The 64710-nt window shown below is 42.0% G+C and overlaps 2 protein-coding genes and 2 long non-coding RNA genes across 6 annotated transcripts in view; 2 read left to right on the plus strand and 2 right to left on the minus strand.

The window, feature by feature from the left end:
* Nucleotides 1-7127, minus strand: part of LOC135333878 (CUB and sushi domain-containing protein 1-like) — a 31177-nt gene extending 24050 nt beyond the window's left edge. For 2 of the 3 annotated variants that reach the window (XM_064528895.1, XM_064528893.1), the window contains exons 1-15: nucleotides 7006-7127; nucleotides 5318-5479; nucleotides 5083-5250; nucleotides 4705-4872; nucleotides 4011-4175; nucleotides 3772-3936; nucleotides 3535-3702; nucleotides 3148-3312; nucleotides 2932-3096; nucleotides 2551-2874; nucleotides 2257-2412; nucleotides 2039-2203; nucleotides 587-730; nucleotides 299-463; nucleotides 70-243 (exon numbers count right to left, since the gene is read on the minus strand). In XM_064528895.1, the coding sequence (XP_064384965.1) occupies nucleotides 70-243; nucleotides 299-463; nucleotides 587-730; nucleotides 2039-2203; nucleotides 2257-2412; nucleotides 2551-2874; nucleotides 2932-3096; nucleotides 3148-3312; nucleotides 3535-3702; nucleotides 3772-3936; nucleotides 4011-4175; nucleotides 4705-4872; nucleotides 5083-5250; nucleotides 5318-5479; nucleotides 7006-7075 (2524 nt within the window). In that variant the 5' untranslated portion in view covers nucleotides 7076-7127. The remainder of the gene's footprint in view (nucleotides 1-69; nucleotides 244-298; nucleotides 464-586; nucleotides 731-2038; nucleotides 2204-2256; nucleotides 2413-2550; nucleotides 2875-2931; nucleotides 3097-3147; nucleotides 3313-3534; nucleotides 3703-3771; nucleotides 3937-4010; nucleotides 4176-4704; nucleotides 4873-5082; nucleotides 5251-5317; nucleotides 5480-7005) is intronic. The other variant, XM_064528894.1, reaches the window with a different exon arrangement.
* Nucleotides 7128-7325: 198 nt separating this feature from the next.
* Nucleotides 7326-10657, plus strand: LOC135333931 (uncharacterized). Its single transcript, XR_010394134.1, has 3 exons — nucleotides 7326-7661; nucleotides 7798-10222; nucleotides 10277-10657. It is a non-coding gene; the product is annotated as an uncharacterized LOC135333931 (long non-coding RNA).
* An 8939-nt stretch (nucleotides 10658-19596) lies between these two features.
* LOC135333930 (uncharacterized) lies at nucleotides 19597-20594 on the plus strand. The gene is made up of 2 exons (XR_010394133.1): nucleotides 19597-20209; nucleotides 20261-20594. It is a non-coding gene; the product is annotated as an uncharacterized LOC135333930 (long non-coding RNA).
* Nucleotides 20595-34191: 13597 nt separating this feature from the next.
* Nucleotides 34192-60025, minus strand: LOC135333881 (uncharacterized). Its single transcript, XM_064528897.1, has 69 exons — nucleotides 59905-60025; nucleotides 56079-56243; nucleotides 55822-55986; nucleotides 55595-55759; nucleotides 55314-55475; nucleotides 55025-55204; nucleotides 54804-54968; nucleotides 54591-54752; nucleotides 54356-54520; nucleotides 54125-54295; nucleotides 53910-54074; nucleotides 53687-53848; nucleotides 53462-53626; nucleotides 53231-53401; nucleotides 53012-53170; nucleotides 52796-52957; nucleotides 52539-52703; nucleotides 52321-52488; nucleotides 52105-52269; nucleotides 51721-52053; nucleotides 51340-51660; nucleotides 50889-51209; nucleotides 50565-50720; nucleotides 50344-50508; nucleotides 50011-50154; nucleotides 49758-49922; nucleotides 48477-48644; nucleotides 48108-48269; nucleotides 47894-48049; nucleotides 47659-47823; nucleotides 47391-47546; nucleotides 46847-47029; nucleotides 46573-46734; nucleotides 46355-46519; nucleotides 46131-46295; nucleotides 45912-46073; nucleotides 45571-45732; nucleotides 45302-45469; nucleotides 45015-45206; nucleotides 44709-44912; nucleotides 43968-44174; nucleotides 43621-43827; nucleotides 43315-43518; nucleotides 42989-43174; nucleotides 42607-42810; nucleotides 42316-42516; nucleotides 41849-42037; nucleotides 41322-41501; nucleotides 41009-41212; nucleotides 40642-40845; nucleotides 40273-40476; nucleotides 39859-40065; nucleotides 39339-39542; nucleotides 39002-39205; nucleotides 38688-38867; nucleotides 38438-38629; nucleotides 38122-38313; nucleotides 37872-38072; nucleotides 37331-37534; nucleotides 37170-37268; nucleotides 36888-37109; nucleotides 36512-36715; nucleotides 36299-36388; nucleotides 36051-36187; nucleotides 35462-35823; nucleotides 35277-35385; nucleotides 34671-34825; nucleotides 34484-34610; nucleotides 34192-34414 (listed from the first exon to the last, which is right to left on the minus strand). Exons 1-69 carry the CDS (start codon nucleotides 60017-60019, stop codon nucleotides 34352-34354), a joined length of 12414 nt encoding a protein of 4137 aa, XP_064384967.1. The 5' UTR covers nucleotides 60020-60025; the 3' UTR covers nucleotides 34192-34351.
* Between the last annotated feature and the right edge of the window lie 4685 nt (nucleotides 60026-64710).

Consider the following 64710-nt stretch of genomic DNA (forward strand, 5'->3'; position numbering starts at 1 on the left):
TAAAAAATCAAATATCGGATAGTACACATACGTACATACATACATCTTGTACAGCTATAATTTACATACTTGCACTAGCATATCCGAGCTGTCTGCACACTATATTTCCATCTTCTACGCCCCAGAGGTCATCACAGACAGTACCCCACTCTCCACTGTTGCACACCTCCACACGACCCTCTAGGTCACTAGTCCCTCCCACCAGTCTCACGTCTCCTTGAGTGCAGAGGTTAGTCGTTGAGCCTGTGAAAAACACAAGTAGTGAAAAGATACATCACTTTCTAATTAGATCTGATACCTTCACAGACTGCTCCAGCATCCTCAGAATGTGCACAGTTGTGGATATTTACGCCATTGTGCTGGCAGTCAAAAAGTGTGTTCTCAGTGCCAACACAGGCAAGATTATCAAGAATTATACTTCCAGTGCCTTGTCCAAATGTAGCTTGACCTGGAGCACTTGTGGCTGAAGTGAAGAAAAAATGCATTTATAACTATAGCAATCCCCATAATGAGTGGTTAATCTTTAGGAGACTCGGCTACTTGCTGCTCAGTTTCTTAGTGACAACAATGCATGGAAGTCACTTACACATTCCATATCCCAGTTGACTACAAACGACATTTGCGTCTTCAATACCCCAGAGGTCATCACAGACAGTGCCCCAGGCTCCATCATAGTACACTTCCACTCTACCCTCATAGATGTTGTTGCCTCCAACCAGCCGGACATTGGCTGCACATGACAAAAAAATGTTTAAGCTAGAGCATTAAAGTGCTAAACTTTCAGCTTGAAGTGTGGTTCTATACCATGTATCACAATTAGAGGAGTGTTGTAAAAGCAGTAGATATAATAAGGATAGGAAGCCTGGCGAGAATAAACTTTTAAGAACTGGCTAGATGGATGCCGAAAAATTCAGTATTTACCACACAAATTCAAGATTTACTGCACTCGATTCCAGGCCACTGGGAAAAAGAAAGGTGGCCTAGTATACTTTGCATGCGCATGCATGCGCAAAATAATTCGTCAGTATTTACACACTGTAAATATTATCGTAAACGAACGGACAAAGCACACAGAGGAAGAATACGTAAGACCAAGGGCGTATGTATCGACTGCTGAAGGCGGGAGAGGGCATGCAACACTCAGCATCTACCCAACGTACTCATTGAAATTCATGGGAGTACCGGATATGTGATAAGAGTGACACGAACTTTTCTGCAGTTTACAGAGTATTTTTTTTCCGTATTTCGAATCTAGTGTAGCTAGGTCGGTGCTAGTGAGTTCAAGACTTCCAGCGATGAGTTATAGACAGAGGATTTCTTCCATAAGGTACCATATAAATTCATTGGCTATTTCTTATTTTGCATACACTAGCCTCAAATAGCAGCGCTTTATTTTGAAGAAGTACGGTAACAAGTCAAGTAACAGTTGAATGGTCTGTGTACTCTACTTGAGCTCTGCATCACCACCATGGAAGTATAGAAGGGTCTGAGAGCGGCCCTACATCCAAGATATAGCAGCTAACAGTTTCTGGGGAGGCACATTCGAAAGAACATACTTTGTGTACTTGTTCCAATCCCGAAGCCACTTAAAGCCCTCTGTCTCTGACAGTTACAGCAGGCCTATTGCTCTGGCCTAGAGAAGTATATTCTCCTCAGATATATCTACAGGTCTAACCTTTTAATGTCTGACCTACAGTTTGGCTTCAAAGAGGGATTTTCCCCTGAACTATGCACTGGAGTGATGAAAAATGTTGTCTCTAAGTGCTAAGTTTATCTATACAAGGCAATACTGGATGTTTTTTGGATGCCAGCAAAGTTAAAGCTTTTGATAGAGCTAACCATACTACCCTCTTTAAGATGCTCATTGAAAGGAACCTTCCTCCCACAGTGCTGCGATACAGGTTCTCCAATCGTCTTCACTGTTTATGTTGACGAGCTCCTGCAACGACTATCTAGAAACCGCTTTTTCACAATATTTTAAGGAAAATTTGGAGATTGCCTCGTCAATGCCATACACAAATCGAGGCTAATACCATACCTGCACAGGTGAGCCCGGCATCCTCAGTGTGGCCACAGTTGTGGATACCCACTCCATTGTGGGTACAGTCGATGAGCTGTGACTCAGTTCCAATACAATTTAGGTTATCCAGCAAGATGGGATCAGCTCCTTGACCGTACGTAGCACAACATGGTGCGTCAGTGGCTATCAAGAAGAAAGGGAATAATAAGTTGCTCATATTAATTATCTATAATTACCTTCAGGAAATCCAAGCTGTCTGCAAGCAACACCAGCATCCGTTATGTCCCAGCCGTCATCACAGACTGTACCCCATACTCCACCATTGCACACCTCCACACGACCACTGTTGTACTCTCCACCCTGGAGTCTCACCAGCCCCTGAACACAGCCCGCTGTGTGATTGATGTATATAACAACACATGCATACACTAAACCTTGAAAGCGTGCATTAATCTTACATGTAACTTACGAAGTACGTAAATGCTCAACCATAATTATCATGGGCTTTATATCTACGAATATATTTTTACCTTCACAGACCACTCCAGCGTCCTCAGAGTGAGCACAGTTGTGGACACCAATTCCAATGTTAGGACAGTCAAACAGAGCAGCCTCAGTGCCAATACATCTTACATCATCAAGCCAAATATCACCAGTTCCTTGTCCGAAAGAAGCCATAGTTGTAACACTTGCGGCCATTGAATAACCAAGCTGTCGACAAGCAACGTTTCCATCAGTGATATCCCAGAGGTCATCACAGACTGTGCCCCACACTCCATTATTGCACACTTCCACACGGCCCTCCATTGAGTTGGACCCTCCCACTAGTCGAATATCCCCAGTCGTACAAAGGCCTGAAACAATTTTATAGCATAGCATTATACTATAGGATAAAGTTTGTTTTCACTTACCCGAGCAAACCACTCCAGCATCCTCAGAGTGAGCACAGTTATGGATACCGATTCCAATGTTAGGACAGTCAAACAAGTTGGTCTCAGTGCCAATACAGCCAACGTCGTCAAGAACAATATCTCCAGTTCCTTGTCCGAATGCAGCCCTTTGTGGAGCACTGGTAGCTGTTGGAAAATTATAAGTGACATGCTAAAAGTTAACTTGAAGTGACAAACCTATGCCATATCCAAGCTGTGCACACACTACATTTCCATCAGTGGTGTCCCAGAAATCATCACAGACAGTGCCCCATGCTCCACCATTGCACACCTCCACACGACCTTCGAACTCAGTAGTTCCACCCATAAGACGAATATTTCTGTCAGTGCACAGACCAGGAACTGTGCGTATAAAATTTAGACATAACAGTACATGCATTAGAAACCCACAAACCCTTAAAGGAAGGCATATAAGTGCAAGGCTGCTTTTATAATGTAACACAATAGAGACGACTGCATGTGTGTAGCTATACCACTCAATGCAGTACATTATTTTGTATGTATAGATTGTAGTGGTAAACACATGTAGAGAGAGTATCAAGTCACATCAGATGAAAGGAATACCTCCTGAGCAAATAACTCCCGCATCCTCAGAATGAGCACAGTTGTGGATGTTGAGTCCGTTGTGGGGACAGTCAAACAGGTTGGTCTCAGTGCCAGTACAGGCAACGTTGTCAAGAACGATACTCCCAGTTCCTTGTCCGAATGCAGCCCTTTGTGGAGCACTGGTAGCTGTGGGTGTGAAGCCAAGCAGTCACGGCATGTCATTTCATGCAACACAAAGTAAATCACTCTATATACCTGTGCCATATCCAAGTTGTGCACACACTACATTTCCATCATTTAAGTCCCAGGCGTCGTCACAGACAGTGCCCCAGGCATCACTATTGCACACCTCCACACGGCCTTCGTATATTGTACTGCCACTCACAAGACGAATATCTCTTTGAGTGCAGACGGTTGAAGCTGCATGTGTAATAATGACACACAATAGTAGATTCTCACAAATACAATAATTATAAATGAGCTAACACACCTACCTTGACATGTAACACCAACATCTTCGCTATGGCCACAGTTGTGAGTACCGATTCCACTGTGAGGACAGTCAAACAGGGAGGTCTCAGTTCCAGTACAAGCTAGGTCGTCTAGCACAATGCTACCAGTTCCTTGTCCATAGGCAGCACAGCACTGTGCAGTGGCACCTGTATAATGTTCATACATATGAATACATAATTATGACAGACCCCTACCCCGTACCAAATTCTGTGTTAATTTTCATGTACATATCTCCTAGCAACATCTGTCGTTTAAACGAGATGGGCGCTTATTCGAAACAGGCGTTTATTGTTATGTCTATACTCCAAACTCTTGCACAGCAGCAGTTATTATGGTGTTTCTCCCTCTGTGTCAGTATCTCTCTCTTCAGCTCCACCCACAATGCCACTCCCCATACATGGCGATTATTTAAGATGGGCGTTTATTGATACAGAGCTTTTACCATGCATGGGCGTTTAAACGAGATGGGATCGAGTTCAATCAAGTAAATACGGTACTCATGCATACCATACGCAACAGATCAAAGGAATAAAGGTTACACTATACACATTATAGCCATGGATTTACAGCAGAATCAACATTATATAATATGCTATACATAGACAGAATATATTTAGTATTATAGCTCTATAGTCGGTCTTACCAAATTAAAGTTTATGTTACAAGTGTATATACCTTCGCTGGAATATCCTAGTTGCCTGCACACCACTTGAGCATCATTTGTTCCAAAGCTGTCATCACAGACTGTACCCCAGGCCCCAACATTGCACACCTCCACACGTCCCTGCAGATTATTAGCTCCTCCAACCAGTTGTATACTTCCATCAGTGCATAAACCAGTGCCTGCATAGTTATAGTTACAGAAACCCCACATTCACATTCAAATTCGAAAGTCTACATGATTTACATATAATTATGGCAGCCACTGCATACCTATATTACATATACATTTGTTCGGACAAACTATTTAGCATATTGAATTGTAGCAGCAACCAGGTATATCATTATAATGACAGTATAATACAGTCATGTAGTATCAGATGGAATATATACCTCCTGAGCAAATCACTCCGGCATCCTCAGAGTGAGCACAGTTGTGCACGTTGAGTCCGTTGTGGGGACAGTCAAACAGGTTGGTTTCAGTGCCAGTACATAAAATGTTGTCAAGAACGATACTCCCAGTTCCTTGTCCGAATGCAGCCATTCGTGGAACACTGGTAGCTGGGTGTGAAGCCAAGCAGTCACGGCTTGTCATTTCATGCAACACAAAGTAAATCACTCTATATACCTGTGCCATATCCAAGTTGTGCACACACTACATCTCCATCATTTAAGCTCCAGAAGTCGTCACAGACAGTGCCCCAGGCATTGTTGTTGCACACCTCTACACGTCCTTCGAATATTGTACTGCCACCCACAAGGCGAATGCTTCTATCAGTACAGCTCTGAGCTAATCAATTGAAACAATTATACAGTCACGTAATTGTTACATAAAATACGAGTCTCAATGTCTGTGCATAGGGGTACGAACTATATTCACTACTAAAACACTATGTGTTGAGAAACAACAATAACAAGAAACATTGGAACACCTGGTGCATGCATGCAAGGGTATCCCAGATTCCCATATTCATGGCATACCATGCATGGGACAGCATGATCATGCAGCAGTGGTGTAGGAAGGGGGGGGGAGCTCCAGGGGCTGGAGGCTCCCCATCTTTCTAGGCTATTAAGTAGAGATGCTTATTAAGCTGCACTATATAGATAACGTACAGCACTTTTTTCATTCAAAAACTACAGCCCCCCCCCCCCCTCATTTGAGAAATTGTTTCCTACACCACTGTGACATGCATATAAGTGTTACTAATACGCACTGACTCTGATTCAGAATTTGGTATAGTTAACTGCAAGACGTAATAATATTCCACCACAAATAGAACTATTGGTCTACCGGCTGGCCAGCCACTCCCCTTTGCTATACAGCATCCACAATAACACCACTGTGAATACTCTAACAGTATATCTACACACATAATTTATATACTATAATAATCCATATTCAGTACACCATGCACACCATGCACACATGCAGTACTAATCACTAGTCTAAAACTCATAACTAACTAAGCCATCAAAACACGACACTACACAGGGGCGGATCCAGGAAAAACAAAAGGGGGGGGCTAGCTAGAAAGGGGCGAAACCCGTACGAGGGCGGCGGAGCCTCCCAGGGAATTTTTTTGCAAGATTTGACCTTTGAACTTTCATATTAATGAGTAGAATACGTTGACCTCTGCACTTTCTTTTAATACTATGGTGATACTGTACTGATCAGATGTACGTACGTACGTACAGCTAGCTAGCTAGCTAGGTACGTCCAGCTAGCTACCCTAGATCCTTTATACTCCTAGTAGCTGTTGTCTAGCATCTCTCAAGTGATTTCAAGTGAGTCTACAGATGCATAATTGGTGGCAAAATTGTTGTAGAGTCAGACTACAACACATGGTAGTTTTTTCAAAAGGGGGGGGGCTTCAGCCCCTCAAAATCACCCCTGGATCCGCCCCTGCTACACAGTTTGACCACAACAACAAAACAGAACAGTATAGGTACCTTGGTCAATAACATGCATCAGCTGTGTGGGGAAGAATTTGGTCGCCACCAGACACAATACTACCAATACAGACTCACATGATTGACTGTGTATAATTATATACCTGTGTTTGAGGGGCTGTATCTGGTTGAAAGACAACAACCAACATGCTAACACAGCAACATAATTACAGTTCATCCACAAACACGAAACTTACTTACGCATATAGAGTCAAGCAGCTAGATCTATTCATTGTTAGCATAAAATTAGAGTAACACTCGATCAATTTATAGCACAGCAGATAATATTCTTTTACCATTAAACTGCAGGAAAGATCAGAGTAAGATCTAGCTCCTGTGATAGACAAAACAGAGCGGTTATCTTACCATGAGCAAAACAAAACAGTAGAGAAACGAGACAACTGCTTAGCAGAATCTTCTCTTTCCAAGTAGCCATGTCTCTCTTGTAAAAAAATACTGTGTGGCAGCCACTCCCATCTTTTGTGCAAAACTTGTCCACCCACTGCGCATGCGCAAACTTAGACTGTAGACTACTCTATGCCTAGTTGGTGTGGCCCCACCCTGGTGGGGCCACGCCCAACTACTCTATGCCCAGACCCACTGCTAGACTAGAGCAACAGAGGAGGTACGACAGGAAGCGATGTATCACTGCTAAATTGACATTATTCTTTAAATAACGCGCACACTTGCCACGAACAAAATGTCTTCCCAGCAAAACGTAGACAGCGAATTGCTAGTCCTTTGTCAGTCTCTAGTCCCTTGTCATCAGTAGAAATTGGACTTGACAGATTGATCACTATATTTTGAAGATAGGAATAATGTTTGCTTATATCATCCCGTCCTTCTCAGTGATCTATGTGGATTTACGACAAGTTAGAATTCAGTTCCTTGATAAAGAAGACCAAGACAGTGCTAGTGACTCTCCTGTTGTAATGATGGATGCCTTCATCAGAGCTGATCCCGAGCTAGACAAAATAGTACCTCCTTTCACTATTCAACTCAAAGATTACTGCTTCGTATCGGTAAGAATTCCGTCCACTACATTAAACTGATATAGTGCTAGTGATCATCAAACTATAATTATAGAGAGGCATAATTATATGAAATTGTGTACATCATACATATAGTTTATAGTACAAATAATTATTCCGAATGTAGGTGGAAGAGTTTTGCAAACGTGTGTAGTCTACGTCAAACACCTTGAATCTACACCAGATGGACTCTTCATTATCTGGGGATGGACAGAAGAGAGTATGGATGAGAAAAATGCCTCTGATGACGATCCAGCGTTGATGTCTGACAGTTTGTCAACAGAATCAGATAAAAGTGATGACGAGTGTGCAGTCTCAAAGAAATTAGCACCGTTAATTTTAAGTGTGTTGGTGTCACTCGTGACCCCTTGTATCAAGAAACTTTGAAGCTAGCATTTGATATGTTGATCAACGAAAAAAGATGTTCCAGTGAGATTAAATCCCGAACCTAACAATCCGTATGATTCTCATGCAGTGGCATTTGAGTGTAAGATAATTGCTGGCTGTTGGAAGGTGTTTGGGTATGTACCCAAGGAACTGTGTGATTTTGTATTGAGTGCTATCGACAAGGGGGACATTCTTAACGTTGAATTTTCATGGATTAAATATAAAATTATTCGAAGTACCACTCTAGTATGTGCACTGCAACTTCTGTCAGATCTACTTCCATTCCCAGTTCTTCTGCGTTTAGTTCTGTTCATTGCATTGTTTATTTCAGAGGTTATTTGGGGTTAATCTCTCCAAGTGTGTTGTTAGTAGAAGTACTTGCTTGGTACCAAATATCAACTGCTAATTGTGTACGGTATTGAAGTAATACAAGAGCCAAATCCAATATGTTTTCAATGTAAAAACAGAGCAACAAAACTAATTAAAATGGATCTCGTGACCGTGTCGCACCTCCTCTGGACTAGCAAGCTCTGATTGGACGGGGCAGAAGAAAAAGGGACTGGTGACTCTGGGCTACAGCTTCTGTCTCTACCAGAATTTGGGTAGAGATTATTCATTGATTTTTCCACGTGATCCAAAAATTGAATGTACAATATCTGCATTCCTTCCAGTAGAATTGCATAGCCTGCAAAAGTGATCGCGCGGGCTTCTTAGCTACAGTTTGAGAATGGATGCTAGTGTTAGAAAAGAGAAGATTGATGGAGTAATAACGACATCAGGCATTCAGATATTCAGATATTCAGATATTGTCATCTAAGACACTAGCAGAGATTAGCTTAGCCTCGATCCCAGGCACTATAGTTGTTTGCCTAACCGTTATAAAAGCGAAAACTCGGCCTGGTATCGAGGCTAAGCAGTTTTACGTGATGAGAACTGGCAGCCAAAAGTCAGTGTGTTATTGGTTGCCTAAAGCTTTTAATAACGTGTACAATACAAGACAGATAATGGCAGAGGGCAGCAGTTAGATAGATAGATAAATTTTCATTTGAATAGGAATGCTGCATCCACCATAATGGTAGGTTTTCATGCAGGTCCTATATAAAAGAAAAGGAGAAAAAAAATACAAAACATACATGTAGATAATTAATTCATATATGACAGGTGTTCTCCTAGATTGTAATGTGTAGGGTTTTCAGGGAGGTTTTGAACGACTTTAAGGTGGGGCATGATTTTGAGGATAGCGGGAGACGGTTGTAGTGCAGAGGACCTGAGTATTCAAAGCTCCTTCTGTAGTGTTCTGAGTTTGGCTGGCCTAGGTGGATATTACCTGATCCATGGGTCCCAGTGTACAGTTTCGAGTTGAGTTTAAACTTATTCATCAGGTAAGGAGGGGCGTGGTTCAGCAGACATCTGTGAACTAGAGTGAGCATAGACCTCTGCCGCCTTTCTTGGAGTGTAGTCCAGCCAAGTTGGTCCCTGAGGGGTGAGCTGCTAGTGCGTGGAGGTTTTCCCAATATCACACGCATTGAATTGAGAGTAGTCAAACTTGTACAAGCTTAGCCTCGATCCCAGGCCGAGTTTTCGCTTTTATAACGGTTAGGCGAACAACTGGGCCTGGTACTAGTTGTCTGCGCATGCGTCAATCGTTCGTCAGATTCTGACGAATGGATATTCTCGTTCACTTTCGTGACATTTATATTCGTGTACTATCGTGTACTAGAAGTCAGTTCCCGTTTTATCATTATTGGAATCGATTGGAATGGCTCTTAGCTGAAGCTTCTCTCTTCTCTGAAGCTTATTCTGAAGACTGAACAACAAGGGAAGAGGTATAAAGCTTTGTCAAGCTTGTTAAGGTCAGATATTTTTGTGTGGGCCCTATGGCCGGCTATGCTATCAAGTTAAGTCTTGTTCATGTTTGGCAAGAATGTAGGTAGACTATAGTTTCATCATTAATATGGTGGATCAAGTGAAGAGTGTGAGCTAGAGAACTTGGTGCTGCCATCATCAGCTCGTCGACAATGACACTATAACCGAGAAATTTAATATGTATAGATCTACACGTATTTAAAATGTCTACTTCTCTGTACAGGAGCAATGGCTAATATCCAGCTATCCCAACAGTGCTCCTCTTGGCTATACTAACGGACGAGACTGGACAGTTTGAGGTAAGGGTTTAACCGTCTTTGGTTCTTTTAATAATTATTGTCCTATACTCACAGACACAGGACTGGAGTATGACCTGTTCATTCGAGCGTTGCTGGGTAGCTCAGAGACATCAAGAGAATCTACGTTTTCTCAAGCAATGAGTTACGAGTTGGGGCCTAGAATCAGAGAAGTCCAGCAGCCTACTAAATCTTTTTGAAACGTAATTTGAAGGCATTCAATCATCCTGAAGTTGCCCTGGGTCACTGTAATTGTGCTGCAGCACAACTGGCAACTCCCCAGGCCTTTGTGAAGCAGCTCCCTATGTGCATCTTTTGTGTACTCACTCTGTGCATTTTCTGTGTACAAATTTCTATTATTGATTTATTAAATATTTTTGCCGACCACAAATATACAATGAAAATTTGACGCATGCGCAGACAACTAGTACCAGGCCCAGTTGTTTGCCTAGCCGTTATAAAAGCGAAAACTCGGCCTGGGATCGAGGCTAGTACAAGCTGTCTTAAATCGATGCCACTCCTCGGTTTTAATCAAGAGGAGGCCTGTGAAGAAGCTATACTTGGTGGAGAACTTTTGCATTCTTGGCAATACTCTGCACATAATACTGTCCATTCTCCAACCTCCTCTGAACAGACATACACCGATTAAGAAGGACTGCCAAGATTTCTACATTCATCAGCTGTTCCATGCTAATCCACAAGTTGTGGTACAACAGACATTGCGGTACAACTACAAGAATCTATAGTATCAAAAGGCTGGCTAGATAGATCTGTGTACTTGTCTTTAGCTTTGACTCTGCTTGCGCTTTGACACATCAGAATTGGATAATTTGCTTCTTCTTCTTCTTTTTCGCCTCCAGTTTTGGAGAGTAGCCCACAAGGGCAGATCACATGATGAGAAGGTACAAGCTCCACCCTCAGGTGGAGTTTAAAGATAGAATGTCACTGCGGGTGTGCCGCAGATTGTGGAGAAAGTGTAAGATCCAGTCTTGTGCATGGGCATCAGATGGCCAGATTTGACCAAGCAGAAGGCCGCAGAGGTCCCCAGAGCTGTGGTCCTTTATGCTGGCTGGGGCAGCGGCTATAAGAGCCTCCCTGAGTGAGGAGAGAGCTGGGCAGGTCAGCAAGAAGTGCGAGGGTGATTCTACACCTAGATTGCAAAGTTTGCAGGTTGCATCTCCCGGTGCAGCGTTGGTTGATCTGTACCTAAATCTTGAGGCGTCAAGTTCTAGGCCATCACAGCCGGTGAGAAGCCTGATCCTGAAGTTAGAGGGGCCGTGCAGAGATCTGTCTTTCAGGGAGCATGACCACAGCTGGGAGGGCTTCCCAAGATGGGCAGGCAGGGATGAGATATTGAGGTGTGAGCAGGAGTCTACCAGATTTACATGCTGTTTGATGAGCATTGACTTTTTCGCAGCTGCTTTGAAGGAGTCTTTGTTTTTTCCATTCAGAACCATGTTAGAAATTGGAGGGTATGAGTGAGTAGAAGCTAGAGACGCCCATGTCTTGAGTACCCCAGTGAGAAGCAGTCTTTCCATCAGGACTTTTTTGGGGAGGTCTTCTGTTGACATACAAGCTATAGAGTTAATAAAGCAGAGCTGCCTGCAGTCTACCATGGAGGAAATCCCCATTGATCCAATAAGGCTCGACAGTGCAAGTGAGGGACATCTGGTCGGGAGACCCTGAATCGTACGCAGTATTTTTCTGTGGGATCTTTCCAGCATTGTTAGTTCAGTTTTTGTGAGTGACCAAAGCTCTGACCCGTATAGAGTAACTGGGAGGCAGAGAGAAGAGTATAATTTGTGGGATGTGATGGGGTGGAGGCAGCCAAATCTTGCTCCAATCGAGTTCAAGGCAAAGAAGGCACTCCTCCCTGCAGAGCAACGATTGGATATTTTTGCCAGGCCAGATGTAGTTACCAGGTGCAAGATTCCTAGGTGAGAGTAGCTGTCTGCCTCTTGTATAGTTTCATGGCATACAAAAAAGGAGCGGGAGAGACGGCCAGACGAACGGGATTTTGACGACTCCCCAAAGATTAAAACTGCAGATTTTGAAGAATTGATTTCATAACGCCAGGCACTAGCATAGTCTGAAACGATGTCAAGTAGAGATTGCAGCTTGACAGGAGTATCCGCAATGAGAGAAAGATTGTCTGCGTACATGGGGGATGGGCAGTGAACAGAGCCGACCATAGCACCAAGGCAGCATTCATCTAGTTGGACCAGAAGTGCATCCACGTAAACCGAGTAGAGCAGTGGGGACAGGATTGCACCTTGGCGGACACCCTGTTTAATACTAAAGACATGAGACCTTTTACCCTTCAAAAGGAAGCAGGAGGAGGAGCGAGAGTACCAGTCGACCAGAAGGTGCCAGATTCTCGGATGAATATTCTTTTCATGTAGTTTGACAAACAGGCCCTCATGCCAGACAGTATCGAAGGCCTTCTTGACATCTAGGAAAGCCACAAACGCCTTCTTCCCTAGGTCACGGAGAGATTGGACAGATTCTTGGAACACAAATGCAGTGTGTATCGAGCTATACCCTACTCTGAGACCCCCCGGGAGGTGGTTGAGGGAAATGCCATCTGCTGACAACTTGTCTAATATTAGTTTTTCTAATAGTTTCCCGACATTGGATAAGAGAGACATTCCTCTCACGTGACATTAATAGCATTCCTGATTTTTGCAATGTAGCCCAGATCACCAGTCACTTTTCTCCCGCCCCCGTCCAATCAGAGAAAAGGGAGTGGCTTGCGAGTCTAACCCACTGCCCAGTGACTGTGATCCAATACCCATGCAGACTCTGACAAACACCGGTAGTAATAGATATAATATATTAGACTGGCGGTGACAGCAACCCGAGTGCGTAGCGCGAGCGACTGGCAAACTGCCTATCAGTCACTCGTCTCAGCGGAAGTGTAATAGATCGTATGTAGCCTCGATTCCAAGCCACTATTCAAGGGGCTGGAGTCGAGGCTAGATCGTATGACACTACTAAACATGAAATCGTTATAGATAATGTGGTTAAATTTGCTATGAGATTCAGCTACTATGGAATGCACTGAATCCCCTGAAGTGTAAGTGCAGTTACAATTACAGGGCTAATATGACGTTGAGCAATCTGATAGGCTGCAATGCTCGTTGCAGCTGAGACGAGTGACTGATAGACAGTTTGCCAGTCCCTCGCGCTATGCACGCGAGGGGCTGTGCCGCCAGTCTAATAATATATACTGTTACATAGATCTAGTCTATTTATACAGACCACATGCAGTGCTAGTGTTTGCTGGCTGTGCCCTATTAATGGAGACGGGAGGATTGAGGGGTCGTTGTGGGAGGGAACAGCTAGGATCACCTTTAATTGTGTGCATGTGGTAAGCAACAGGACCGTGTACCCCTCGAATGAGAGATTGGTCGCATTTCAATGTCCAGGAGAGATCGGGATTGGACTGACTTGGTTCTATCATAGATTGAAGGGTTAGAGGGGGATAGGAAACGGAGTGGTGCACGTGATGATTTTACATTGAATCTGCAGTGGAGCCTCGAAAACTATCCGCGTTACGTCCTATGAACGAGCACATTTTTGCCAGGTAACTCCCAAAGCTGTGTTTTCTCGAGACATCATCTCTTTCAGTAATTTATAACACACCTAGTCCATGAGCCTCTTGTAGTACTTGCTAATGACTGACCACACCCAGTAAAAGGAGACTTTCCAATAAAGTTATATGTTCCCAAGGCTGTTTTAGAGCTAAAGGAACATGTAACGTGTAAGCATGCTGGTTATGACTACTACAATAGGTATAGACCTTAAAATATAAGTGAGTTGCACGGACTAAGCACAGTTACTTGTAGTTTATTATACATTGTGGGTGTAGAAATAGGTATCGATTAAACCGGGGGAAACACGGATCGTACCACGAGGGTGCTTCCGATTCCAATCCCCCTTTTCCTTTATCTATGGTTCTATCATATAGTTTTCCGGGTACACTAAGTTTACATATTACGTTATATGTCTACTAATCAGACGCAGCATACAATATCATGGTTGTAATAATATTATATAGCAGTCAATTATATGAGCAACTAATTAGCTATGTGCAAGTGTGTCTTTTATGTCTAGTGCAACTATGTATTATACTTTGTGCCAAATATTCCGGAATAGTTTTTTGAATAATAGGCAGCCTTTTTTCGTTCAATTGGAGACGGATCGGCCTGGGATCGAGGCTATGCTTGCACATGCACTGAATATTGCTACAATTTTATTGTTGTTAAATTGCTCAATACAAGGAGGGGTGAGCCTCAGGCAGCTTTCCATTCTAGAGTGCTGATGAGTGATGAAGAACCATGCAGCAATAACTGATTAGCTAGTTACATCATGCCGAATCATATCATCTAGCTATAGATAGTTTGTGATATCTCTAGCTAGTACTGTATAGTGTGCCCTAATAAATTTGTTGTTAGTAGCAGGATAACTGACTTAATTAAGCTAGGAGTATGGCTTCCCCCCAAGAATGTCCCGGAACTAATTAAGCCACCCTTCCTATAATTCTTGTACGCCCCTGCTGGGAACGAGGCTACTTGAACATTTCCTGTCATGAGACTACTGTGTGGATAGTTTGTAAATCAAGGTCATATAATTATATCTATACCATTACCTGAGTAATACCGGCTCTTCACAAGAAGTAAAAATAGCTGGGCGGAGATCAGCCAGCAAAATGGGTAGAAAATTTGAAAAGAAGAAATCGGTATAATAAAAAATCGGTCAAGGCCTAATCTAGACTAGATCTACGTAGGTCTATATAAAATAAATATACTTCTCTCAAGTTTAATAACAGCTCTATACATGCATGGTTCAATTTCAGAAGTGGGTTATGTTGTTAGCAGAGCATCACCTAAGTCAATGAAACCAGGGTTACCAGTATACAAAGGTGCAGCTGCTTTCTCCATTGTGTCCTGTGAAAACACAGGGTTCTCTGCCACAATCCCTCCATTGGTAGGGCTGTTCACGGATGAGTTAATCTGTTTAGTGCTGGAGAGAGAAAATATAAATTACCATCTCAGTTACAAACTAATGGCTCCTCTTAAAGGACAGTCAGTCCCTGAACACATTATTTTTTTGCTAAATGCTGCAATTAAACTATTTAATGCGAGAAGGGACAAGGTGGATGCCTCATTGACTGCCACTTGATTTGATTGTTGGCTTCTACGAGAAAATAACTTACAAGTAGATCTTCACTCTCTTTTGGCGGTAGTAGCAGTAGATAGTAGCTATCAGAATCACAGTCGCGACCAAGATCACGCAGCCAATCGCAATGAGAACTATATAGCATAAAGTGGGAGACCACCATCTCTGTTCACAGGTACAGGTGACAGCTCCTGCAGTCGAACGTTGAGAAATTGGCTAACAAAATTATTATAACCATGCTAATTTAGGTACCTATATCACTTAATTAAAGTCCTATAATTATACGTACTTACTCACCACAGACTTAAGTTCGTTGTATATACGGATCATTGGTCCGTTTGTTAGCCATGCATTGAGCCACGACTCTTGATAGAAACTGGTGACACAGGTCTTTCCTGTTCCATGACCCACAAGGCTTGTACTGTAGTGGGGAGGGGGTATTGTTGCACAAGTAACTCAGTACATACAAGAAGGACTATAATTATATTTGTTCCAGTTAAAAAAATAGATGAAACCTGAGAATTCATGGTGCATGGTGTCATTAGGTAGAACAATTGGTTTAGATGGTAACAGATTGACTCTGAGGGGATTTACACGCAGTACGTGTGCATGTGTGTGTGTGTACCTAAAGTAAACGAGGGATGTATCACTCCCGGAGCAAGTAAGGACGCTGCCAGCAAAGCAGGGTGTTATTCATGATATCCTCAATGTTGCTCACTGTTTGATCATTCTCGCTCTGTTTAAAGCTAGTACAACGGTCAGCATCCTCAAGTTTGAAGCTCAGTTCAAATAGCTTGGTATCGTCTAAGTCAACCTTCATAGGAGTACTACTTGCTGCATCTCCGCAAGTAGCTGCTCTCACCATGAACCAATATGGAGTGCACACGTCAAGTCCAGTGAGGTCAATCTCAGTGTCGGTGGATGAAGACACCTTGTCACTCCTGATGAGATTGTCCTGTACACATGAACAATAATTATAGTATTAGGAGTACATTAGGAGTACAGTAGACTCTCGTTAATCCGGCCACCCTTGGGACCATGCAGCTTGGCCGGAATAGCGAGGTGGCCGTACTTCAGATAATTAGCTGCGGCTTAAAAACGACCTTACCTCGAATCTAATCACTGATTTGCAGTTCTTGTCTCGAGGATAATGAAAGATAATGAATCATTCTGCTCTCTATTTAAGTGTAATCCAATTTTATTTACTAAACCACACCCAAAACATCATATCCGGCCGTAATACACATATAAAATTACATTGAAAACGTTATTTGGGACAGCCAGCACTGGCCGGTAAACGGAATAGTGAGTGGCCGTACTTCAGGGTGAGTTTTGTGCAGTAAACATAGAGGTAGCATTCCATGCCAAACCAAATGGCCGGTATATCGAGGTGGCCGTACTTCAGAGAGCCGGAATAGCGAGAGTCTACTGTATGCAACTCCCATGCACATTCCATTCTACATCTAGGACTGAATCCATCACTAACACTTGTAGTTATTGTGCATGGGGGCTGGAGGTACACAACCATTGTGTTTGTTGATATTAATTAACCACTACACCTACGCACCCTCTTAAGATGCGGTCTGATAGTGACGTGATATGACATACTCGTACCTTAACGTGGTTTACACTACAACTGCTACAGTTAGATACTCCTCTTAATGTACTCCTGATAATATGACATGGCCTGATAATATGACATGGCCAGCATATATACACTGTATAACAAGTGTATAGTTATTGCAGTTGCCCTCGTGCAACATGGTAAATATTGCACTGGATGACTACAGTCCTCGGGCATTACACGGAAAGGGGGGGGGGGATTGCCAAGTAATTGCACGCTGTCAATGACATGCCCCCTTTCATCCTCTGGCTACACTACTATTTACTGTATCCCTCGTGCGGCTACGTTCTCAAAGCATAAATCATACACCTTAAGCAAAAAATGCATCCGTATTTAACTACTGCTGTACATGTATAACAAATTTATAGCTGGGAGCATTACATACAAACAGTTACCATTAGCAGAGCTACTGCAAAGTAATCCAATAGCAAGCAACAAATAGTTTTTCCAGGTAACCATGGCTATCTCATTAGCTCCTTTTCTTGTGATTAACAGTAGCTGAAGAACTGAGAAGCCTCACCCTCCTGAACTGTAAGCTATTGCGCATGCTCAAACACTAACACGCCCCCTCTCAAGGTTGTGGGCGGGTAGGCAGCGGGTAGCCTGCCGCTTGACACGATCACGTGATCCATAATTGGTTTGCGAATGTGCCAAATCAGCAGAAAACTTGTAGACTCTCGCTATTTTCTGGCTCTCTGAAGTATGGCCACCTCGATGTACTGGCCATCTCGATATACTGGCCAGTAGGTTTTGGCATGGATGCTAGCTAGATGTTTACTGCACAAAAAACTCACCCTGAAAAAATGCCACTCGCTATATTAATTAAGTCATCTGTCTTTTTAATACTAGTATAGCCTCGTGATGATGGGTCCTATACGCCCCTGTGAAGAAACCTTGATTGATAGGCAGCAGCCTGAAGTTCTTCATGCAGGACACCAGGCAGAACACAATAAAATAGCTTAACCACATACAATGTAGCGCATAACACATTGCACATGGCGCATAAATTGTCGCATAGTGCGACCTTCTGATGACATGGCCATCGTAATCCATGTACTTTTTACCATGCAATAGCTGTATACTACATAATTATATCCAGCTGTGTTGCACAGTCCATCAGCCAGCCTTTGTCACAACATTATACTTATCACAATTACGTTACAGACTACATGTAAAGTCATAATAACAACCTGTACGAAATTCCTTTCACTATAGTACGTAGCTATCTACCTTGTCCTGTGCAATTTAAGTGGAATACAATTCTAAGAGTTTAAGTTAAATGTCATCTGGAAGGTTGACAGCTGCAGCTATATCCTCCTTCATTTCCTCACCAAGAGCCTATACAAAATGCAATCATAAACATAGGCACTAACACAACACTGAACACGTTTAACTTACCTCCGACGCTTTAGTCTTGGCTGCCGGCGAATCCACTGGGTCTGTTTCCAAGAAGAGAGGGTTCTGCACAATTCCAATTGCATCATCTTCCTATCAATGGAGGGAGAGGGGTGGTTGTTGGAGAGAACAGGATCACCTTTGTGTGTAAGCGGCATGCAACAGGACCGCGTACCCTTCAAACGAGAGATTGGTCGAATTTCAATATGCAGGAGAGATGGGGATTGGACTGACTTGGTTCTAAATAGCTTTCAAAGGGTATGTAACTTCTGATTACATATTAAATTATATCTACTACAGCTAATCATACGCAGCATATTATACATAATTATGCAGTTGCAATTATAAAGTTATACAGCAGCAGTCAATTAAAAAAGAATAGTAGGAGCAACTAAGCTATGTGAAAGTGTGTCTCTAAAAATATGTCTTTACAGTGCAGCTATGTATTATACTTTAGAAGTGGGTCATGCTGTCATCTTTTGGTGGTACTCCAGAGTTCACGTCCTCACTCAAAGCCTGCATGCATGTGTATGTGAAACAGTGTGAAAACAGGTATATACATCACGAACATGCGTGTTGTGTTGTCTAGACAATGAGACTAATGTAAAGTCTTGAGTTTGGCTCTCATAGTTCACTCAATATACCATTAGTTTTTAAAAAGCACATATACAGTAGAACCTCGATTATCTGGACACCTTGGTTCCAGAAGCAGGCCGGATAAGTGAATATGCATGCCGGATAATTGAATAGATAAACCACGCCTTGATCCACCCACTTTATTGATAAACAGCAGTGCCACATGTTGTCTGCGCATGCACAGAAGATAAGCAGGCATGTCTTCATGGTAACAGCTGCAACGTGCATGCGCATTTGAGGGACACGCCCATTTTCTGATCTGATAAAAAGAAAACTGCCAAGCCAGATAATCGAGGTTCCGGATAATCGGCGGAGGGCCGGATAATCGGATATCGGATAATCGAGGTAATTCTACTGTAATTATATATAGAGCTGATCAGTTCCATGCAACTATAGCAGCATTTTTTCCATGTGCAGAAATCGCTGGCAAACTTGTCAACCACATAAAGTCTAAATGAATTCATGCTTACGGTACATTTACCACAGAACTTCAGGGGCCCATATTTATAACTCAACACAATTTAAATATATACTTTAGAGCTATGCTAGCCTCGATCCCAGGCCGAGTTTTCGCTTTTATAACGGTTAGGCGAACAACTGGGCCTGGTACTAGTTGTCTGCGCATGCGTCAGTCGTTCGTCAGATTCTGACGAATGGATATTCTCGTTCACTTTCGTGACATTTATATTCGTGTACTATCGTGTACTAGAAGTCAGTTCCCGTTTTATCATTATTGGAATCGATTGGAATGGCTCTTAGCTGAAGCTTCTCTCTTCTCTGAAGCTTATTCTGAAGACTGAACAACAAGGGAAGAGGTATAAAGCTTTGTCAAGCTTGTTAAGGTCAGATATTTTTGTGTGGGCCCTATGGCCGGCTAGGCTATGCTATCAAGTCTTGTTCATGTTTGGCAAGAATGTAGGTAGACTATAGTTTCATCATTAATATGGTGGATCAAGTGAAGAGTGTGAGCTAGAGAACTTGGTGCTGCCATCATCAGCTCGTCGACAATGACACTATAACCGAGAAATTTAATATGTATAGATCTACACGTATTTAAAATGTCTACTTCTCTGTACAGGAGCAATGGCTAATATCCAGCTATCCCAACAGTGCTCCTCTTGGCTATACTAACGGACGAGACTGGACAGTTTGAGGTAAGGGTTTAACCGTCTTTGGTTTCTTTTAATATTGTCCTATACTCACAGACACAGGACTGGAGTATGACCTGCTCATTCGAGCGTTGCTGGGTAGCTCAGAGACATCAAGAGAATCTACGTTTTCTCAAGTAATGAGTTACGAGTTGGGGCCTAGAATCAGAGAAGTCCAGCAGCCTGCTAAATCTTTTTGAAACGTAATTTGAAGGCATTCAATCATCCTGAAGTTGCCCTGGGTCACTGTAATTGTGCTGCAGCACAACTGGCAACTCCCCAGGCCTTTGTGAAGCAGCTCCCTATGTGCATCTTTTGTGTACTCACTCTGTGCATTTTCTGTGTACAAATTTCTATTATTGATTTATTAAATATTTTTGCCGACCACAAATATACAATGAAAATTTGACACATGCGCAGACAACTAGTACCAGGCCCAGTTGTTCGCCTAACCGTTATAAAAGCGAAAACTCGGCCTGGGATCGAGGCTAGAGCTATGCATGCTTATAGCTGTTATATATAGGGGGGAGGGGGGTCTAGAAAAGAAGGCAGAGGAGTACTGAGCAAGGGAAAAGGAAAATCGCGCATGCATTGCAATAATAGAAAGGCCTATATCAGTTAGCTATCTAGACCAGAACCACCATTGAGCAGTAAATTATAGTTGCTATGGATCTTAATATAAATTCTTCAGACTTGGTCAGATATTCATATATAGGACTAGCTATAATTTATAAGAGAACAGGGAGTGCTCAAGCTCCCTGAGCCTCCCACTGGATCCGCTCCTATTTAAAGCTGGAGAATATAATAACCCTGCATGTAGACTATCCATGCATGGTTGCAACGATAAATTATAAGTATAACAGTTGAAGTGCCGCATGCAGATCTGACTATATACATGCACTGGTATAGTATCTTACCTCAGCCTCCTTTTCCTTAGCCATTAAGTTAGAGTATTCTGGAAGAGGAGCATCACCTGAGTCAATGAAACCAGGGTTACCAGCTGACAAAGGTGTAGCTGCTCTCTCCAGGGTGTCCATAGAAAACACAGGGTTCTCTGCCACGACCCCTATAGGTAGGGTTGTTCACAGATGGGTTAATCTCTTCAGTGCTGAGAGAAAAAATACGCTCTACTTTACTACAATTGAGCAAATACTATACAATTGAACAATTAATGTAATATATACGAGAAAGGACAACGTGGCTGCTACTATACAAATTACAGCATTGTACATGTATAAATTATCACTTAATAAGGTTTGACATGATATGTATATGGCTATATAATATTATAACTTACAAATAGACCTTCTTCACACTATACTTTCGGCGGTAGTAGCGGAAGATACTAGCTGCCAAAATCACAGACATAACCAAGACCACACAGCCAATCGCAATGAGAACAATGGCATAAATTGGGAGACCTGCACCATCCATGCTCACAGGTGACAGTCCCTATACAGAAAATAATCAAATGGTTGAGGAATTTGCTACTAATTCAATGGAGCAACGCACGGGGTGAATGTTCTATCAGCATTTTGTTATACTAGCTACAGAGCTATAGCCATATATGGTGTGATGTTACGACGGCACTGGTTCATGCATGCTGATGTTGTGTGTTTGTCTATGAGCCTTTTTTCTCCAGCCCCTATGATCCATCGTATATACTATATGAAAAATATTGGTAGACCACAAAAAAATATATAAAAAATATTGGTAGACCACATTCAGGGCCGTAGCCACCAGTCAGATTAGTCAGGTTTCCTAGGATTGGTTACATGGAGAACCACCCCGGTTGGTTTCAACAGGAGCACATTACAGAAGGAGCGTCTTACCTCGGGAATCGCATCTCGTGGAAGTTTGCAAAGCATGACCTTATATGCAAAACCACTAAGTGGGTCTGCGGGCGAGTGCTAATTGAGCTGACGGTGCACTTTTACCAAGCATAGGTCAATAAAAGTGAAAAGTTACAGCTAGCTAGGTAGCTATAGACCTGGAAGTAAACTCTCTCTTCTAAAAACCCCAGTAAGACTCCCTACTGCAAAAACAAAACGCCTAGTATGTGTTAGTCTAAGTCTAGCAAACTTTCTCTGTACAAAGTGACTGGATATGCTCCTATTTACAGAACTTTCTGTACCTCACCAATGACAGTCTCTTCCATGATGTATATTAACATTAGCCTCGATTCCAGGCCGATTAAATCGGCCTTGAATCGAGGCTATATTAACATCCATCAAAGATCTAGTTATTCATTTTAGCTCTTTCTGGCTCAACCTAGCTCTCCTGCTGCTGCACTACATACAAAATCCGTTTATAATGATATTCACAGGCTGACCGCGGTCTGTAATTTATGTACACAGTACTTACACACACTCTTATAAGGCAATGCGGCGTTTACGAAAGCACACGAGATGTGATTTCCGAACCCATGCACAGTTAGACGCTCCTTCTGTAATGTGCTCCTGGTTTCAACCTGACCACTTTTCCGAGGTAAATAGGCAATGGTCGTCACTACAGTAAACACATATTGGACAAAAAATGCAGTGAAGCCCTTCTGCAGTGCAAAACATGCATGCTTGAGTCCTTCTGCAGTGCAAAACATCCATGCAAGCATGCTAGAACTATAAAAGTGATCAAGACTATTAGTCTATAAGTGTTGCATGCTATCATTGCTATGGCGAGAGAGTATCCCTTCCAAGTCTTCCAGACCAAAGCTCACCATCTAATTAATAATTTGTTGTTCCCCAAGCGATCATTTGGAAAGTCCAAACCAGTTCTGTGGTCTTGCCAAATACATTGGTTTAAAACTTTGCTGTTTCTCCATCATGATGAGAATCAAGATGTTGTGTTCTGCAACAAATGTGTTAGGGCTAAGCTTTAAATACGCATGTAAGCAATCTTACATAAGATACTTGCACTATTATAGGGCCGTAGACAGCGGGGGGCAGGGGGGCAGTTGCCCCCCTGGCATTCTAGATCTGCAAGAAGTATTATGAAACATTGATTTGCACATGCCCAATGCAAATGTGGGCAGGGCTATCTGATGCGCATGCTTACTGCGGAGAAAAAGTGGTGATATTTTTTTAGGTAAAATTCAGAGTCTACTACGCCTCTGGGCAGCAGGAGCATCTTCTTAGTACAATCTACCTTGTTTTAGTTGCTCCATGAATAGCTAAGTTGGTGCCACAAAACAAGTTATAAGTTGCCATATCCTCTTGAAAAACAGTTGATCTTTTTTTTTTTAGTAAACATTTTCAGCTGTTATTTTGCCACCCCTGCAAACCTAAGCTATCTACGGCCCTGTATTACTGTTCCTTATAAAGCACAGAATCTTACCATAGCACCAAACTCCAGTGTCATGCATCCCAGTGGTTACAGTTGTGGATGTTGATTCCGTTGTGGGGACAGTCAAACAAGTTGGTCTCAGTGCCAGTACAGCCAACGTTGTCAAGGACAATAGCTCCTGTTCCTACACCATAATAGCTAAAGAACGCAACACGTCGAGCTGTAAAAGAACATACATGTAGATTATGATTCATAGACTGTCAATATAAAGTATAATATAGTTATACCTCTGCCAAATCTGAGCTGATTGCACACCACTTGCGCGTCAGTGAGTCCCCAGGCGTCATCACAGACTGTGCCCCACTCTCCAACATTGCACACCTCCACACGACCCTGCAGATTGCTGGGTCCGACCAATCTCACATCATTCTGTGTGCAGCCACTGCCTATATAATTATATATACATTGAATAATAATACATTCACTGGCTATATATACAATACCCATGCACTTGCAATGTGAAAAATTCTACGAATGGCTAGGAGAAAACATAAGAAAGCGGGCGAGAGCATAACCTCGAATCTAGGCCGATTATAAAATACGGCCTGCAAGGTATCTATGTGTAGGCGTGGCCTGTCCACGCCCAGGGGCGTAGCTACCATTTTTTCCTGGTTAAGAAGGCAGGGCTCCTATAATTGAAATCAAGCAGCCCTGCCCATTTTTTCTGCAATATCCATGCATGCACATCCATGCAGTCTTCAGAGATAGCACTAAACTGAAGTATTTCACTTTGGCTTTGTCTCAGCTAGAGTAAGGCATCTATATTCAGACTCAATGGATGTTCAAACACTCATTCTAAGGAAACAAGCAGTGATAAAAAACATCCGCGCCTCACTTTCTTGTCTTCTTTTCTTGCCTCAAATGAGGAAAACTAAGCTACTCATTGCATTAGCGGTGAAAGAAGAGGGAAAGAGACACAATCAACAGTGCATTGGTACATGGTAATAGTAAGGAGAATGTGCAGAGCTAGTGGTGTATTGGATATACTTGTTTCACAGTAGATATAAAATCATCAGAGGATGCTTTAATAGTTCCCTGAAATTGTGAATGTATTTGTGACTGTCAGAGGCTTCTCTTTTGCTGCCAACTTAAATGAAAAAGAAAACCATCAAGAAGTCCACTAGTTTGTCAATAACCATGATCATTCACATGACAAGATACATAATACACCATGTAACTTTCTTAATTAATAGTTGTTTTCACTTTTGATGAATCAATTGTACAAAGTTTCTATATACTAGGCTAGTGAGCGATTTCCAATTCATTCAGTATAATTACATACACTTGGAGAGACAGCAAAACACTCCACAGCACTGCCAGTTGCTTTTTAAGTGTAAAACGAGTGGGATCAAACCGAACAACATTAACAAAAACTTACACGATAAAAATGATTATTATAGCTATATATAATTATGATTAGTTTAGCACTCTAATCAGACAGTCTTATAGATGGAGAGAAGCTGGTGAGGTATACAAGGGTGTATATATAGCCGGAACAGCCGATAACATTTACGAGGGCGGTGACGTGTAGGGGTGTAGAGAGGAGGGGTATTCTTTGGTCTTCTTTTCTTCAGCGTACTCAGTAAGTTTCGGCTTGCGAGGTATTGCTATATAAAATATAGATGAAACATGCAGCATTTGTAGTAGATAAATATCTCGGGCCTACAGGCCCTTCACCACAATCTACTACTGGGCCAATAACAATTATGAGGTAAAAATAGGTGACTACACATTCATGCACACAAAAGCTATACATCCACCTGATCCAAAACTAATGCTCTCGGGGTGATCACCAATCATAAGGGAATGTATGCCTTAAATTTAAATTTCTGTAACGCTTAGCGTATTCCCAAAAAAGGGATCTTTAGTGGTGCTCTTTAATTCAACTTTTTTCTAGCACTAAATTCTACCAGCTGATGTATGACTAATTTTCTTTGGCTTGGGGTGATACCACATGATAAAGCACAGTTGCACTGGATACTGGAGAACTTGACAGAATACTAGTGACAACTCATAAAATCCTAGATTTGCAATAATCTCAGTTACCCGCGAAGTTCCTGGGGAATAGATTAGCCATCATTAGGCGAGGCGCGGATGTTTAATCGAGGTCATACGTGAGGTGCATTGAAATCTACTTCCGTTTCCAATCCCTCTCTCCTACATCTATGCTATAATTATTACATAATTATTTTTGCATATAATTATAATTATGCAAAAAATAATTACTACTAAGTCTTCAAGAGCTGAAAATGTGTTAGTGTCTGATAAAACGATAAGAACGGACAACAAAATCGATCATCAGACACAACCTACCGTTTCTGTAGGGGGGGATATGTTAATTATGTAAGGAAAATAACTAAACAATAAAACCCCCAAAGAGTTGAAGTTGCAAAACACTTGTACGTCCATGCATGTATTTGTTGCCCAGTGAGTGGGCAGATCAAAGCAATCCAGTGCTCAGTATATGGCATGCATGTTGCATCACTGCCATGGCTACCATAATTATATTGCACTGCATTATATGGCATAATGCACTGGATTATATGCACTTGCACTGTGTGTAAATGCAGTAGATTTCTTTAAGAGATATCCATTTGGGACTTATGCCCCACCATTCCACCCTATAACTCATTTTGGTTCCTTTTATAGGCTACTACTTTTATAACAGCTACTACTAGTGGGAAGAAAACCTAAAAATTTACTATGGAATTCAGCAAAACTAATGAATACACTAAACTCCTTCAAAACACATGTCTTTTATTACGATTTATATGACCAGTCAGACGAGTTTAACGTCATTGGGCAACAAGTTAGTTATTGCAGGCGCCCTCGTGCAACATGCCATATATTGCACTTGATGACTCGGGCATTATATTGCTCCAGTGCAATATAATTATGACATGTTGCACTCTGGCTGGGCAATAACTAATACATAGATACTATAAATTACATGGATATGAAACGCCTCTATAGATTACAGTGATATCAGATAGTATCCGGAGTTTTGCTGGGAGGATGATTGTCTCGCAGCTACCAGAAAACAAAGAGCTACTGGCAAGCAAAGAATCTGTTGTCACAAGAGTCTACGATCGAAAGCTGAAGTGATACCACTGTGATTGGCTTTAACTAGGTCTGATTGTTCCAGTTAGAGCGTTGTAGCTGATTTATGGAGCTGAAAATGGCTGTATTAATAACTTTGTGTCAGTTGATCTGCTGTTTGAAAAGAATTGTTGTGTTTATTTTTTGTGTAGTAGTTAGCCAGTAGGTATATAGTTACTGGGTCCACTTATTTCTGACCTTATGTATGCTTTAACTATCTGGTTACAAACAGTTAAAGGTGCTTTGTGTCAGTTGATTCCTTGAACCACATTTATTGAATGTCTGTACCGTACCCTCGCGAAAATACACCCACCCTTTTCTACAAGAAGTCTAGGCTTATTAGGGGACTGGGCGTTTAATCGCAAACGGCGAGTTTTCATTCGAACATACACCCACCCGCAGCCTCAAATTGAGGTTTACACTTTGCTCTATGCCAATTCTTTATTAATTTATTGTATTTTCATTTTAATACATAGTATATGAACATTTTATTGACAACAACAATGTTATAAACTAATGCATGAGTATGATTAAAGCATGACAAGAGAATGAACATGAAGAAGTGGACTCTGTCTATTCGTTGATGTTAGATGTAGCAGAAACTTCTCAACTTCAGAAACTCGAAGGATGGTAGGTCATACTCCTACAGAGCAGCTATCAATCAGGTACTTTGTTTCAGAAAACCAAGGCAAGCTTAAGGTAACCTGCAAAATTAGCCTGTGTGATAACTTTCTTGGACTTGTGTTTTCCTTTCTCAGCATATACTGATATAGGACTACTTGTTCCCTGCATATACATTTTCAGGGGGCAAACAGATCCATACAGAGAAAGTTATAATGTCTGATCTTGGTCCGGCAAGGAGTATAGTCTTACTAGCTACTACCTAAAACTTCCTTTCTTCACTAAAATTAATAGTGAACATATCAGCTACTGCGCATGCATGCACAAAGACCTCAGCGACTGTCTTGCTAGTGACTGACTTGGTTCTAAATAGCGTATGTAACTTCTGCATGGTTACATAAATTAAATTATGTCTACTACAGCTATTCATATGCAACATATATATACATATACAGTTGCTATACAGCAGTTAATTAAAAAAGAATAGTAGGAGCAACTAAGCTAGGGGAAAGTGTGTCTCTAAAAATATGTCTTTACACTGCAACTATGTATTATACTTCAGAAGTAAGTCATGCTGTCATCTTTTGGTGTTACTCCAGCTAGAGCTCACGTCCTCACTCAAAGCCTGCATGTGTAATGTGAAAACAGTGTGAAAACAGTGTGAAAACAGGTACATCACCAACATGTTGTGTTGTCTAGACAATGACACAATATCACTGATGAAAAGTCTTGAGTTTGGCTCTCATAGTTCACTCAATTATATAATACACCATTAGTTTTAAAAAGCACATAATTATATATAGAGCTGATCAGTTCCAACTAGCAGTGTTTTCCATGCAGGAGTCGCTGGCAAACTTGTCAACCACATAAAGTCTAAATGAAGCCATACTTTAATACGGTAAATTTACCACAGAAATTCAGTGGCCCATATTAATATACTTTAGAGCTATGCATGCTTATAGCTGTTATATAGGGGGGGGGGGGTCTAGAAAAGAAGGCAGAGGGGTGCTGAGCAAGGGAAAAAGAAAATGGCATGCAAAGCGCAGGCCAAGGTTCAAGACCATGCACACCTAGTGCTACCAATTAGTTTGCGTGTTAAGTCTATCATGCACTGCGACAATACAAATTAGACCTATATCAAGTCGAGTTAGCTATCTAGACCAGAACCATGATTGAGCAGTAAATTATAGTAGCTATAGATCTTCATGCAGGGGAGGATCCAGGAAAAATGAAGGGGGGTTATACCGTATATCTTCTAATTTATCGGACACTTCTAATTACCCGGACACTCTTTTGGGCAATTTTCGTTGTTCTAATACAACGGACACTCCAGTGCTTTAATATTACATTTGTTCTAAATATCCGGACAATACCCTTGAAAAGTTGAGTTTCATTCATAGACGGCAAGTAAGACTTAGAGTGCTGCAGTTAAATAGCTTTGAGAGCTAGTTTTAGATAGCTAGTGCAACTATTCAGTCGCACACTGTTCTATTAAACTTAGCTAGCTCGCATGCAGCTGCTTGCTTGATCTAATTATTCCGGACACTTTGCATGCTCTATAAAAATCTGTTCCAATTATACCCGGACAATTTCCAAAATAATTATTTTTTGCTGTCCGATAAATTAGAAGATATACGGTAGTAGAAAGGGGCAAAGCCCCGTACGAGGGTGGGTACAGCATCCCCCTCCCGCCTCGCTGGAGGCGATATTTTTTTAGCTTTTTACAATTTGACCTTTGAACTTCATATTAATGAGTGAATACTAAATACGAAAAAGTTAATACAAAAAACTCGTTCTAATCAACAAAAGGATTGTATACTGTATAGATGTTACACAATGCCTACCCAGACTGCACGAGAGTGAGAGGGGGTGAGGCTGCTTCCTTGCAACTGGTTGAAAAAGTCTGAGATCTGTGCTCCAGAATTTCATGTTGCATGCACATTTGGCGATTTCTAATACTACCGACTAGAAAAACATTTGCAATGTGAAAAATTGCTAGGATTGGCCAGGGGAACCACAAAAAAGCGTGGGAACAAGAAATCAGACGAGAGCATAACTCCAATCCGTTACAACGTCAATCACATGTATACTGGTAGTTTTCCCATGTTTTCCCAGCCAATATGCCACGCAATTTTTACTGGTGGAGTGATGACCAATCCCTATATATATTTATTATACATCCATTTTAGAATGTGGGGCACATAATTATGATGATTTGTGATGAATTGATGTTCCTAATACATGCAGTGTTGAGCACAGGTACACACAGTCCATCCATGCGTAGTAACATGCACGGACCGTACTGGTGACTGCATGGAATGATGTGGTGGATGGAAGCTGATAGGTGGATCTGGAACACAGTCTATTATTTAATATACTATGTATTGTACATGTTCATGACGTTGTAACGGATTGGAGTTATGCTCTCGTCTGATTTCTTGTTCCCACGCTTTTTTGTGGTTCCCCTGGCCAATCCTAGCAATTTTTCACATTGCAAATGTTTTTCTAGTCGGATTCCCTTTCTTTTTCAGTACAGTTTACGTATCATGACATGCATAAGTGGAACGTCAAGAGGCAGTACAAGAAGAGAAGACAGGACTAATCAGATATCTTCTCGAATATCTCTGGACTAATAATTATAGTATAATGAGTAATAATTTATTGCTTGATAATTAGACCCTATGTTAAATTTGCGAATCAGTATTAAATGACAGCCATTTTAATTAAGAGCATGATATCTAGCCAGTGCATATAGCATGCCTGTCAGAGAAAGGGAGCTAGAGCTGAACAGTGTGAAGAAAAGGAACACCTCAGGCTCTGGAATAGCCTCGATTCCAAGGGGCTGGAGTCGAGGCTAGCTCTGGAAAAGCTCTGCTGCACTGATTTTAGGCGCACGGTTGATTAGCCACGCCTATCTATTATTATTGGCCACAACGCAATTGCTGAGTCATTAAAGATGGCGGAATTGTCTAGGTAAGAGAAATAGAGACTGAGAGGTCATCTGCCTCGTGGAAGCAATCGCAAATCTGAAGAAGCGCTTTGTAATCCAGGTTGTAGTCGTTTGGAAACCCTGTGCAGAATGTCCTGGAGATGGCTGTACTTGGAGTAAATGCTTGGCAAGAAACTTACTTACTTACTTACTCACTTACTTAGTCAGTCAGACAAAGAGCGGTGAAACGTCGAAATAGTGCAATTTTTAAAATGAAAATATTCATTCATTAAAATGTTTATGGATTATGAAATGAGAGATACAAAGAGAGAAAAGGCTAAATAAACTATCTGTTCAGCCAGTTTCTTGATGTGGCCTTTCCCTGCAGAGATAGAACAGTTTGAACATGAGTCAAAATAATTGAAATATTGCTAAACACGGGCAAACCCACTGCCAATCCTATGTAAAACCTACTGGTTTTACTAATAGTGACTCTAGAAAGTAATAATCAAGATGGCATCTAATTCAACCCCTCCCTCCTCGCAACTTGCGGAAGACGTTCGTCCTGTTAATTCAGCCCCTCCCTCTACTGGAAAACGACGACCAACTGTCAAGGATTCAGACTGGGAGACTATTGACTCAGAAGTTAAGCGTATGTTATCACCAATAAGTGATTTGTTACCTTCAAATCCACAGAAGCAGCTATATCTTTCACATCAGTTGTTTATGATCATTTATACCCCATTATAGGTCTCATTTATAAGTGCAATCAGGTAATATCTCAACACATCATGATAGTAAGCTAGTAAAACTTTCAAAAACTTTCAGTTGCTAAGAACAATGCAAGAAAAAACATTCACTTGGATACAAGAGCATTTCTTCATTCTGTCAGATTGCACAACAAGGTAAAAAAACTAGCTACTCAATCACTTCAAAGTTTATCAACAAAAAGACAGGAGAAGGCATTAATGCAAAATCTGCTGATTCTGTAAATATAACTCCATCTTTTTCAGAATCAAAAGCATTTAAGATTCATTTTCAAGCAGTCATTGTACTTACCTATCTCTTCCCTATTGGGTTTATGATTGCATGCCTATATACACCTACTGTTGTTGAGGATTTTGATGAGTCACCTGTTACACCGTTTGCAATTAAGTCAATTTTGAAGAAATGTTCTTCCACTTCATCACCTGGTGAGGATGCTATTTCTTATGCAATGCTAAAACAACTACCGTCTTGTCATTACTTTTTAGCTACTTTATTCTCAAAAATATTACTAGATACTAATGAAGCTACACCAATCTGGTGTTCACAAGAAAGGTGATACTTCAAATCCAGGTAACTTTAGACCAATTGCTCAAGTGTAGTGGGTAAGCTATTTCATAAAATCTTAGCTTATCGTATGGAAAAATTCTGCTTAGCTAATGCAATCGTTGACTCTTCGATACAAAAAGGATTTTTAAGAGGAATAAATGGCACCATCACGGAGCATATTTTTATTAACATCAATTGTAGAACATCAAATATTTGCCACTTAACATAATATTATCATTTTTAGACTTAAAGAATGCCTTTGGTTCAGTTGCTCAAAATCTAATTGCGGACATTCTACAACATGTCAAAATTCCATCAGTTAGAAGTTACATAAGGAATGCGTATAGTCAACTAAATGCATTCGTTAGTACAAAAGTGTGGTCAACCCTATCTCTCGAGGGGTATTTCAAGGAGACATCATGTCCCCAATCATTTTTCTGTTGTCATTCAATCCAATCATTCAACTAGCTAATAATCTTTAGTGTCCTGGTTTCTTTTTTAAGATCCCAATTGCTGATACAGAACATCTTCCTAGTCCAGGTACATCAATCTATGTGGAATTGAATGAGAATGATTCTGAGGAAAAACCTGGTTGGTACAAGTGTACGGTGTCTTCATACAATTCACATGGTATAGCAAAAAATGTTATACTCGGATGCGCAATCAGAATCAATTGATCTAAGATCTATCAATTAGGTGTACGCCAAAAGTCATCAAAAAAATTTCTTATAAAATCTACTAAACCTCCACAAATAAAACAAAAAAATAGCACTCTTTCTAATAAGTATTATACCTCTTTAGAGCATAAGGTGAAAGGTTTTGCTGATGATTTCTATCATTACGTATATATCAACCGTCCAAGATCATAGAATAGCACTTTCTAGAATTGATGATTGTTGCTTTGACTTGGACCTTCATCTACGGCCGGACAAGTGCATATCATTATCATTACAGGAAAGAAGTGGGTCCTGTGCGATGTGGTCACATCTGATTGGGACAATGTTCCTTCAGGGTGCCACAGGGCTCCTGCATCAACAACAACCAACTTAATTGGGTGGAGACGTACGGTGTGATCATTCACTACAAATTATCCTGGAATAACCACGTCTTAGAACGTCCTCCAAAGCCATGGAAGTGTTAAACCTTCTACGTGGAACCATGCATGGCACCAGCAACAAATGAAAGAACTGGCATACATTGCTCTGGAGTACACCAATCTAGAATCCCCCAAGATAAATACATCCAAGAACTGGAAAAGGTATACATGTAGCACGAGCTGCAAGGTGGGTGGGTGGTGTTCGCTGGGACAGCTCCTAGACAGAAGTGATACAATACCTTGTGACTCAAACTTGGTTCGCTATCACTATTAGATAGAGGCTAGGCCCATACTTGGACTATTACCAGCGCTGCAGACATCAATGGTTTGGACTGCTTGATTCTGATTAACAGAACTAGGGTAACCTCAGATCAAACTCACATACATGTAATTGGATGTTTTGATTTATTCCTCTAATGCACTTAGTATTCCTACTTTGTTTAATGCGGCCACCCATGTATGGAATACAACTTCAGTTGTGCAATTTAAGGGACCTAGCTTTAATTAGACCACCTGTCATTATTGTAATAATTATACTCTATATTCCCGGATTCATAAGTTACTTTTCACATGTTATTACATACACTTTTACGAATAAGTGTAAGCTATTACAAAACCAATTATTTTGTTTGTTGTGTGCGATGTATGTGTTGTGGGAAGCACCTTCGTTTCACGGAAACCGGGCGACGACCCAACTAGATACGATTACCTTTTGTGAAACCCGTACCATGCATGTATATGGACAAAATTATATGTAGTGAGGAAGCATCCTAACTGCGGCCTACCTCGGTTACGGAGGCGCACGAGCGTGGCCCCATATATCGCGCATGCGTGACCTACTTGCTTATTTTTTTTTTCATGGGGGGAGGAAGCCCCTTAAATAATTATACATGTGAAGCGTAAATAAATAAAATGAGAGGAATGGAATGATGGTTTTAAACAGTTCAGTTTACGATGTGATTACTGGTAGGGGGCTGAATAAGGTTCCCCCCCAAACACTTACGTGCTTAATGCTAATCGCGGGGGCCCTCTCTCAGTACCCCCCCAAAAACCTAACCACAGTGACGTGATCTCCAACCTCTAGCCCGACAGGGTATGAAGGGCACGTGACTCCAGCTTAGACCCAGTGTGTCACTCTAGTTCCTGTATACCCCTGTGACCATCAAATTCAATTCAAGAGTGCTGGAAACTCGCCCACTGTCTGAAGCATTGATCGTTGAAAGTAAGCCTATCGGATCAGTGTACCAAAGTGACCAACTTGAATTTAGTACTGTGACCACAGAATCTGATGCATATGAAATTAGCCTTTGGCTATCAGCTCAGCTTTCAGCTATCAGCTTTTAGTCAGTACAGTGATGAATTTAGCACTGTGACCACATAATCTAAAATTAGATTTTGGCTCTCAGCTCAGCTTTCAGCTTTTGGCTTATCAGCTATCAGTGAACCACTCATCACGCTGAATTTTGCATAGAAATTAACTCTTTGCTGTCTGTCTTTTACTAGTAGCCTCGTGACTGGTGGGTCCTATACGCCCTTGTGAAGCGCATAACACATTGCACATGACGCATAAATGCACAGTCCGTCAGCCAGCCTTTGTCACAACATTACTTATCACAATTACATTACAGGCTACATGTAAAATCATAATTCCTTTGACTATAGTACGTAGCTAGAAATATCTATCTACCTTGTCCTGTGCAAGATAAGTGGAATAAAAAAGTCTAAGTTAAATAAATAAAAGTTTAAGTTAAATGTCATCTGGAAGGTTGACAGCTACAGCTAAATCCTCCTTCATTTCCTCACCAAGAGCCTATACAAAATGCAATCATAAACATAGGCACTAACACAACACTGAATGCGTTTAACTAACAATTCGTACCTCCGACGCTTTAGTCTTGGCTGCCGGCGAATCCACTGGTGGGTCTGTTTCCAAGAAGAGAGGGTTCTGCACAATTCCAATTGCATCATCTTCAGGGTTATAGTTTATCGAAGTCGAGTTACTCATTCTGTAGTGAAAAAATCAATGACATTATATCTATCTGTATAAGCAATTATTGTGAACGTACAAGTCAAACTTTCTGGAGCGTGTGAAACGATAAAAGATTACAGCTGCTACGATGATCACAATCAGTAGAAATAAGCCCAATAGGACCACAACAATGGCAATGGCCCAAGGAGGGAAGCTACTATCAGTAGTAGCTGGGGTCACAGGAGACAAACCCTGGGAATGAGAGAAAGAAAAGTTGAGGTACTTTAAGAAACACACACTTGTATACTCAAAAGCAAATTTATTACTTAAGCTGGAGGGTATATTAATTGCTGAAATAACTTGAAGGCTAAGAATTTAACGACATACAGGTTACCTTATTGTTACTATTATAAACGGGTACTAATTATTAATCTCATTTTTAATTTTTTTCATGTACATTAATTGTATAATGTAATGTACTTTTGAGAGTATGCTAAGCAAGCTAGCCCTTTTTTCATCTGTATCTGACTCCAAACTTTCCATTCAACCTTAAAACTCATACTTGTACATCTTTTGAGATATATTGTGGTAATAAATTTTGCTACAAATCCGCCAAAATTAGTACCCTAAAAACAGAGAAAAATCTGAAAATTACTACCCATCTATAATAGTAACATTAAGGTATGTAAAATGAATAACTTACAGCAATTACTGCTCCAAGATTGACTTGAGGATTTTTATTCAGCCAGCTATCTAGGCACTTTGCTTGGTTGGTGCTACTCCTACCAGGCCCATGGCCAACAAGACTTGAGCTACAAAACACCAAACAAGTATGGATGCAAAGTAGGCCTCATAAATATATCGAACAATAATTTATTATCTGTATACCTGAAGTAGACAACAGTGGGGTTGTCCCGGGAGCATTCCAGAGCACTGCTTGCAAAACAGCTCACACTAAAGGATCCACAGTCGGTGGAGAGAAGGGCCTCTTGCATAGAGCGTTCAATATTTGTAACAGTTTCGCCGGTGTCCTTGTCTATATAATCGTTGCAGGTGCTAGCGCCATTTAGGTCTACAATGAAGTCAAAGATAGTGACATCAACTAGGTCGATGGTGTGTGGGTCACTAGACGCCTCCTCAGCACATGTGGCGGCTCTGGCCACTATTTGGTAGACTGTGCAAATCTCTAGTCCATCGATATCAACGGTTGATTGGCCAGCAGACACAGGAACAACTCTTGCAGGGTTTTTCTGCAGCAGTAAAACATAATTATATCAGTATTATTTTTTGTTTCAGCTAGACACCCCCCCCCTCCACCATGTAACATGTGACTACTACATTATTATTGACAAACAATTAAGTGATAGCTACGTACATGTACGTTCCGGCAATCAGTAAGTGCAGGAAAGTGATTAGGCAATTGCTATACACACCCATGCAACTAGATCTACAGGAAACAGTGTCTGTCCACACTTACATCGGTAATGGTGTCTTCTCCGGTGTAGACGAATATGTCAGCCACATTATTGGATCCTGACCAGGTCACAGTGGCCCTTGATGGATCATCAACGCGTTTCTCAGAAGAAGTGATGATTGGAATTCCAATTCCAACTCCTATATGTAATTACACACATAGGAAAATCGCTGAAATCTGCCACTAAGGCTCATAATTATGTACTATAGTATTATCGCTATTAATTTCCCGGCTACTGTGTTTTGTCTTACCTGGAGTGGTGGATTGGGTAATGTTGTAGACAAACACAGGAGCTGCACACACTATAGCATCTACTTGCACAATGTATGACACTTGAGGCTCTGAAGCAAGAGAAAAATATAACAATTAGCTAATGAATCTACAGATACAACAATTTAAGGGATTATAGGCAGCTGATGTACCAAGGAAATACATTTTTGTAACTAAAACTTGCTGTTACGTACCAAGACTGTTGACAGTGACAGGACCAGCATTATAGGCTACAGTTTGAGGGGCAGGTGCAACTGGTCCGGTTTGATCATTTTTGCAGTTTGGTGTCACAGTAACAGTGTAAGTATCCGAGGGCAGGTGGGTGAGAGATGAGGGCTCTACCCAGCTTACTCGCAGAGTTGTGTCGCTCACAACATTGACAGTTACAGTGGCAAGATCTGCAAACAAAGCCAAATTATTGTAGTGGTGAGATTCAAGCTCCTAGTGTGTGTATAGCTTAATGTGCTATGTTAAAAACCACCATTGCAAAATCATATACATAATTTTGCCTGGAATATTAACATCAATTGTTCAACTATATTTAGCTCCATAATAACTTTTGCTACTTACTTGTGAGATCAGGTCGGGTACTGAACCCTGGGCTGAGCGTCTGAACTTCTCCAAAAACGTTGCTACTACCAATACTGGCAGCCACTGTGAAGTCGTAGTCTCGACAACATTCCAGATTGTTGTTGAAAACAATAGAATTTGTTCCATCATTTGTTGTTGTCTGAGTGATTTGCTCCCTTGTCGAATGCTGTGTGACAACAACCTGGTACATTGTGATTGTCCCTGTGGAAGAGGATTAAAGTAATATAATACATTCCCAGCCCCAGAACACACACCACATACCAGTTTGGTCCATTTGCAATGGTGGGCTCCAAGTAATGGTGATTGTTCGGCAGCTGGCATCATCAAGTTGGTAGTTAAGGTTCATGGGTGGTCCGGGAGCTGTGTGACAAAATGAAGTATGGCTTCAACAACAGTTTGCTATAAATTGATATCGAACGTACTTCTGCAGATGGGAGCAGTTTCAGTCCATTCTCCCGCCCCCACACTGGATGAGGTGCAAGTCCTCACAGAATCTCCACCAGACAAGCCATAACCAGGGTTACAGCTGTAGGTGGCTGTGGTTTGATAGTCGAATGGGGGAGTGTTGTCCGGGGAGTAGGAAATGATGCCATTGGTCGGAGGAGTGAGGCTTGTACAGGTGGAAGCTGCATGTTGTATGGCATGTAGCTAGTTTTGCTATCACGTGACTGTTCCTAACTCTACCAGTATAATTTGTACATACGTATCAATAAAAGCATAAAACTGACACATAACCGTATAGCGGGTATAAGATTGGTGAAAAATGATTTGGTGAATCATGCAAGGTGAGGTCGCCAAGAAACGATGTTTTATTGCTTGACATTCACCAATAATGCCATGTAGCATGATCATCAAGTAATAAAAGTTCATTTGACTCATTCACCAAATTTACCCGCTATACGGTATATCTGTAGCTCTAGCTCTCACGCACTAGCAGTGGCTGCACTGTGTATGTGTACTTACGTGTACAGACAGGATCAGATCCAGAGAAGGACCCAGTGACGGAAGAGCCATCTCCAATGCATACTCTCGCTGCATCAACACTCAGGAAGAATCCATCATTGCAAGTGTAGGTGGCAGTAGTTGCGTAGTTGAATGGACTAGTTGTGTCAGGACTGTAACTCACGAATCCATTTGCAATAGTCACAGCAAGACACGTAATAACTGTGAATTCCAGAAGTCATTGATAATAAGGAGTGCATATTCTACTTACGGCCACAGGATAGAGGTGCTCCACTCCATACTCCATCACTGCCACATATTCTCATGACATCATCACTGTTGCGTCCGTACCCAGTGTTGCACGAGTATATTGCCATGGTATTCGGGATAAAGGGTGCAGACGAGGCGGTAGAGTAGGCAATGACTCCATTGACAGCAGGGGGTAGGGCAGGGCATGTCACAACTGTATTAGGGAATTAATAGTGAAGTTACTGGTGAAGACACTTTATTATGTAGTGTAGCCTCAATTACGTATTTCCTCACTGTTTTAGATGGATACAACGATGTAAGTAAATGTGGTAGCTTACGTGAGCAAACAGGATCAACTCCAGTGAAACTGCCAGTGACTGTAGAGCTATCACCACTGCACGTCCTTGTGGTGATTCCGCTTAGGAAGTAACCATTATTGCAGGAGTAGGTGGCAATAGTTCCGAAGGTTAATGGGTCAGAATTGTATGTTACCATTCCATTGGCAATACCCAATGCAGAGCAAGTAATAACTGCGTGGACAAGACACAATTATATTTCGAATGATTATCAGAGATTCAATCAGCTTACCGTCACAAGAAGTAGGTGTTCCACTCCACACTCTGTTTCCTCCGCATGTTCTCATCACATCGCCACCATTTGGCCCAAAGCCAGTGCTACAGGAGTAGGTTGCTGTGGTCCCGGGGAGATAGATAGTAGCGGAGTAGGCGATGACTCCACTGTCGACATTGAGCTCAGGACATGTGGTAACTGCACAGGAATTTAAGGACCTTTCGACATTATTGTTATGGAACTGAGTGGTCAACTGATTTTCAATTGCCATGATATACAAAACACAAATCACACAAATCATCGAAGATTACCTCTTTATGATACGCACATACCTTCACAAATTGGGGACATTCCGCTCCATTCTCCACGACTGTCGCTGGAGCCAACACAAGTCCTCACATTATCACCACCAATCAGTGTGTAGCCAGAGGCACAGCTGTACGTTGCCATGGTTTGGTAATCAAACGGAGTGGTCATGTCCATGTTATAGCTGATCATTCCATTGGTCGGTGGCACAAGTGTCGGACACAATATTGCTAAAACCACCAGGATGAAAAAAGTAATTCAAATTTCAGTGGGCACATCGCCACAATAATTATGAAAGTTAAAACTCACAATCAATACAGTATAATACGATGTCTTCTCAAAATAGAAGTATGTATAGCTCACCAGAACAAACTGGTATCATGTCACTCCATACTCCATCAGAACTGGATCCATCGCCGTCACAAGTCCTCACGTTGTTGCCTTGCAGATAGAACCCATCGTTGCAGGCGTACTCAGCAGCACTGCCAAAGGGGAGGGGGTTGGTTGCCGTGGGTAAATACGTTATCATTCCATTCAATAGGGGATTCAAGACAGCGCAGACGATGGCTGTACAGGGATGTAAATGAACATTTTGCGGGTAAAATGCTCAGCACAACGAATGCTAGCAATAGAAAGGAGATATAAGAATAAGCTACTGAATACATAGAGCATCAAGTAGGTGCTCATTGAAGAATGTAGATATCAATCATTAGGACATTGATTCATTTCATTGGTATGATCAGGATACTAGTGAATCAATTACCAGCATGGCGGAACAACCACTGTTAGTACTAGTGTATACACATAGTTAACCCCATGCGAAAAACATACATCTTAACCCCATGCGAAAAACATACATCTTAAGCTACCACATGCAACTCACATTCACAAGTGGGTATGGAGGTACCCCAGGATCCAGCTGTGTCTGAGCCATCTCCACCGCAGAACAGCACACCCTCTCCTCCGCTCACTCCATAGCTTGTGTCGCACACGTACGTTGCCACAGTACCATATTCGTAGGGTGCAGATGTGTCCATGGAGTAAGTGATCTGTCCGTTACTAATCGTTGGCAGAGCAGGACAAGTCACAGCTGGAGAAGAAAGAAGGCCATGCATTGACTTGAGACATAAGAATGGATAGTACCAAGAATGGTATTTGAATGGGTTTATCAACTGGATATACGTACTTCGTATGAGGTGATTGCACAACTGTAAGGGCTTTTACAAAAGATGTAGGATTAGGGTTAGGGTTATATCACTCATAATAGACTGAACTCGTCAACAATTTCAAAACTTACTTTGGCATGTAGGGTCAGCTCCATCACTCCATTCCCCTCCACCGAGCGCTGACTCAACGCACGTTCTCGTTGTTTGTCCAAAGATACCGTAACCAAGGATACAACTGTATGTTGCCATGGTCTGATAAGCATATGGGAAAGTATTGTCCGGAGAGTAAGTGATCACTCCGTTTGGAGGAGGGAACAAACTTGGACACATGATGGCTGCAGTGAGAGACAAAAGGCACACAATTATTGTAAAGTGTCATACTGACACCTTTAGCTTCAAAATTTTAAGGCTTATATACTTTGTGAGATTTTCATTCCAGTTCTCTTATGTTGTAACTGCTTAGGGCTAGCCACATACCCACCAGGTTATACTCAACATACCTGTACACTGTGGAACATTTCCATTCCAGCCTCCATTCACATTAGAGCCGTCTCCAACACACGTCCTCACTCCTTCTCCCTCAAGGAAAAATCCATCATTACAGGAGTAGGTGGCATTGGTTCCAAAGTCGTACGGACTGCTAATATCCGGAGCGTAGGTGATCATTCCATTAGGAATTAAAGCCAGAGAGACACAGGTGATGGCTGTGTGATCAAATACCAGGGTGATACAGCATTAACAATAAACCAAGGGGTTGACGTTTAAAAAATTACTAGACACACATGGTCAAAATTATGACTTCTTGCATTCTAGGAATTGGTTTAATTAAAGGGGACTGATACACTCTCACTCATGGTTATAACTTACCAACACAAGTTGGAACGATTCCCACCCACATTCCATTTGGACTGGAGCCATCTCCTCCACAAGTCAGTATCTCGTTTGTGCTCAGTCCAAAGTTATTGTTGCAGGAATATGTAGCAGTGGTCCCAAACTGATAAGGCTCGGATGTAGCAGGCGAGAAGACAATCGCTCCGTTGTCAGGTAGAGAGAGAGAAGAGCATGTGATAGCTACAAGGAAATACAGATATGTTCGTAATAGTGTGGGAGTCTCGAAGACACTGCACGCAGAAAAAACCACGCTATGTGCATATGTATGTTTTGTGTAGGGTACACCTACCCTGACAAGTTGGAGCAGTTCCAGTGTAAGTGTTAGTAGTACTGCTACATGTCCTAACAGTGTCTCCACCGAGAAGGCCGTAGCCTTCATTGCAGAAGTAGGTAACAGTCAGAGTTGATGTATCTCCGGTCACACGAATGTTTCCATTGGTAGGAGGAAGCACATTTGGGCAGCCAGAAGCTGAAGGAGCAAAAAGTTTCATACAACTAAAATACTATCTGTATAATCCTGTTGAAGAAGTTAAAAACCCATTGTAGACTTGTGAGGTGATAGTAATCACCATAGCTTGGGTAGATCAACTGTGCACGGCTTCAATAAGACGTGGTCTACTAACACATTATGTGCGTATGGAGAATTTGCCACGTATATAGTATAAAGGGTAGACCAGCTTATGGGGTAATACAACACAGGTTTGACTGTATATATACAGTACAGTTGGCTAGGGGTTCCTTAATAACAACAAATATGGCCATGGGGAGTGCATTGGTTCATTCCAGGGGGTTTATACAGTATCATAATTAAGCTACCTGTGCACACAGAGTCTCCTCCACTCCAAACGCCACCTGCTGTACACGTCCTGTTTAAAACTCCTCCGAGAGTGAATCCAGAGTTGCAGGAGTAAGTGGCGGTAGTTCCAATATCAAAAGGTTCGGTCATGCCCGGACTATACATTATAAGTCCATTGGTGACGGAATCAAGCGATGAGCAGGTATTTGCTGTGTGTGTGTGTGTGTGTGTGTGTGTGTGTGTGTGTGTGTGCGTGTGTGTGTGTGTGTGTATGTGTGTGTATGTGTGTGTGTGTGTGTGTGTGTGTGTGTGTGTGTGTGTGTGTGCGCGTGTGTGTGTGTGTGTGTATGTGTGTGTATGTGTGTGTGTGTGTGTGTGTGTGTGTGTGTGTGTGTGTGTGTGTGTGTGTGTGTGTGGAAGTCATTACAATAGTCAATCGGTTTACTATTATGAAGATATTGGACTAAGGGCGGAAATATATTCTCACCCTGACAAGTTGAAGCTGTTCCACTCCATACTCCAACAGTATTTGTGCCATCTCCGCTACAATTTCTTACTGTATTTCCGCCGCTCAGGGCACCATCAATGTTGCAGCTGTAAGTAGCCACAGTGCCAAAGCCATAGGGGAAATCCATGTTGAACGCTACAAATCCATTGACTGGGGCAGGTAGCTCAGCACATGTGATTGCTGTAGTTGAGAAATACGTTTAGAGTTAGGTCATGGGATGCACTTGTTAATGTTATCCAGAATCCCAATAATAACAAGTGTAATGCTCACATTGACAAGTTGGAACTACTCCATCCCACACTCCATTAGTATTGGAGCCATCTCCTTCGCAAGTGCTCATAACATCTCCACCATTCAGTCCATAGCCAGTGTCACAAGAATAGCTGGCCACAGTGCCAACAAAGTAAGTGGAAGTAAAGGTGGAATAGGATACCTGGCCGTTAGCAGGAGCATTGAGAGTTGAACAAGTGATTGCTACAGGAAACATAATGTATACAAATTTTGTCACACACTACCATAGATGGAGTATATCAATAGTTTTACAGAATTTTGAACCATAAGCAGAACGCACAATAATATATAACTTCAACATGCTCTTAAAGAACACACTCTACACAGTATCGAGTTTATTAGGCAGACTTTTCTCTCACACCTGCACAGGAAGGAGCTACTCCAGTCCACTCATCACTACCAATGCAGGCCCTCAACTTGTCTCCGCCCAACAGTCCGAAACCAGAGTTGCACTCGTAGGTGGCGGTGGTGAGATACTCGTAAGGTGGATTAGAAGAGTAAGTGATGAGAGCATTCAAAGGTGGGGTGAGGCTCAAGCATTGAACAGCTGTAAATAAAAGGCAATTGTGATTAATTTGAGTGCATGCCTCCCATTATTATTATTATAGTAAATAACTTCCACAAATAGTACATAATTAATTTATTGCATTGACTGATTAAGAGATAACAAGCTCGTGCAGTGTGTACCTATGCAAGCAGGAGGTGAACTATCCCAAAAACCAGTTGTATTTGACCCTTGCCCGAGGCAGGTTTGAACAGGGCTTCCTGAACGGAGGTACCCGGTACCACACGAGTACAGGGCAATAGTTCCAAAGGCATATGGGCTGGTTGTGTCAGGAATGTATGATATGTCTCCATTGGCAACAGAGGCCAGTGGGTCACAGAGATAAGCTGTAATAAAGATTAATTGTGTGTTAAGACACAGTGCAGGAATTGATGCAGCTACTACATGCATGTAGCCATCCATCTAACAATCAATAAATACCAAATTACCTGCACAATTTGGGGGTGTTCCACTCCACACTCCGCCAGGACTGGAGCCATCTCCTCCACAAGTGCTTCTAGCATCATCTCCAAGAAGAGCGTATCCAGTGTCACAAACATAGGCGGCCACAGTACCGAAATTATGAGGAGAGGATGAGTCAGTTGTGAAGATAATTTGTCCATTTGAGATAGCAGAAAGTGCAGGGCAGGTGACAGCTGTTCGTACGCACGAGAAAGCATTTATAAAACATGCGTCAAGGTTTTAAATTAACAAAGTAATACGTTTAGCTAAAGCATGGCAATTATAAGACAAAGCTAAGTAAGTGAAGTGCACTGCCGTGGTAGTTAGCTCTCACCTTCACAAGTTGGAGGGATCCCGTCCCAATCTCCCGAGCTACCGGCAGAAACACCAGAGCAGGTTCTCACAGGGTTTCCACTGGACAATCCAAAGCCAGCATTGCAACTGTAGGCGGCCATTTCCATGAAACCAAATGAAGGTGAGAACTCCTCAGTATAAGAGATGTACCCATTGGCAGGGGGAAACAGAGCGGGACACATTATAGCTGTAGAAAGAAATTTAGCATTACTAGTGGCCAATCAGGGAACATCCCCATTAATTGCATTGTAAAAATTCACGTGCAGTAACTCTAAGTATGCCCCTCTCTGAGATCACAAAGTGTAAATATAATTACCGTATATCTTCTAATTTATCGGACAGCAAAAAATAATTATTTTGGAAATTGTCCGGGTATAATTGGAACAGATTTTTATAGAGCATGTGAAGTGTCTGGAATAATTAGAACAAGCAAGCAGCTGCATGCGAGCTAGCTAAGTTTAATAGAACAGGGTACGACTGAATAGTTGCACTAGCTATCTAAAACTAGCTACTCAAAGCTATCTAACTGCAGCACTCTAAGTCTTACTTGCCGTCTATGAATGGTAACTCAACTTTTCAAGGTATTGTCCGGATATTTAGAACAAATGTAATATTAAAGTACTGGAGTGTCCGTTGTATTAGACAAAGAAAATTTCCCAAAAGAGTGTCCGGGGTAATTAGAAGTGTCCGATAAATTAGAAGATATACAGTAAGCACAAACCTGCACAGACTGGGGACATGCCACTCCAAGTGCCAATAGGGCTGGAGTCGTCTCCCTGGCAGGTTCTCCTTTGGTCTCCCTCTAAGTATAGTCCCTCATTACAAAAGTAGGTGGCAGTAGTTCCGTAGTCAAACGGAGCAACGATGTCAGGACTGTAAGCAATGCTGCCATTGTTGATGGAGCCCAGCTCAGTACAAGAGACAGCTGTAAGAATAGACAAACAGTTACATGTATGTATGCACAAGTATAGCATAGTGTAAATAGGGACAAAACTGTGAGGGATACGATGACTATAATTATATTGACCTTGACACGTTGGAGGTGTTCCACTCCACCCTCCAGTGCTGTTACAAGTGGTTACATTGTCCCCATTGGAGAGTGCGTAGCCAGAGTTACAGCTGTATGTTGCCATGGTGAGGTAGTTAAATGGAGGAGTGATGTCAGGGGAGTAAGTAATGAAGCCATTGGCTGGTGGAATCAAGCTTGAGCAGACAGCAGCTATTAAGGTGAAAAATGGGATATCAGGCGTTATTTCATAGAATAATTATGCTAAGATTTGTGTATTTCAACATCAAATCACATCTTGTACGTACGGTCGTCAGGGGAACAGACAGCACTAGCATCTTCAAAATGATTGCAATTATGTGTTGTAATGGCAGGACAGTCAGTGAGTCTAGCCTCAGTTCCAATACACTGTACATCATCAAGCAGAATGTCTCCTGTTCCTTGTCCGAAGAAAGCTTGTTGAATACCTCTGGCACCTACACAATAACAAGATGTCAGTGACAATACTCACCTCTATTCATCCTCCCCAAAAAAGATACATGAGTAACTTAAAGTAAAATTATAGTTGGTTACTTACCAACAGGCGTGTATCCCAGCTGCCCACACACAACAGAAGCATCGGCATCTCCCCAGAAGTCATCACAGACCGTGCCCCACAGGCCACTTGAACAGAGCTCCACTCGACCTTCGTACTCATTGGAACCGCCCACCAGTCGCACAGATCCATCAGTGCAAGTGCCTATAGATGATTGACATTGGAGCACATTGACTGACATTGGAGCACATTGACTGACTGACTACAGACATTAGATTTCCTGCGTGCAAGTGGCACTTGAGCAAACTAAACTTTGTAAGGAATGATGGTATGTAAACATCAAGTAATTAATATTCACACACATGACGGTGTTTTAAACTCACCACCACACTGCACACCAGCATCTTCAAAATGGACACAGTTGTGTTGCCCCACGCCATTGTGAGAGCACTCAATCAGTCTGTTCTCACTGCCAGTACAGCCAACATTGTCCAGCAGAATGGGACCAGTACCTTGGCCGAAGAATGAAAACGAAAACGCAGTACCTATATTTAGAATACGAATAAAGGGGGATGCCCTATAAAGGTTATAAGCGGTCGAACCTTGTCGTCCATAGCCCAATTGATAACAGACTACCGATGCATCGGTGTCATCCCAGAAATCGTCACAAACTGTTCCCCACACTTCATTGCTACAAATCTCCACTCGACCTTCTCTGCTGACATTTGCACCATTCACTAGCCGCAAATCACCATCATTGCATAGACCTGTCATTATTGGATTTAATCACTAAACTTAATTTTTAATAAGCTACTGCGAGTCTTACGTGGACAGCTAACTCCGACATCCTCAAAATGCACGCAGTTGTGAACACCGATTCCATTGTTGGGACAGTCAAACAGGGAGACCTCAGTTCCAAGACAGCCTACGTTGTCCAATAGAATCTGTCCAGTTCCTTGCCCATAGGCAGAACAGCACTGAGCAGTGGCACCTGTGAGATAATGTTAAAATAATTATAGCTACATTGTACATTATTTTTCTTACCATCTCCGTTAAATCCCAGCTGCATACAGACTACTCTAGCGTCTTCCGCTCCAAATGCATCATCACAAACAGTACCCCAAGTGTTACTGTTGCACACTTCCACGCGTCCCTGCCTCTCATCGGCTCCACCCACCAGTCGAATGTCTCCTTGGCTGCACACAGCTACAGGGAAAAAAGTAAAAAACTGTATAAAAAACGGTTCATTGTCACATACATTATTCTTTTCAAGTGCTTTCTTCTCATTTTAAAATAAGAGAGTATCGAGAAAACTTACGAGGAGGTGTTGTAGCTCCCCCGCATCTCACACCAGCGTCTTCTGTGTGACCACAGTTGTGCAGGCCAATACCATCGTTGGTGCAATTAATCAGGTACAGTTCATTGCCCACACACTGAACATTGTCCAGCCAAATTGGATCTAGTCCTTGTCCAAAGAAAGCTTGTGATAGAGCAGTACCCTCTGTAGAACAGAACATCCATTTGATACTTACAGTTTTACACACTGTTTTGGATGTGTCAATGGAATTTAGAAGCCCAAAGGTTTTAGCGAGGGCACTAAGTGAGTTGTAAGTATATTAAGTCTCATAGTATACCTCCTCTGAGCATGTATATGTAGTTCCCATGCAGATCTTATCAACAACTAGTATCTAAGGTACTAATAGCCATGCAGTCTTTCTATAGGAGCCTTCTAGGAGGTTAATTTTCAATACTACAGCTTAACTCAGCCAGTGTCATACATAAACAGACACATCATCACGTGTCCTACGGTGTAATTAATTAGTGAGGCATATGATATTATATAGAGGTCTGACCGTATGTACCTGTATATCCGAGCTGTCTACACACAACCATTGCATCATTACTGTCCCAGAGGTCGTCACAGACTGTGCCCCACTGGTTGTCATTACAGATCTCCACACGACCTTCAAACTCATCAGTACCACCGACCAGTCTCACATCACCTTGTGGGCACACACCTGTACAGTGGAAGAATGAATACTGAAAATCCACAGTGGTAGAGGTGGAGGTCTATTATGAAATTCTCCACAATTTTAATTTTCAGCTCTCACTGAAAATGAAGGCACTCACTTGCACATGTGACACTAGCGTCTTCAGCGTGAACACAGTTATGAACGTTGATGCCGCTGTTAGGACAGTCAATCAGTCTGGACTCTGTACCCATACACTGCAGGTCATCAAGAACAATATTTCCAGTCCCTTGACCAAAGAAAGCTAGCCTCGGAGCCCTGGTGGCTATTGGAAGAGCGGAAAACCCAGTCATACTAATTATAAGACAAACAGAAGAATAATTTTATGTGCTTACCAATTCCGTAACTTAGCTGTCTGCAGACTATGTTTCCATCAGTGATGTCCCAGCTGTCATCACAGACAGTTCCCCAGGCATTGTCGACACAAACCTCCACACGACCTTCAAACTCTGTGGCACCACCCACCAGACGGACATCGCCTTGGACACATACTAAAAAGAGATTCACAAATTAGGCACGCAAACAATCGGGGGAAAGTTTCACACTTACAAATACACACGGCTCCAGCATCTTCAGTGTGGGCACAATTGTGTGAATTGATACCATTGTGGGGGCAGTCAAAGATGGACGACTCTGTCCCGACACACTGGAGGTCATCCAGTACAATGTCTCCCAGTCCTTGACCATACTGAGCACAGCACGGTGCACTGCCTGTTGCATGGGAGCATGATAAAAGAAGGCACCTCTACGTAGAAAGTTTTTGGTTTTTAAATTAATCATTACATTAATAAGCTTTGGCAGATTGTTTTTTCTGGGGTGTCCACTCAAACTAAATTGTTTGGCTTATAATAATTGTTAATTATTTATGTAAAGTACAGCAACATACATACTATTCACAGTATGTGTATAGAGACTCACTTGCACTAGCATATCCGAGTTGTCTGCACACTACAGCCGCATCTTCTACGCCCCAGGAGTCATCACAGACAGTACCCCACTCTCCATTGTTGCACACCTCCACACGACCCTCTAGATCACTAGTCCCTCCCACCAGTCTCACGTCTCCTTGAGTGCATTGTATTGGGGCTGCAGGAAGAAGAAAAAATCTGTCAACAAAACTATTAGGCTTTTACTAGGACAACTCTTAATTGTGCAGTGGGACATAACTAACACTGGTGATGTATATTTCCCCAAGGAAGAAACACTAAATTCATTCGAGAGTTTAACAGAGGAAAGAATGAATCTGACTCTATAACCCATTTGAGTGTATTTAGCAGGGAACTATGAGCTATAGTACCGGTACTATAGATTGCTCTGGGCTACAAACTACAACATTATACATTAATTGTATTGTCATTTACAAGAAGATGCACATAAAAATTATTGTAGCTAGATGCTTCGTCTAGTAACATAATAACAGAACTAGAATGGAAGAGAGAAGCTCTAGAGTATTTTTCGGCTTTGTTCGAGAGTAGATTCTAGTAGGAGCAACTCATTTCTTGGGCAGTGTGCTGTACTTTTTTGCTGCAAGGCTGCATGGGGGAGGAGCTGGATGTATGGAAGTGCTGGGATTCTAGCTTTGGCTTTTTCCTTTGGCTTTGTTCAAGAGTAGTATAGGAGCCGCTCGTTTGCTGGGCTTGTTTGCTGCAAATTTTAGCTTAGGTGTCTTCCTTTCGCTATGTGAGAGTAGTACAAGCCGCTCGTTTCTTGGGAAGTGTTGTTTGCTGCGAAACTGGGGGAGGAGCTGGATGTTTCCGTTTTGTGGGTGGAGCTAGGTCCAGGACTATAATTTTGTCCATTTAAGGTGGAGGAACAGGGTTGACTTGAATCGAATAGAGACCACAGATTTAGTAGAGTCTGAGACACAGAGATTCCAACTTCAGATATTACAGTTTTCAAAAGAAATGATGCAGTTGCTAGGTTGGCTGTTTATATAGGTTGACTGTTGCTAAGCTAGTGCATTTCTAGTAGCCAATAGGTTTTGGGATCTAAATCAGTTAGAACATGTGCATTCGGTATCTATGGTTATAGTGTCCCTCATCCCTCGGGCTTAACACATAGATACCTCATGCCCATATTCTAACTATAACGTATTGTAAACCATCCGCCAATCTAGCTAGTTCAATGTAAAATATTTCAGTAAACAGGGTTTAGCTTAGTACGGATATGAAAATGATAATAATTATGTGTGCTACTCACTTGTACAGACGGCTCCAGCATCCTCAGAGTGAGCACAGTTGTGGATATTCACTCCATTGTGGGGACAATCAAAGAGGGAAGTCTCATTGCCAGTGCACTGGAGATTGTCGAGGGTAATATTTCCAACTCCTTGTCCAAAGAAAGCTTGTCCTGAAGCACTGGTCGCTGTATAATGTATACCACAGCCATAAATCCATCTAACCCAACTAGCTACAATTTACTCCAGGCCTGTAAGCACACACTATATACTTACCTATTCCATATCCAAGTTGATTGCACACAACATTGGCATCCACAATACCCCAGAAGTCATCACAGACAGTACCCCAGCCTCCATTAGCATACACTTCCACTCTACCCTCGTACATAGTTGTGCCTCCAACCAGTCGAACATTATCTGTGTGTGGAGAAATAGAAATCGTGCACAATCCTATCGATTGAAACCAAACTAGTGTACCATTATAATTATTATACTACATTATAATCTGGTAATGAAGACACTCTCTCAAGTTAGTAAGCTACATGCTACTCGTAGCAATTTCATTTGTAAGTCTTAGATGAAAACTTAGATAAAGGATTAACGTACGTGCACAGAGGAGTCCTGCGTCCTCAGAGTGAGCACAGTTGTGAATGTTCAATCCGTTATGGGGACAGTCAATGAGACGTGTTTCACTTCCAGTACAAAGCAGGTTGTCTAGTAAGATGGAGCCAGTTCCTTGTCCATAGGTAGCACAACACTGAGAAGAAGTGGCTGAAGGATATCAATTATTATAATTATCGTTGTAATTGCTTTAATGTTTCACATACCTGCTGGGAAGTCGAGCTGTCTACAGGCAACAGTGGCATCAGTGAGATCCCAGGAGTCATCACAGACAGTGCCCCATACTCCACCATTACACACCTCCACACGACCACTGTTATACTCTCCATCTTGGAGTCTCAATGCACCATCAGTGCAAACATCTAAAGGAGCATTTTATAATGTAGCATATATAGCCAAACCATTAAATTTGTTAGCGAAGAAACTCTTTCTCACAAACATTGCACGTCTATAGATTTTGGCTTAGATGTGTACATACTTCTGCCTAAGTATCCATTACTGGCAATTCTCCTCAGTAATGTTATGTGTACCTTCACAGATCACTCCAGCATCCTCAGCATGTACACAGTTGTTGATGTTCACTCCACTATGAGCACAGTTAAAGAGTGAAACCTCGGTGCCAACACATTGGAGATCATCAAGAACAATAGGTCCAGTTCCTTGTCCAAAGAATGCATTCGAGAGAGCTTGAGTGGCCATTCCGTAGCCGAGTTGTCGACAGGCAACGTTTCCATCATTGATGTCCCACAAGTCATCACAGACAGTGCCCCAGGCATTGTTGAAGCACAGTTCCACACGACCTTGCATAGGGTCTGTCCCACCAACCAAACGAATAGATCCACTAGAGCAGACTGCAAGAAAAGCAAAACTCTCTCATAACATGTTTGTGTTCTAACTTATTCTTATTGTAGCTACATATGACAGTCATGTACATAATTATTACATTAACGGTAATTAAAGAGACATCCAAACACACTATACCTTGACAAGTCACTCCAGCATCCTCAGAGTGAGCACAGTTGTGAATGCCCACTCCATTACTGGGACAGTCGAGAATACTCATCTCAGTACCAATACAGCCCACATTGTCGAGCAAGATGCTTCCAGTTCCCTGGCCAAAGTTAGCGCAGCACTGAGCAGCAGTGGCCATTCCGAAACCAAGTTGTGCACACACTACATTCCCATCAGTGGTGTCCCAGAGGTCATCACAAACTGTGCCCCAGGCATTCTGATCGCACACCTCTACTCGACCCTCATAGTCAGTGCTACCACCCACCAGACGTACATCGCCATTTGTACAAACTGTATATACATAATCACAATTAAGCTTATCTGGTACACAAAAGTCAAGTAAGAACGTACCTGAGCAAACAACCCCAGCGTCCTCGCTGTGGGCACAGTTATGGATGGCCAGCCCATTATGAGTACAGTCAAGAAGGCGTGACTCACTTCCGCTGCATTGTACATTGTCTAACAAGATGTCACCAGTTCCCTGTCCATAGGCAGCACAACACGGAGCAGAAGAGGCTGTTCCAAAACCAAGTTGTGTACACACTACATTTCCATCAGTGGTATCCCAGAGGTCATCACAGACAGTGCCCCATGCTCCATTATTGCACACCTCCACACGACCCTCAAAGATGGTACCTCCACCCACTAGTCTTACGTCTCCATCAGTGCAATCTGGTGCTGGACCTATATACAAAGTTGAATGAATTACAATTGGCAGAATACAATATTTCTGACCTGAGCAAACCACTCCAGCATCCTCAGAGTGAGCACAGTTATGGATACCGATTCCATTGTTAGGACAGTCAAACAAGTTGGTCTCAGTGCCAGTACAGGCAACGTTGTCAAGAACGATACTCCCAGTTCCTTGTCCGAATGCAGCCCTTTGTGGAGCACTGGTAGCTGTTGGAAGAAAGTCAGTATAAATAATATAAAGATTGAGAAATGACAAACCTGTGCCATATCCAAGCTGTGCACACACCACGCTTCCATCTGTTGTGTCCCATAGATCATCACAGACTGTGCCCCAGGCATTGTTGTTGCACACCTCGACACGACCCTCATACATTGTAGTGCCGCCAACAAGACGAATATCTCCATTGATGCACTCACCAACCAATGCTGTAAATTTAGGTTCAGTTGTTAAATTTGTGTATGTACAACTAACGTACCCTCGCACAGAATTCCAATGTCCTCACTATGAGCACAGTTGTGAGTGCCGATACCAGCATTTCCACATTCAAACAGGGATGTCTCGGTTCCAGTACAAACTAGGTCATCCAAAATAATATCTCCAGTTCCTTGTCCATAGGCAGCACAACAGCTGAAAGTAGCACCTATAAAACAGCCATGTGATTTTATACTGGATTCACATAATTGCATGCATGCATGAGCCCTGGCTTCCAAGAAAAAATCTTAACTCACTAACCAGTGTTAGAAAAGCCGAGCTGCCTGCAAGCGATATTTGCATCAGGTGCACCAAAGCTATCGTCACAGACAGTGCCCCAACTTCCACTGTTGCACACCTCCACACGACCCTCCATGTCCGAGGGGCCGTTTGCCAATCGAATAGACCCTTGAGTGCACCCAACTGTAATAAAATAACAAACATGACCAATACTACAAAATATTTATTCATGCATACCTTGACAGGTGATTCCAACATCTTCACTGTGGGCACAGTTGTGTGAGGTAGTGTGAGTACAGCTAAACAGGGAGGTCTCAGTTCCGGCACAAGCTAGGTCATCCAACACTATGGTACCAGTTCCTTGTCCATAGGCAGCACAGCACTGTGCAGTGGCACCTGCAAAACATGTGAATGAGATAATCAGTTGGTTACGAGTGGAAGCAGCTATGCATATACCTTCCCCACTGTATCCCAGTTGCCTGCAAGCCACTTGAGCATCGATATCTGCAAAGCTGTCATCACAGACAGTCCCCCACATCCCACCACTGCACACTTCCACACGACCCATTGACATGTCTGCTCCCCCCACCAATTGAATATCTCCATCTGTGCACTCAGGTGGGACATCTAAAGAGTGGTAAAATGTGTTTAGCATGCGAAAAACATTTTGACACCTTCAGGGCTTACCTCCACAAATGGCAGAAGCATCTTCAGAGTGAGCACAGTTATGGTTACCAATTCCATTGCTAGGACAGTCAAACAGAGAGGCCTCAGTACCGACACATCCAAGGTTATCGAGGACGATACTTCCAGTTCCTTGACCAAATGCAGCAAACGATGGAGCACTGGTGGCTGTAATAAGATCATAATTAAAAAGATGCACACAATTTCTCCTACGAGTTATAATTATACCTGGCCCATATCCGAGTTGAGCACACGCAACACTAGCATCGTTAAGGTCCCATAAGTCATCACAGACAGTGCCCCATGTTCCATTGTTGCATACCTCCACTCGGCCCTCCATTGCATTAGCACCATTCACCAGTCGCGCGAGGCCGTGATCACAGGTTGCGGCTAAAAAACGAGTGAATAGTGTAGTCACTATTCACAAACATCGAAAAAAAATACAACTCACAAGCACAAATAACTCCAACATCTTCGCTATGGGCACAGTTGTGGCTATTAAGACCACCATGGGAACAGCTAAACAAGGAGGTCTCAGTTCCAGTACAAGCTAGGTCGTCCAGCACAATGCTACCAGTTCCTTGTCCATAGGCAGCACAGCATTGTGCAGTGGCACCTGTATATACATGGAATTGTTAACATCACCTTCACATGTATATAACATACCTGTACTACTATACCCCAGCTGTCTGCAAGCAACTTGAGCATCTGAGTTTCCAAAACTGTCATCACAGACAGTTCCCCAAGCTCCATTGTTGCATACCTCCACACGTCCCTGGAGTGAGTTTGATCCTCCAACAAGTCGAATTTCTCCATCAGAGCATGTCGTTGAAGTTCCTTTTAGAAACAAAAACATGTGTTGAGTCTAAGCTATAATTATAAATGTAGAGAACCCACCTGTACAAACCACTCCGGCATCCTCAGAGTGAGCACAGTTGTGCACGTTGATTCCAATGTTAGGACAGTCAAACAAGTTTGTCTCAGTGCCAGTACAGCCAACGTCGTCAAGAACGATGGCTCCTGTTCCTTGTCCAAAGTTTGCACAGCATGGAGCATCGGACGCTGTTGAGCATAAAGTGGTGATATCAATCTGTCGATTTCTGTACAGTAGTTAGCTATTGAGTATACCTACCAGTTCCAAATCCAAGCTGTGCACACACTACATTTCCATCAGTGGTGCCCCAGAAATCATCGCAGACTGTGCCCCATGCTCCTCCGTTGCACACCTCCACACGACCCTCCAGCTGGGTACTTCCCCCCACCAGTCTCACATCTTGCTCAACACACGTTAACGCTATAAAATTAATAATAAAAGTTAAATGATGGTGATAGTTTCGGTTCTTACAGCTGCAGGTAATTCCAACATCTTCACCATGAGCACAATTGTGGGTGCCGATACCAGCATTTCCACAATCAAATAGGGAGGCCTCAGTTCCAGCACAAGCTACATCATCAAGCAAAATGTTCCCAGTTCCTTGTCCATAGGTAGCACAGCACTCAGCAGTGGCACCTATAGGTGTGTTAATTATACTGTATATACGCAATCATGTGAAAATACACCACTACCTTCTGTATTGAATCCCAGTTGCCTGCAAGCTACTTGAGCATCATTTGTTCCAAAGCTATCATCACAGACAGTACCCCATGCTCCATTGTTGCACACCTCCACACGTCCCTGAAAATCACTAGATCCTCCAATGAGACGAATCTCTCCCTGAGTGCACGGAGCCAGAGTAACAACAGCTCCTGTGCAAGCAGTTATATAATTATGATTAATAGGTCAAAACTAAAAGTACATCTATTGTATATTGCCATTTTCTATGTAGAGAGAACTGCTGTCAAGTCTTAAGCTTACCACAAACAACACCAGCATCCTCTGAGTGAGCGCAGTTGTGAATGTTGAGTCCATTATGAGAACAGTCAAGAAGACTTGTCTCGGTACCAGTGCAGGCAACATTATCAAGGGTAATGGGTCCAGTTCCTTGTCCATAGGCTGCACAGCAAGGAGCACTGGAGGCTAGTGTAAAAAAAAATGCATTGATACAGAGCAGTTTTGCTCAGATATTTGAGTGGACAAAATTAATGTGTACATTATTATAAGTGTCTGAGAGCTGATGATGCTGCTACTGAACATACCTGGACTGAATCCCAGCTGCGCACACACCACACTTGCATCCACTGTAGACCAGCCATCGTCACAGACTGTACCCCAAGCTCCATTGTTGCACACTTCCACACGACCCTCCATTTCTGAGGCTCCGCCCACCAATCTGACGTCTCCTTGAGTACACACAGCTACAGCTATATATGTAGGCACGCATATAAGCATTAAGTTCATATGCATGCACGTGATTCTATCTTACAAGCGCAAGTTATTCCAACATCTTCTCCGTGACTACAGTCGTGACTGCCAATTGGATTTGCTGGGCAGTTAAACAGGGAGGCCTCTGTTCCCGTGCATCCTACTTGGTCTAGCAAGATGCTCCCAGTCCCTTGTCCATAGGCAGCACAACACTGAGCAGTGGCACCTATATACATCATGGTATACATAGCTCAATTATTCCTTCGTACATCACAATGCACTGACAGCTACATTTAGTACGTTTACATATTTAATTACCTCCACTTAAATATCCCAGCTGCCTACAAGCCACTTGTGCATCAGAATCTCCAAAGGCGTCATCACAGACCGTACCCCAAGCTCCGTTGTTGCACACCTCCACACGACCCTGCATTTCTGAGGCTCCTCCCACCAGTCTAATATCCCCTTGAGTACATGTTTGGCCTGTGGCGTTAACATTGTTCATAAATATTATGATCTTAACATTGAGGCGTACAGCTTGCATATCGGGATAAGTATGCATCTATATTCCCATTGGAAATTTCGTATCAGTTGGCCACAAAGGAGCCCAATTGGGCGCGGTTTAAATGTTAAAGCAAGCATGGGCATTGGTATTGGCTACCTCGCGCATCTGCATGGGGCAGTTTGGGCTGTTATAACACATGTACGCATGCGCATTGGCATTTGCATTGTGTGTAAGGACACAAACTCCTGGACTATTGAACTATGCATGACATCATTAGAGATCATGTGATAAACTAGTGCTCTGACCTAGAAAGTTGTGTTGCTATTGATTTGCTATATTCTATGCTATCACTATTTGCTATTAATATAAAAGACTCAAGGTGTTATTATATTGAACCCTACATTGTGCATAATGTGCTTTAAAACTGTGGCCTGTAACTGTTTTTTCCGCTCCTTATCCATTCTTATATTTATGTTAGTTTAGCATTTCTTTAATTTTTGTTCGTTTCCTCATCTTTCGTAGGTGTTCTAGCTGGAGCGCCCCGATCTTGTGATGCATGGGGCTGGTCCGACTCAGGGTATTACCCTTTGTGCTCACCCAAGCGGGAAGATCTCATCAATTAGGACATGGTAATAGGCGGAGCCATGCATGTGCAGGGGGATCTTTCCTGCCAAAGTGCAACTAATTCCTATAATATAAAAGCACTGCAGGTGCTGACGCCTCAGTGGAGGTGCCAAAGCTACATAACATAAAGCTACTAATAGCTAGCTTTTATACACACATTGATTATGATGATAATTTTACTGCATGCAAAATCCAGAACACTGGGAAACTCAAAGAGTGGGTAATGATCGACCATGATTGTTGTTAAAAACGATTGATGCCAGTCTAAAATTAATGGCTGCAAGTCAGTAGAGCCTTGCAGCTACCAATAGCTAGTGTTCTAGTGCAGAACTAACTACTAAGTAGAGTAGCAACACTCGGTGAACAAGTTTTGCTACGGACTCTTCTGAAAAGGCTGCAATGGCATTCCAAGTAAGCAAAACTAGGCATAACTCAAGAACAAAGCTTTTTTTTGTAAATCCACGAATACCAAGCCATGAAAACATGACTAGAAGCCTATAGAAACTCTTACTTGCACTTCATTGATCCTTGAGCAGCTGAAACAGTCTACACACACACACACACACACACACACACACACACACACACAAACACACTACCATACACCTCACTTGCGCATGCGCACCGAGGCATAATAACTGTGGTTACTGCGGTCCAGGGTCATTGTAAGGGAATTAGCGAATTGGTTGGTACATACTGGACTGCCTTCCAGTTGGTAGGCTTCCTCGGCCAAATAATTTAAAGCTGTGGGTATGGCTCCGGGCAGGTCATGCCGTTTAAGAGCAAGCAGGAAATCTGGTGACACCGAACTGTAACTTTTAATACCTAATCATCTCTGCAGGTATAAGTATGGGTGTGTTAGTATGCTCAAAAAAAAAACAGGAATTTCTCAGCAGCATTTTTGTGTTCTAATTGCCATATGTTAGACCACCTGCACAGTGTAAATTATGAATAATGTAACATGCAGGAGACATTGTGCTGCAGCGTCAATGTATATGAAGTAACACTTGACAGCAATGACCTTTTTGTGTCAGCATCCTAATTTTGTAGTCTCCCCTGTGTACAGAATGATCATTGATTTTTATTATAGACACACACCATGCTAGCTTGCAATTTCCCACTGGTGCATAATAACTGTATATGCTTTTATGTCCTCTCCTATAGCTGTTGATAAAGCTGCTAATTACGGTTACCTAGCTGTATAGATCCTATTAGTCATAACAGCCAATTGCAAGCTAGGCAAATATCAACGTGAGCCCCAGTATAGCTAGCAGCAGTCTTCCTTTTCTGGTAGCATTTCTTTGGACTGCAATGAGCCCCACTCTACTTATACTTGTAGTCAACATCTGGCGCATGTGCAAGTTCAGCAAAGTTTCTTATGATGTTGATTACAAGGGCGTAGGCAATAGGGGGCTTAAGCCCTCCCCCCCTTTCTCCTTACCATATCTGGTTATGTATAATAAGAGTCAGCACGCCTTGCCAATCTCAGAGCCCCCCTAATTTCTACATATGCCCTTGTAGGAGAGGGACTGAGTGAGGGCCCCCAACACATGTGCCTATAATGCTAATCACAGGGGGCCGTCTCTTAGAATTCTCCCTAGCCTCGTTTTAAGGCCGATTTTTCTGAAAGGAGAAAACTCAGCAGACCTCAAAATAGCTCCGGAATAATTATTCTAATTCTGCATGTTTGTGTTCTAATAAACATTGTCACTGTCATACCCACATGCATGCATGCACATGAATATTGTAAAATACGAGACAGAGTCAATGAATGAAGTAATGGTTTGATTTACTTGATAACAATGACCTTTTTGTGTCAACACTCTCCTTTTAGCCTGCTATAGAACAACAACAGCCTATGATTAGCCTACAATACACTCCCTGGAAGCACAAAGGTGTATAACCTTTTTACGTTATAGTTAGAACATGGGCATGAGGTATCTATGTGTTATAGTGTCCCAAAGATCGAGGGCTTTAGCTCGAGGGATGAGGGACACTATAACCATAGATACCGAATGCACATGTTCTAACTGATTTAGATCCCAAAACCTATTGGCTACTAGAAATGCACTAGCTTAGCAACAGTCAACCTATATAAACAGTCAACCTAGCAACTGCATCATTAAAAACTAATATCTGAAGTTGTCATCTCTGTGGCTCTACTAAATCTGTGGTCTCTATTCAAGTCAACCCTGTTCCTTCACCTTAGTTTGATGTATAGTTCTAGCTCCACCCACAAAACGGAAACATCCAGCTCCTCCCCCAGTTTTGCAGCAAACAAGCCCAGCACACTTCCCAAGAAACGAGCGGCTCGTACTATACTCTCACAAAGCAAAGCTTTGTGAGAGTATAGTACTAAGCTATAATTTGCAGCAAACAAGCCCAGCAAATGAGCGGCTCCTATACTACTCTTGAACAAAGCGAAAGGAACTTTAGGAAGAAGCCAAAGCTAGAATCCCAGCACTTCCATACATCCAGCTCTTCCCCCATGCAGCCTTGAAGTAAAAAAGCACAGCACACTGCCCAAAAAACGAGGGTCTCCTACTACTCTTGAACAAAGCCAAAAAAAAAACTAGAGCTTCTCTCTTCCATTCTATAGTTCTGTTATTATATTACTAGACAAAGCATCTAGCTACAATGTTATTACATGTGTATCTTCTTGTAAATCACAATACAATGTACATGCAATGTTGTAGTTTGTAGCCCAGAGCAATCTATAGTACCGGCACTATAGCTCATAGTTCCCTACTAAATATACTCGAATGGGATCTAATTACATTTATAACGCCTACCCAAAACTCACTCATAAGGTCATTATAGCTATTGTACAGACGCTTCCAGTACTCTGACAGCAATCACATGATTCTAATCACCCGCTGTAAAGTCTATAGAATTAAGACTCATATTATTTTCTAGCCCAGATAATTAATTTTTATAAGCAGTATGCCATGATAATTATAAAGTTAATTATACCGTTGTCCCTATAAACTATGTCTATCCTCCAACCTAACTCACCATTAGCCAAACTAGTAGCAAAAATTAAGGCGATCCCAGTAGCTAGCAGCAATCTTCCTTTGTTGGTAGCCATTGCTCTCACTAGCAGATTGCATGCAGTGAGCCCCACCCCCATTTTTTTCGCTTTTATAACGGTTAAAAACCTGCGCATGCGCCATAATTAACGTATAAATAATAGTTAGACACTAGTTGATAAGATCTACATGGGAAGTACATGGGAAAAAAGTGCCTCAGAGGAGGTATACTATGGGACTTAGTATACCTGCAAATTTACTTAGATCCCACTTGTGTGTGTTTAGCAGGGAATTATGAGCCATAATCTCATAGTTTCCCAGGGAATTATAAGCTTGAGGGTATAAAGTACATGTATAATTTTTGAATGTACAGAAAAATGATAATAAAGCTGTAGCTGCATGATAATTAGCTATGGCTGTTCAGTTTTTTCACTACCAGTTTCTATAGCGTTTGCTGGGTTGATGGTAGGGTTCACCAGTATCTTTTTTGTCTCTACGAGGAACACTAAGAGCCAATGATTTTAACAGTTCTGGGTCCATGCATTGTCACAAGCATGAAAGCATGTCTTCAACTTGACTTGTAGCTGATTTGTCAACTTCGTCCTCCTGACTTCTGTTTCTATCCTGCAGCCATGTTTCAAATTGCAGTAGACTCCTGTGTCTTTTTGGGAACGATAGTGCACTGTAGCATTGCTGCAAGCTGTTCCTTGCTAGCTAGCCGTACATATCAGAATAGTTTACTGAGAAGCTTGAGCTGGGTGGGGCTTGAGTGCAGAGAAAGAGGCTGGGCTCATTTGTAGCAGAGCGCTTCCTGCACAAGGTGGAGTCACTAGTTTGTCCATTCCAATGTTGAAGCAAGGCCAATGCAAAGGTTTTTTTTAGCAGAAATCATCTAGACTAGCTTGTCAGAACAGGACATTTTCAAAAATAAAGCTGTTGCTAAGGCTTGCTGCTTTTATAGATACACTTCTTGCCTGAGGCAGCCAATGAAAAGTGGGATCTAAATCAGTTAGCACATGTGCATTCGGTATCTATGGTTATAGTGTCCCTCATCCCTCGGGCAAAGCCCTCGTGATATGGGACACTATAACACATAGATACCTCATGCCCATGTACTATCTATAACTTAGTATACCTAGTATTCCGTTGTCAAGTAATTGTATTGTAGTCAAGCAGTTTGCGCATGCGCACTAGTATATAAATGAGTTAGACACTGTTTTGTCGGTGTCCATGTGATTTAGAAGCCCTCAGCCACTTTAGTACCCTCGCTATGCTCGGGATACTAAATCAGTGCCTTTGGGCTTCTAAATCCCATAGACACCTCCAAAACAGTGTCTAACTATTATTAGTAAAACCAGTAGGTTTTACATAGGATTGGCAGTGGGTTTGCCCGTGTTTAGCAATATTTCAATTATTTTGACTCATGTTCAAACTGTTCTATCTCTGCAGGGAAAGGCCACATCAAGAAACTGGCTGAACAGATAGTTTATTTAGCCTTTTCTCTCTTTGTATCTCTCATTTCATAATCCATAAACATTTTAATGAATGAATATTTTCATTTTAAAAATTGCACTATTTCGACGTTTCACCGCTCTTTGTCTGACTGACTAAGTAAGTAAGTGAGTAAGTAAGTAAGTTTCTTGCCCAGCATTTACTCCAAGTACAGCCATCTCCAGGACATTCTGCACAGGATTTCCAAACGACTACAACCTGGATTACAAAGCGCTTCTTCAGATTTGCGATTGCTTTCACGAGGCAGATGACCTCTCAGTCTCTATTTCTCTTACCTAGACAATTCCGCCATCTTTAATGACTCAGCAATTGCGTTGTGGCCAATAATAATAGATAGGCGTGGCTAATAAACCGTGCGCCTAAAATCAGTGCAGCAGTGCTTTTCCAAAGCCTGAGGTGTTCCTTTTCTTCACACTGTTCAGCTCTAGCTCCCTTTCTCTGACAGGCATGCTATATGCACTGGCTAGATATCATGCTCTTAAAATGGCTGTCATTTAATACTGATTCGCAAATTCAACATAATTATCAAGCAATAAATTATTACTCATTATACTATAATTATTAGTCCAGAGATATTCTAGAAGATATCTGATTAGTCCTGTCTTCTCTTCTTGTACTGCCTCTTGACGTTCCACTTATGCATGTCATGATATGTAAACTGTACTGAAAAAGAAAGGGAATCCGACTAGAAAAACATTTGCAATGTGAAAAATTGCTAGGATTGGCCAGGGGAACCACAAAAAAGCGTGGAAACAAGAAATCAGACGAGAGCATAACTCCAATTCGTTACAACGTCATGAACATGTACAATACATAGTATATTAAATAATAGACTGTGTTCCAGATCCACCTATCAGCTTCCATCCACCACATCATTCCATGCAGTCACCAGTACGGTCCGTGCATGTTACTACGCATGGATGGACTGTGTGTACCTGTGCTCAACACTGCATGTATTAGGAACATCAATTCATCACAAATCATCATGATTATGTGCCCCACATTCTAAAATGGATGTATAATAAATATATATAGGGATTGGTCATCACTCCATCAGTAAAAATTGCGTGCTGGGAAAACATGGGAAAACTACCAGTATACATGTGATTGACGTTGTAACGGATTGGAGTTATGCTCTCGTCTGATTTCTTGTTCCCACGCTTTTTTGTGGTTCCCCTGGCCAATCCTAGCAATTTTTCACATTGCAAATGTTTTTCTAGTCGGATTTAGATACTGTTTAGGAGGTATCTATGGGAATTATAAGCCCAAAGGCCTGCTGTAGTATCCCGAGCAAAGCGAGGGTACTACGAGTGCCTGCGTATTAACAGCGACTGAACATTATAATTTTATGTCATTACCAAAAACAGAACAGTTACTTCTCATTGTTTTTTATAATACAATCTATAAAAAACATGTTTGAAAAACACAAAATAATGAAGGTTGTTGTGAACATGAAAATTACAGGTTTATATGAGAATTTACAGGTTAATATGGGAAATATAAACCCTGTACTGACCAATCAGATTGCTGGATTCTGGGCTACTAGTAACTAATAATCTGATTGGTCAGTACAGGGTTTATATTTCCCATATTAACCTGTAAATTCTCATATAAACCTGTAATTTTCATGTTCACAACAACCATTCATTATTAATTTTTGTGTTTTTCAAACATGTTTTTTGTAGATTGTATTATAAAAAACAATGAGTAACTGTTCTGTTTTTGGTAATGACAAAAAATTATAATGTTCAGTCGCTGTCTAGTAGCAGCAGTTGCACAGAGTATGTATTAGAGGTTCAGCCTTCTTTTGTGACCCTAGTCCAGCTCTCTGCAAGCGCTTCATTTCGGAGTCTAGGCACACTCGAAAGTCAGCAAAACAAGCATCCTTGAACAGGTCAATCCCGGGATTTCCATTCTAATTATTCACCTTATGCAGATATCACTATCCAAACTGTACACTGCACCTGCCGTGATAAGAGGCCTGCAGACACTTTGCTTCATTCGCTTTGAAAGATTGTGCAGGTTCTGTTGTCTCGTCCAGCTCCTCCTCCTTTCTTTGTTCTAGTAGCCAGCTCCGCCTCCACATTTATGTCGTAGAGGGCGGGGTCTATGGGCTCCAGTGTGTAAGGCCTAGGTCTTCGTCCGAGTCCATTCTTTCGGTTAGTTTTTGAAATAAACCTAGCAACTAAACTCGTTAGATACTGTTTAGTCGGTATCTATGGGAATTATAAGCCTGCAGGCAATCGTAGTACCCTCGCTTCGCTCGGGATACTACAGCAGGCCTTTGGGCTTATAATTCCCATAGATACCTCCTAAACAGTATCTAACTATTATATATTTCCCACCTACTACACTTTTGCCATGTAGTCTAGTGGGGTTTAACTGTCATAAATTGGCACCTCAGGGCTACAAGGGAAAACATGGCTCATAAATTGGCACCTCAAGCATTGCAGTAAAAATGAATTAATGGTGTTTTCGATGAATGAAAATGTCTTGCATGCATGAGAAACAAAATGTCATAAATGAAAACATAGAGACAGAGGGTGTAGTCTGTAGATCAGTTCATCAAAAATTCTGCTGTGTGCTTGCAGAAGGAGCTGCTTTAGAGACACTCTGGGAGAGGGCTAGGGCTCAGGCTGAGCCTTGCTCACTAGCACTAGTACTGTACGCACTGCACTAGGCCTGTTCAGCTTCTGTATTTAAATAAAAAGAAGCCAGTTTAGTAATAATATAGGAGTGGCTATTTTAAGCTTACCTTTGCTTGCCTACTAGCCTGGCATAGCTGAAGAGAGCTGGTCTAGACACCGTCTAGAGCTAGTTGTGTTGTTTCTTCTGGCTGGTTGCTGCGCAGTAAGTGGAGGGAGGGGCTGACTAATTGAACAGAGAGGGGGTGTGGCTCTGTACCATTCGCTTTGAGGGAGGGCTGGCTGCTCATATTCTGTCCAGGCTGCGCAAGGATTTGAGTGTGGACAGCAGCCCTGGTGTGAATGAGCTATCTTTTTCTAGCCTCCTTCGCAGCCTCTCCTTTTTCTGTTCTTTGTCATAGTTCAATAAGATAAAATACGGGACTAATTGGAGGAACAAAGAAAGAAAGAAAAAAGAGACTAAGAAAAAGGAGAGCCTGCCTTGCTAAGTCGCGTGACGGTAGACAAGTGGTAGACAAGTGAAAATAAACGTGGGCAATCACTAGCTGGGCGGAGCCTGACAGAGCAAAAAGCTACAGCATGCCTACGCATTGCAAACTCTAAATAAAAGCTGTTAGCATTGTAGATAGTAAGCC

Source organism: Halichondria panicea, chromosome 3 (assembly GCF_963675165.1).
Source record: "Halichondria panicea chromosome 3, odHalPani1.1, whole genome shotgun sequence".
In the NCBI taxonomy this organism is placed as follows: Eukaryota; Metazoa; Porifera; class Demospongiae; order Suberitida; family Halichondriidae; genus Halichondria; species Halichondria panicea.

Excerpts from the sequence above, each read along its gene's own strand:
- LOC135333881 (XM_064528897.1), bottom strand. The coding sequence starts at position 60,019 with ATGGGGGTGGGGCTCACTGCATGCAATCTGCTAGTGAGAGCAATGGCT. Across the intron at positions 50,155-50,343 it reads CGCAGGACTCCTCTGTGCAC|ATAATGTTCGACTGGTTGGA; the intron begins GTACGTTAATCC and ends CTCCACACACAG. Across the intron at positions 36,716-36,887 it reads TACCCGACCTGATCTCACAA|ATCTTGCCACTGTAACTGTC; the intron begins GTAAGTAGCAAA and ends CTTTGTTTGCAG.